At 36.8% G+C, this 68519-nt stretch overlaps 4 protein-coding genes and 2 long non-coding RNA genes across 7 annotated transcripts; 3 read left to right on the top strand and 3 right to left on the bottom strand.

Moving 5' to 3' along the window:
• The first annotated feature begins 9251 nt into the window (after window positions 1–9251).
• On the top strand, window positions 9252–12082 carry LOC130709469 (uncharacterized). The gene is made up of 5 exons (XM_057558838.1): window positions 9252–9538; window positions 9822–9906; window positions 10033–10415; window positions 10784–11012; window positions 11721–12082. The coding sequence occupies exons 1-5, from the start codon at window positions 9533–9535 to the stop codon at window positions 11750–11752; spliced, it is 735 nt and encodes a 244-aa protein (XP_057414821.1). The 5' UTR covers window positions 9252–9532; the 3' UTR covers window positions 11753–12082.
• Window positions 12083–20981: 8899 nt separating this feature from the next.
• On the top strand, window positions 20982–24247 carry LOC130709467 (DNA replication complex GINS protein SLD5). Of its 2 annotated transcripts, XM_057558836.1 has the most exons (7): window positions 20982–21518; window positions 21829–21951; window positions 22743–22825; window positions 22937–23046; window positions 23157–23191; window positions 23696–23786; window positions 23868–24247. In XM_057558836.1, exons 1-7 carry the CDS (start codon window positions 21339–21341, stop codon window positions 23924–23926), a joined length of 681 nt encoding a protein of 226 aa, XP_057414819.1. In that variant the 5' UTR covers window positions 20982–21338; the 3' UTR covers window positions 23927–24247. The 2 variants fall into 2 exon arrangements, with proteins under 2 accessions (XP_057414819.1, XP_057414818.1); XM_057558835.1 differs by lacking the exon at window positions 23157–23191 and having other exon boundaries at window positions 20992–21518.
• A 7128-nt stretch (window positions 24248–31375) lies between these two features.
• Window positions 31376–32011, bottom strand: LOC130744068 (uncharacterized). The gene has a single exon (XM_057596261.1). The coding sequence runs from the start codon at window positions 32009–32011 to the stop codon at window positions 31376–31378; it is 636 nt and encodes a 211-aa protein (XP_057452244.1).
• Window positions 32012–35152: 3141 nt separating this feature from the next.
• Window positions 35153–39523, top strand: LOC130709466 (3-ketoacyl CoA thiolase 1, peroxisomal-like). The gene is made up of 13 exons (XM_057558834.1): window positions 35153–35437; window positions 35569–35642; window positions 35763–35847; window positions 36506–36632; window positions 36768–36866; window positions 36961–37031; window positions 37115–37222; window positions 37439–37516; window positions 37598–37730; window positions 37829–37925; window positions 38117–38240; window positions 38356–38548; window positions 39139–39523. Exons 1-13 carry the CDS (start codon window positions 35342–35344, stop codon window positions 39183–39185), a joined length of 1332 nt encoding a protein of 443 aa, XP_057414817.1. The 5' UTR covers window positions 35153–35341; the 3' UTR covers window positions 39186–39523.
• A 7991-nt stretch (window positions 39524–47514) lies between these two features.
• Window positions 47515–49382, bottom strand: LOC130749277 (uncharacterized). The gene is made up of 2 exons (XR_009022885.1): window positions 49142–49382; window positions 47515–47804 (listed from the first exon to the last, which is right to left on the bottom strand). It is a non-coding gene; the product is annotated as an uncharacterized LOC130749277 (long non-coding RNA).
• Window positions 49383–55995: 6613 nt separating this feature from the next.
• On the bottom strand, window positions 55996–57912 carry LOC130749234 (uncharacterized). Its single transcript, XR_009022877.1, has 2 exons — window positions 57623–57912; window positions 55996–56285 (listed from the first exon to the last, which is right to left on the bottom strand). It is a non-coding gene; the product is annotated as an uncharacterized LOC130749234 (long non-coding RNA).
• Between the last annotated feature and the right edge of the window lie 10607 nt (window positions 57913–68519).

The raw sequence follows: 68519 nt of genomic DNA, 5'->3' as shown, positions 1-68519 counted from the left end.
AATTGTTAACACACGTTGTACATGCTGAAAAGGATATAGCATCTCCATATTAAGCAGGATCAAGCGCAGAAATATTCTTTTTCTCTTCTAACTAGTTTTTAACCCATGCCTTGAACGAGAAATTTATTTTGGATTTTTTTAAAATTTTTGTTGAACAATTAATATCTTTTTTTATTTATTCTATATAGGTATGTGGTTTTTTTTTTGTTTTTTGCACATTTGTGTTGTAGGTGTTGTTTTTTTTGCAAAGTAATGTGTTTAAGGGTCGAAATCACATTTAAATTGACTTATGCACGGAGATTTGCAAACATAAAACGATTTATTGAATATTTAGTAACATGGTCAATATACGATAAAAAAAAGTCAAAATGTTTGAAAGTGACAACTGAGGTCATATCAATTTACCAAAAAAAAAACAAATTGTCTACGTGGGTAAAGACATAAAAGTGAAAGTTTAGCACAATTGCTATTTATTTGTAAACAATCGTAAGAAAATGTTACTAAATTTTGAAACCTTGATCTTTTTCAACATTTCTGCATCTTTACTTCCAACAACTTATGTTATCGAACCATCGTTTGAACGACGTTTAACAGGTGTGTTGGAGTCTTCAACTATAGCTTGAGGTGTGTTTCGTTTACCACTTTTAGTGATCGTTTGCAAAACAAACCTATTTTATAATAGTGATGACCAATGCCTAAAACAAACCTATTTTACAATAGTGATGACCAATACCTAAGTCAGAGATTTTACATTTGAATCGGAAATATAAAAATTTATGATATAAATAACCATTATATAGCAATAAGAGTTTAACATTTCACCTTTGTTTTGAATTTTGAAATTATTTGTGGATCCTTGCAAATTTTCAAGACTTTAAATGCTGATTTAAACCACCTTCCGCATCTATCCTTCCCTTCAACCTTTAAAAGGAATTCCTTGGGCACTAAGTCAACAATTTCTTTTGGGGGTGTTCCATGCAGCCGATTTAGATTGCATTTAAATTAAAATGAAAACATTAATATATTATGAATTAAGTGAGTGATGAATATGAACCTTTTTTTTTTACATGACTATGTTCACCTTTTCCATTTTTTCCAATATTTCGTTGCCTTTTTTGTTCATCAGATAACAACCTTCGCGATAAAAAACGATAAAAGTTGCTAATCCAGTATTATCAGCACATTAAACAACAGTTTGTACCTGATGTAACTATTGATAATTAAATAAATTGAATATTTTACAAATTAATTTATTTATGCAATTAGAAGTTTACCGTATGGTAGGAGTGATATGCTTGTTACATTTTTCACAATAATATTGTGCTCCGTCGGAGTATGCTGCTGAGTGACATTCATAGTCATGGTAATATCAATCATTTGTGCTATCAATTTCCTTAATCGCGACATATATAATGAAAGAATATTGTAAGCTGTAGAAATGAATAAAATGAAAAAAAAATTGTAGTTACATCTAATTGTTAGATTAACAGTGATAATAGCATTTTTAAATGTACATACTTAGTAACATGTTTTTTTTAAATGGGAAATGATTGTACTTGATTTTGTTGTTATGTTTTTAGATAGTAATTAATTTATAGAAAAAGTAATTAAATTGGTATAGTGTAAACTCTATTTTTTTAAAAAGAGGGATTATTGTGTCTACTGTTTTTATAACTGAATAAAAAACACACTATTTAAGATCCATTAAATACGTTTATATAAGAGTTTTATATTTATTAAATGATAATTAATATACTCGTTAAAAGACCTTTAAGTAGCTAAACTTTTTTATTTCCTTTTTAAGTACGGCATTTATTTTTAAAGAATTTATTTTAAATTGATTAAAATTTAAGTTTTTAAAAAATATTAAATAAGTGTTCGAGCATTTTTTTTGCAAAAAAATAAAATCGTTTTTTTAAGAATTGAATATAGTAGCTGTTGTTTTAACTGTTGACTATAAATTAATTTTTTTTAAAAATTTTAAAAACTTGTATCAAAATCTTTTTTTTCCTATTATAACGTTATGAATTTAAAGCAATTAAACTCAATGAAAGAGTATAAGAGTTTATGGTCTAATTAATTGATATTTTATCCCATTATTAATGTGTTATTAATTTTCTATAATAGGTGATTATTAATTTAATTTAACAAGTATTTAATTTTGTAGTTAGTGTTTAAAAATCTATATCCCCATGAATTTTGTATTTAAAACGCATTTTTGTTTAGTATAATCCTAACATTATATGTTTATTTACTAATTTAACAATTTATTCATTAATACTAATTTAATAATATAATAGGTAATGATTTATTTAATTAAAACGTTGAATGAAAATCAGTGTCTGCTTTTTTTTTAATCCAAATGCAATGTCTAATAAAATAAATTAAAAGTGATGAGAACTTACCGATCTGCAAGTAACCAAATTTTTAATCTATCCTTGCGTTTGGGAAAAACGTCAGGAACTCATCTTCTTCAGTAAAATTTAATCTTTCAATCACAACGTTCATTACTTGAGTATGAACTGCGTCACACTCAAATAATCTGCGAAGAAACAAAAATTATGTTATTATATGTCATCTAAATTTGTTCAAAGTAATATGAAATCCACAGTACATATATACCTTTCTCTATAGGACACTGCTTGTAGAATGTCATGATTGAACATTACTTTAGTGCAGTTTAACCTAGCAGTTAGCTTATATTCCCCTGAAAAAAATTAGCGATCAATTGTAAGTTTAAGTTTGAACATGTTGATTTATTATATAGAAGTTTGTGTTTGTTTGTTACTCAAAATAATGAAATGTACCTTGATGAATTGTTACTACTCCCAACAATATGATAATAACGTGTTTGTTGTCTTCTGAATTTAGAAGTGCATCTAGTTCGTCGACAAATTGGTCGTATAAAAAACATTTAATTTTTTTGCTTGAAAAAAATTAAATAAAAGTTGTTAATTTTCTTCCGTAGGAATTTAGAGAAATTAATAATATTAATTTGTTATTGATAAAAGAAAACTTACCCTTGAGATTCAATTTCAATGTCTCTGCTCTTCGTATTGACTCTATTCCGCTCAAATCGTTGTAATTTCCGACATGCGTTACTTCGCCCATAACATCTATTTTAAAGGTAATGTCAATACATGTTTGTGTTGATGTATATGAAATTATTTAAATGAAGGTCTTTACATACCAACTAAGAACCGCTCGTCAAAGTCAGGATTTAGAATTTCATGACGTTGTCAAATATCATATCACGCACAAGAAACACATCTTTATTATATTGAATCATTCTTGTTCTACTCTGCAAGTGTATCTTGTAGATATGCCTAGATGCACTAAGTCCTTGAAAATTATGCCATACCATAAATTTTCAAGACGATATACCAAACCTTCAGTGATTCTGTTGGCAAAACGTTCGTGAAGGTTACGCCTACACTCTGCATGAATTGTTTGACCTTAGAATTGAAGGAGTTTCATATGAATTTATGTCTGTGAAAATCGACATAAGGATTTGTTGAGTTATGGACTATCCCAGCTGAGTTGAGTTCCCAAAACATTGATGGACTCACTTTTTGTAGGCACTCCAGTTCGTAGGAAAATGGACACTTTTTGTAGGCACTTCATTTCGTGGGAACTTAACTTCTGTAAATATGGCTGTAAGCGAGCCAATGACATCTGGAAAAAATTATATTTGTCAGAATAACAAAAAACATAATTTTTCGTATACTGATGAAAGAATCACATAAAATACTTACCAACCAAAATTTGTTGGTCAAATGAAGGGCTTAATATCTCTTCAAAATCAGCAATAATTAGGTTAGTCTTTATTTACACATGGATATAACATTAATTGATTAATAAGCATAGACTAATTATGCATTTAATTAATCACTATAGAAAAGTTTTTTGTTGATTAATTATGTATTAGTAGTTATTGTTTTTATCATTGACTAATTATGATTATTTTTAAATGTTTAAAAACGTATTTTTTACTTATAAAAGAAAATTAATAATTATTATTTTTAGTTGCTGGTTGTAGAAAACGTTGTTTTTTCAAAAACGAAGAAAACTCGATTTACGTCATTAATTTTTTTGTATAAGGAAATTTAAGGAAATAAGTAATTAATTTGGAATACTAGTTTCCCTAAATAGATAGGTAATGAATTAAAAAAGTAATTATTAATTTTTTTTAAAGGGATTTTTTAAAACAAAATCTAATATAGCATTTATTCCATATAGCATTTAATGTCTTGTATGAGTTGACTACAAATTAATATAATTAAGTGGTTTATATAAGGAAATTGAAGAAAATACATAATTAATTTTGAATAGTAATTTCCTGAAATAGATAGCTTATGAATTTAAAAAGTAATTAATTATTTTGAACGTTTTTTTTCATTTTAAAAATGGTAATTATTTTAAAACAACGAAAACGGGATTCACGTCATTAATTTTTTTATACAAGTAAGTTTAAGGAAATAATCAATTAATTTCGAATAATTATTTCCTTAAATAAATAGTCAATGTATTAAAATGCAATTAATTATTTTAAATGAGGTTTTAAAAAAAACGAATATAGCATTTATTCCATATAACATTTAATGTCTTTTATGAGTTACCTACAAATTAATATAATTAAGTGGTTTATATAAGGAAATTGAAGGAAATAGATAATTAATTTCGAATAATGATTTCCTTAAATAGATGGCTTATGAATTTAAAAAGTAATTAATTATTTAAAACATTTTTTTCATTTCAAAAATGGAAATTATTTAAAAACAAAGAAAACAGGATTCACGTCATTAATGTTTTAATATAAGGAATTAGAAGGAATTAATCAATTAATATCGAATAATAATTTCCTGAAATAAATAGTCAATGCATTAAAATGTAATTAATTCTTTTAAATGGTATTTTAAAAAAATGAATATAGCATTTATTCCATATAGCATTTAATGTCTTTTCTGAGTTGACTACAAATTAATATAATTAAGTGGTTTATATAAGGAAATTGAAGGAAATAAATAATTAATTTCGAAAATTAATTTACTTAAATAGATTGCTAATGAATTTAAAAAGTAATTAATTATTTAAAACGTTTTTGTTTTCATTTTAAAAATGGAAATTATTTTAAAACAAAGAAAATGTGATTCACATCATTAATTTTTTATATAAGGAATTAAAAGGAATTAATCAATTAATTTCAAATAATAATTTCCTTAAATAAATAGTCAATGCATTAAAATGTAATTAATTATGTTAAATGTGTTTTTTTTAAACGAATATAGCATTTATTCCATATAGCATTTAATGTATTTTATGAGTTGACTACAAATTAATATAATTAAGTGGTTTATATAAGGAATATGAAGAAAATAAATAATTAATTTCGAATAGTAATTTCCTTAAATAGATAGCTAATGAATTTTATAAGTAATTCCTATTTAAATCATTTTTTTCATTTTAAAAATGGAAATTATTTTAAAACAAAGAAAACGAGATTCACGTCATTAATTTTTTTAGATAAGGAAATAATTAATTAATTTCGAATAATAATTTCGTTAAATAAATTGTCAATGCATTAAAATGTAAATAATTCTTTTTAATGAGTTTTTTTTTTTAAGTTCTCGAAATAAACATTAATTCCATATAGTATTTAATATCTATTATGAGTTAACTAGAAATTAATATAATTAAGTGGTTTATATAAGGAAATTGAAGGAAATAAATAAATAATTTTGAAAATTAATTTACTTAAATAGATAGCTAATGAATTTAAAAAGTAATTAATTATTTAAAATGTTTTTTTCATTTTAAAATGGAAATTATTTTAAACAAAAAAACGTGATTCACATCATTAATTTTTTATATAAGGAATTAAAAGGAATTAATCAATTAATTCCGAATGATAATTTCCTTAAATAAACAGTCAATGCATTAAAATGTAAATAATTATTTTAAATGTGGTTTAAAAAAAACGAATATATCATTTATTCCATATAGCATTTAATGTCTTTTATGAGTTGACTACAAATTAATATAATTAAGTGGTTTATATATAAGAAAATTGAAGAAAATAAATAATTAATTTCGAATGGTAATTTCCTTTAATAGATAGCTAATGAACAACGGTTTTTAACAAAGGTAATTAACAACGGTTTTTATTTTTAAAAAGGAAAAGTTTTTTTATATATAAATTTGAAAAAAAAATTAAGAATGAAAAAAATAACGAATAAACTTTATATGACATCTTTTTATTTTATATATATTCGAATATAAATTTAAGATGACGTCTGTTTCTATTACTGGAAAAAATAAACATTATACTACAAAGGAATTTGTAATTACCTATAACAATTAATCTTGTACTTTATTGTTGAAATGAATTTTATTCGATAAATAAAGTAAATCATGAGAACAATCCTCTCATGTAGATTGAATTGAGAAAAACAAAACAACGAAAAGATACCCAAGACAAAACAACAACCGATTAAATTTTGAAATGAATAACAACTGACTAAATATTTCCATAAACCACCTTAACTTCAATAATTCTATTTGCTATTTTTTCAAACCTAAAATAAACTATGTCACCGGCACTAATTTCCATTATTTTGCATAATTTTCTCCAACCAGATCCTATACGCGCATCAGTAGGTTTTGACGAAAGCACGTTGCAGGGGATGTCGTCTATCACACCAGTATGAAGTTGAACTGGAGATGTTCCAAAACTTAAAAAGAATGGAACGATTTGAGAAGGTAATAGCTGGGAAAAAAAAAGTGCGAATCAATTATGAAATTTTAAAAACCATAATAAGACACATTGAAGTTAAAAAAATTAAAAGTATACGAAAATTAAACTAACCAAGCGACATTCACCATTCTGATGGTGAAATTCAATTGTGCTATGAACACTCACAGGATCAATAATAATAATATACCCTTGATCCATATCCGTGAAATTGTTAATTTCCGCGTTTATAGGTCTAATGACACCATAATCCTGTAAAAAAATTGTTGAAAGGGAATGAGGAGAAACGCATATTAGGGTTAGTAATACATGAATTTTGAAGGATTGAGATTAGATTACAATAAAACACACTAAATACTTGAAAAATTGATTTCAGAGGAGAAAAAGTACATACCTTTGTATAGTCATGAAGAACCACAAAAGGAGATCTTGAAGCCATGTAGAAATGCTCAATAAATACAAAACGCACGAGATGGTTGAAGAAGCAGTATAGGTTAAGGAGAAATCCAAACAATGGAGAGATGAAAGAAGAATAAGAGTCTTATATAAGCTTTTAAATATAGAGGAGTGTAGGTTAATGAGAAGGGTGTATATTAAGAGGAAAGGAGGAATGATTGCCATGTAGGATTTTAAGAGGAAAGGAGGCTAATCATGAGATGTCACGTAGGCGATGATTGGACTAGAAAAACCCCTGAATGCATATATTATGGATTTCTAAACAAAAATATTTTCTTCTATGCAGGTGTGTTCACCAAAAATATTTTAAGTGTTGAATAAGATTGTCTTGATCTACTTTCAAAACTCTTACCTTAAACTAATCATAATTTTGATATTTTGTATGGACAATTATACGATGGATCATATTAACTTATCTATTTCATGTTCTTTTAGTTCTTCTCAGAATCTAGATCGTTTTGCTTGTCGTGTTCGGTGGCGGAGTTCGGCCGTGGCTTGGCCTGAGAGAATGGAGGTGCTGGTCTCAAGCGTAGGGGAAGTACTTGCAAAAGACACTTTGACGCTAAAATCAATGAATGAGGAAAGAGGGAACCATGAGTATAAGAAGAACTAAAAAATGCTAAGAATGAATAGAATGTTATGTAGAACGAGAGAACCTGTATTTATAGGCTTAGTATTTATGTTCGGAGTCCCCTACAAATGTGTGGGAAGTCCTTTAAGTGGAGCTTCAGAGCGCATAGTCGAGTTGGTTCATCGTGCTTAAGTAGATATCTTGGCCGTTTGCTAGGTCGGTCGGTCACTTTTCCTGTTGAGACGGGTGGTCCGTTCCTAAACCAGGTTGTGTTGGTCGGCCATGTGGTGTATGCTTAGGGGCATAACCGTGTGTGTCGATTGCAACGCTGACGGGTCGTATGGCTTTTAGAGCCAACCAGAACACTTTTTTGGGCTAATGATGTTTGGATTACAACCCAAATCCTTGCTCACCAATGCGAACATCTTGTAGGAATAAATTCTCAAAAGATTGACATTGCAATGTAATCAAACAAATAAATTAAGAACCAAGCTTGCTCACTCAAGCTAACACAAGTATCTAACACACTAAAGGTCATACAAAAACTCCAAACAACAAGATTCAACAATCTGTAGCTTCTAGGTAAGTCAATATTGTGTCTTCAGCTGCACCAAATGATGTCAAGTTGACATCACTGAAAAGACATAAAGGAGGGAAGATTCGATATAGACCATACAAACATTGAAAAAATAAAGGACGGGGAAGGAATGATGGCAGCAATGACGGTCATGGTAGTGGTTGAGGTGGCACGAAGGTGGCGGTAGAGGCAACAGTGGCGGCGAGGACGAAGGCGGAGGAGTTTATTGGCGGCCACAGAGATGGGGAAGGGAAGAAAGAAACCAAACCCACACTAAAAAGAAAAAAAATACTCGCTTATTTAAATAAAGCAAAGCCACCTATTATGGTAAAAAAACTCACTTGTTATGGAGAGAAACACTCCAATGAAAAAGGAGAAGTCTCTCTAAGAGAATGAGAATTCCCAAAGGGAGATATAATCCCCAAATCGGGTGGCGGCTGCATAATATTGTTTTCCTCTCACTGCCTGGGTATTGAAGAACGCAAGTTGAATGAGTTATGAAATTGTAAGAGAGTTCATGTTTTTTCTACTAACATTTAATACATGTTATTTTTTTTGTCCTTTAGTCACCAGTCTGCACGGAGGAAAGAAGCCCCACACGACTAATCTGGCTCGGAATATGGTAGCGATGTCCCTGACCATACCATAAGCTATTTATGTGCTAAAATGAAAATGCAAAAAAAAAAACTAATTTAACTTGTGAAATAGATTTTTTTTTGTTGCAAAGTAGACAAAAACTAAGAATATAATCTCCAATTGACGGCACATATAAGCTGAGGGCTCACAAACATACAAGTGCATGGCTATGAATCATGCCACATAGGTTGAATTTCCTCATTCAATCTCGTCCTTAACCTTACTACATACGTATTGCTATATATGACATAAGCTCCATATCACTTAGAATCATAAGCCAACAATTAAGGCAACAACCATTCCCCACTCACTCCCTTCATTCCCTTGTCTCTCCTTCTCCCTTAAATTAACACCAATTTTCTTCGTCTCATCTCACCAAAGGCCTCAAACGCTTGAGAATTGAAGAATATATCTTACCAGACAGCTTGTAAAGATATAAGAGCTGCATAGGACCTCTCTATTTGACTAACACAGTCATAAGAGAAAAGACCCTCATTCAAAAAATAGTATATATAAGTTGCATAGAGCATCCACAGTAGACATGCAGGTATATATATGGTTATGTAATGATATGAAATTCTCATATTCAAACACATCATGACACTAAGTACTTCCATATCTCATACATTTCCTTTTATCTTTTGCTTATTCACAATACATTATGTATTACATCTATCACTTTTATAATTTTTTTATCCTTCTTATTTGGGATGTTTGCACCCTAATTAGTTCTCCAACAACCATTTTCCAATTCCATATGATGGTTGTAATCCGAAGCTGCATTATTATTTACATGAAGGCTGATAGCTCTTTTGTTGCACCATTAACAGATTCTTCAACGGCTCACTAAAGGGGTACATGAACAAGACAGAGAGATCTGGACCTTTAGTCCTTCCACCAATACAGTTACCAGAGGTAATTAAGAGCAACTCTTATTTATGCACTATTTAGCATTGTGGATCTCAACATCATTCAATTAGCATATGAACTGAACAATTTCAATGCATAATATATATACCTTTTTTTATGACATTGTTTCAGATATAAACATACCTAAGCATCACAGAACAAGGAGAATAGTATGGAGCAAACTTCGATTAAAGAAGTTGAAGCTGTTTACATTCATGTGCGGATCAAAAGACATTCCAAAGGCCTGCATTTGCAGGACCCCCGACTTATACGGATTAGGAAACTTGAGAAATACTAAAAGGACAGATTCTGCTGCTGCTAATGTAGGAAAGAAGGTTTTGCCCGTAACTGAAGCATCATTCTCTAGAACAACAGAAAGAAATGAGTTTGTCACAGCAGAAGCTAAGGATCAAGTTAAAGAGGATAAAAAGAAAGCAATTTCAAGAATGAAAGAGCTACTTGGTCTGGTTTCTGCTGCCAAAAAAGATAAAAGAGGAAAATTCAATGAACAAAAGGTAAACTTATTTTAACAACTTCAAAAGCCCTTCACTATTTTTCTATCCACGGAGAGAAGAGTGATTATACATTGACATATACACATTTCGCCAGACACCCTTAGTACATATGACAGCTGGCCGGGGTTTTTAACCTTCGCAACATGTTGTGGCTGTTAAAAACTACCACTAATTTGAATGTCCAAGTGGTGTCTGGTAAAATGGTATGTCTGCGAATCGTTTTCCTTGAGAGGATAGCACATTCACTCCACAAAGGGTAGATCATGTAAGATATATATTAAACAAGAAATGAAGTAAAAAAGAAGCCAATGATCAGAAGAGATTATAATAAAATTAGATGGTCACCAAATTTTTACCATGTTTTACAGTTTCAAAGACAAGGAAACATAAGGGCAACTCCAGAAGATTATCAACTTTGCAGTGAGTCACCCAAGATCGAATTCACATGGGATGAGGAAATTCAGTCCATTACTTCTTCTGTCTACTCAGTTATCTCATCAATAGCTTCTTTGTCTAAGAGTGGACAAGCCCAGATTGCACACTCGCCAATTCATATCTCTTGTAGGAAAGAAAACTGGATCACAACAGACTCTGAATGTAAGCCTTCTTGTGTCCCTCAAATTTTTTTACAATATTACTTTTTTGCCATCGTGTGCTTGAATTGAAGTCCTTATACATAAGGCCTTAAACTCATAAGCAGTTTGTGCATGCATATAAATATATACATAAACATTTTCTGGACTTTTGTCAAAAAAAAAAAATTCTCTGCACATTCAATGGGCATATGATTCATTGGTCATTTTAAACCGTCACAAAAAATAAATATTAAAAACCATCAATAAAATATATGCCAATTGAATATTTATCAAAAAAGTGAATGTCTATTTATCATCATTACCTGTATATAATAGTTGGATTAAACAATCAAAAGTACAAAATATATTCAAATAATAATATTCAAAAAAATTCAATGAACCGTTGATTTATGTGGTACATGTTTGACTTTCATTATGCAATAACTTGTGTTCGAATCTTTTGAATGGAAAAAAAAAAACATCCGCTAGCAAAGCTATTCCCATTAGAATTTAGATATTTCCGGCTCAAACATAATTACCTTCTAATTCTAATATGTATTACACCAAAATGAAATAATAATCAAAATCAAAATTCAAGTTGAACTTGTTTAAATATTATAATCTTCCGTTTTTTGATTGACTATGTTTCCGAGAACTATTCTTAAGCCTTTTACTAATATAAGTACTTTGACTAACTCTTTCTTTATCATACTTTTGGTTGGATCCGCAGTTGTGGTGTTGGAACTAAAGACGTGTGTCTAAGGAAGTTGGCACTGTATCATTTCATGGATGGTGAATCGTGTAGCAGACAGTCCAGTTCACTAGTTAATGCTCAATGGGTTTTGTGCATACATTTTGTATTGCAGAGACGGGACAGCTAGAGAAATAAATGTATAGAATTAGATCATGGCCAGGCTTATTTTCTCTTGTGTGCATTCTCTTTTTAGTTTATACATAGATGACAATTGAGATCTATCTAGGACCTTATTTAAATTACCAATTACTCCATACCATATGTAACTTATAGGGGCAATGCCTCATGTAAAATCTCTTGTAATCCTTCAAAAGTCCATAACCGATGCTTTTCCCTAACAGTCATACCACCAAATCCAGTTAATGACTCTGTCCACGCATTGCAGAGCTCATTCATAGCCTCCTTCTTCACCCTGATTTGAGGTAGTAGCCTATTTCCATTCAGATAGTGTGAAGGTATGAAAAACGATAGAAATGGGGGGTTTGAATAGCGTTTTCAGAATAAAAACTTCCCACTTAAGATTTTATCAAATTTTTCGAAACACAAGTAAAGTGCTTAAGATAAGAGATGAGAAAAGCACACAAGGATTTTATCCTGGTTCACTTGATGAATCACTCAAGCTAGTCCAGTCCACCCGTGAAGGTGATTTCTTCCTTCTTAGAATGAAGACAATTCACTAATCAGAGATTTGTTACAACTGCACTTGAAACCTACAAGTGACTAACAATACACTGACTTAGCTCACACTAAGATTCACTCTCTTAGTCTTCTCTAGGATCCGATCAACCTTGATCTCCTAAAGGTAAACTAAACAACTGTTTAAAGAATATTGTTTACAAAGAAATTGCTTCTTAAAAGCTTGTAGTAAACACAATGAATTCGATGAAGAAAGATTGCTTAGAAGATTTGAATATTGCTTGCACGTATTAGTTTCTTCCCAACCGCATCTTTCAGTCTTCAGCCTCTATATATACTCCAAGGATTAGGGTTTGAACATTGCACGGGAATGCTACCGTTGGAGGGCAGATATGGGATTTCCAGCTTCTGCTGTGGCTGAGAATGTTAGGTTAGGTCGTCAGGATAGTACACTTGCTTTTGTACTTTGGATAGTGACGTGACCTTTAACCTTGTTGACTTCTGATCAGAGGAATGCTTCGTGTTGAAACTTGTGAAGCTTGTTGATCAGAGTCAGAGGGAAGCATGGATCCTCTAACCGTTGTACCTTCTGATTCTGAACTCAGAGAAGAAGTACTTAGTCTTCAGAGCCAGTTTGCTTCTGGACTTCAGAGTCTCCACTTATCAGCTTCTGGATCTTCAGAGTCTTCTACACCATCAGAACTTCTGAACCTTCAGAGTGTCTGGGTTATCAGAACGTCTGGATCTTCAGAACTTCAAGTGAGCTGAGTCCATATCAGAGCTTGATTAACTTCAGATCTTCTGAAGCTTTTCTACTGTTCAGATTGAACATAGAGATTGCGAAAGCGTTTCTAGGGTCACTCTATAAGCAAAGTGCTTCTGATTTGTGTGAGATTATATTAAGGTCAGAGCCTGTTAAGAGCACACTCAGAAAACACGTTAGAGTACCATAATTGTTCATACTAAAATGTTAACTTGTAATCATCAAAACATAGAGTTGTACTACACGATCAAAACTTGATCTTACATAGTGCACCTTCATCTTTCCTTCCTTGACCATGTTCCTTCTCTCCTTCACTCATGGTGATCTTCTCCCTCCCATAAGCTTGTCACGAAAGGAGAGGGAGGATGTCTCAACCCCTCCTATTTCGTCGGACGACACAATCGGCGACGACTTAAATGACGACAGGGAAACCTTTTCTCAGAGAACATGAAACTTTGTTCGCAATTCATTGAAGTCACTAAATTCAAGATGATCACCGCCGAAAAGTAGTTTCTGTGTATGGTTTGGCTTTACCTAAGTTTTTGTGAAATATTTGACATGCAAATAAGTAACACAAGAAAGGGGGTTTGAATTGTGTTCTTGAAATTTACGTTTTAAAACTTTGGTTTATGAAAAGAATAGAAGTTCTTTTCAGAAAACGTTAAGTATGACTTTTCGTAAACTGTTTAGTGCATCAGAAATAAGTTAGTAAAGCAGAACGATTAGCACGCAGAGATTTATACTGGTTCACCCTAAACGATTGGGGTACATCCAGTACTTGGCCACCACCAAGATTTTCACTAGCAAGTATCAAAGACTTCTCCAATACAAGTATTCAACAGGACTTCTCCCACAAGTATTATCACGGACTTCTCCAAGTATTCTACAGGACTCCTCCTACAAGTATTGTTCAGGACTTCTCCAATAATCTTACAAAGATTAAATCACTCTACAGAATTTCTCTTCGTTCAAGAGTAGTGGTAGAGAATTTATGGTACTGGAACTCTAAGTGTTTGGGTTCAGATCTGATTTTGGATCACTTAAGAGTTCTAAAACAAAGTGAGAAGAGAATAAAAAGATTTGACTCTTTTAAGGTACGAGATTCTCTCTTTCACTTGCAGAAGTAAAGGCTTGTGTTTGACTCTTAGAAACTTTTTGCTTGAGCTTTGAATGCTTTTGAGAAGATTGGAATAAATGCTTGAGTTCTTGTTCTTTCAGAATTAATTCTCTTGGTCTTCAATCTTCAAGAGTGCCTTATATACTCGCTTGCTAGTGTTGTAGCCGTTGTGAGACAAAATCCAACTGTTGCTCTAGCCGTTGTGAAAGGAGATCAAACCGTTGATTCAAATGACTTTGGTTGGTAGCTCCATTTAATGCGAGCTCAGAAGTAAGTCTATCTTTTAGCCGTAAAGATGATGTTTGTCAGCTAGTAGGTGGTGATAGACTTGGCCTACTTTTCAGACATGAGACAATTAGGAAATATGATGTTGACGGCTTGTACTTTTCCCATGTTAGTCAGCGTGCCTTTAGCTGAAGTAAACTAGTCTTCACGTGATCTTATTTGAATATAAATCAATTGGTTGCCTTTTGATTTAAATGTTGGGCAACTGGTTACAATTGAACTTTAACTTTGGCGCTCAAAATTTGTCTTCAATAAATCTGACTGATGATGTGGCATTGGACGGTCAGAGACTTGGATCTTGAGTGAGAGTCAGTTTGCTTCCCAAACTGTTTTGTAACTTCTGAAGCTTTCCTTTTTGAGCTGATAGAACGTTGAAGCATATAACATTGCTTGAGTTTTTCCTGAAATGCAAATACTATGGTGAGTTTAATTTTCAATGAGACTTTTATAAAATTGTTATAATCAAAATAAGATTTTAAAAACGTTATGATGCGTTTGAACTTAACAATATTTTCATAGCTCTCAAAATTGTTTTGTTTAATTTGTTTTTTAATTCACCCTTGAATTTTGATTCATAGGCCAAACTTAAATTGATTTGGTTACTAGTTTTTCTGGACTTATGCTCTGGAGTAGGCCGGTCCACCGGAGAGATTCGGTCAGTTTCAGGCTGAAAATATCGGTTTCGTCGGGTGAAAATCACCAAACCACCAGGCCTGCCGCCGACCGCCCAGTTCTCACGGGTTAATTGGGTTCGATTTTGACGGTTTACGGTTTTAACAGGTGAGTTCGTACCGTTCAACATCCAGAAAAAAAATCACAAAAAGAAAAGATGAGATGATGAGTGTAAGCAAGGACAGAAACCAAATCATAGCAAAGATAGAAACTTTTCAAGGTTGCAATACCAAAACCATCAAGTCCAATACATAGATCCAGAAATTGGGCATAAGAAAATAATATTACAACTTGCAATGATCCAAAAATTAAAATTTTGCAACAGAAAAGGGGATGAAGGTGAGAAAAAGAGAAAAAGGTAGAAACTTGTGATGCTAACGACTTGAACAGAGGCGAGGACGACATAGTTCTTTGATCTCGAACGTCATGAAGCCATAACCATGCCAAGGTTCTTCGATCTGGAATCGCATCTGAAGAGGGAAGCTTTCGAACCTAGAGGAGGCGCTGAAGTGATGGCCACACAGGACAGACACGAAGAGGGCGTTTCTAGGGTCGAACCTGGCGGAGGTGATGACAAAAAAGGTGGCACCTTGGGCGGTTGGAGAACTTCGAAACTCGGAGGAGAATTGGAGGTGGTGAAGTGGGAAGGGAATAAAGGGGAAGACAAGCGGCAGCTGGCTTTTGGAAGGAGGAGAGGAGCGGTTGGTCGGCGAAAAGGAGAGAGGAGAGGAGATAGAGAAGAGAAAGGTTACTAACGTCTAGGAGCCCTAGTTAAAAATAATTACTTCGGTCGGATTGGTCGGGCCAGAGCCCAAACCGAAACCGACCAATTTAAGCCTAGCTTGTACCGGCTTTTCCTCAGTTTTGAACGTCTGCTAGGGTTTTGAGTACTGAGCGCTGCTTCTCCCCCTTGGGGGGCTCCTCCCCCTTTCGGGGACTTCTCCTCCTCTAGGGAGTTTCTTTTCCTGCTTTAGGTAGGTTTTCTTCCCACATCAGGTGGGTTCTCTTCCACATTAGGTGGATCCTTTACCCAAATAAGTGGGTTTGTTTTGGATTTTCACCCCTTTTTTCCTTGGCCATCACCATCTTCCTCAACCCGCCGCCACCCTCTCCTCCACGGCCATACCCGTCGCCGCCGCTGCTGCCACCCTTGCCTCCTCTGGCCTTGGCTGCCGCCATCTACCACCGGGTGCCAAAGCTCCAGATCTGACACTATTCTTTTCATATCCAGATGAAACAAGTTCTCTGATAAAGCTTTAGTGATCTACAAGCTCGATCCAGATGCTTTGGTGGTCTTTCCATCCCTTTCCCAGTTTTGCAACTCCTGCTGTTGCATGTTTGGAATCTACAAAAGTTCTCTTTTCCTTGTCCTCAACGTTGCAGTGTAAGACCCTAATTTTATTAGTATAATTATTATTATTTGAGATGAATAATAATTGTGAAGTCCTAGTGAAGGATGTGTTTGCTTGATTGATGACGTATGTGGAATTTATTATCTTGAGATGAATAAGATTGGGTTTAGGTTATTTATTTATTTATTTCAGTTTTTATTTAATAAAAATTGAATAATTGAATTAAATTCAATAAGCATGTGGATGAAAAAAAAAAAGGGTTTGGAAACCCTAAAAATTTGTTGTGGCCGCCGGCCACTTAGAGAGGGAATGAAGTTTTTGTTTTTATTTTATTTATTTTAATTAATAATTAATAAAATTAATTAGATGATTTTGGGCTTGGGCTAGAAAGTAAGAAAAAGGAAAAGGAAAACCCTAGGCCTAGTGTTGTGTGTGTGCCGCCGGTTTTGGTGAAGAAAGGGGGGGGGGATTTTGCTTTGTTTTCATTATCACCAAAAGATGAATTAGAAGGGTTTCCCATACACACTTTCACGTGAAATATTCAGAGGAGAAAAGAAAGAAAGGGTTTGAGAGAAAGAGAGAAAGAAAACGCGAGAGAGAGAAGAAGAAGAGAAGGAGAGCGAGGGAGGAAGAGAAGGAGAGAGCAAGGGGAAGAGATCGAGCACGTGCAGAGGAACAACAAGGAGTTGTCTCTTCATTCATCACCTTTTCATCATCCTTTCATACCAAAAACTAAGGTGAGGGCAGATCTGGTCCGGGTAGAGTCTAGGCGAGTTTTATGATGAAAATCTATGATTTTATGTGGGGAAAATGCAATTTTGGGTGGGTTATGCTATGGGGAATTTATTTGCATGATGAGAAACTTTCTTTATGCATGAATATGATGCAATGTTTCTGTTTTTGCTATGCTTTTATGTGATGCCATGAATCCTTGTTGATCACATGTGAAAAGTTACTATTTTTCCACTAAGTTGCCTAGATTTGACTTGTGTTGTATAACATGCAATGGATCTGAATTTTAATGAGATTTTATGATGAAACCCTACTGGAAATAGGCTTGAGAAACTTGATGCAATAAGATCAAAAAATTTGGAAAACCCTAGCCTAAAATGTGCTCACGGCCGAACCCTATTTTGAGGGTTTCAGCGGAAATTTTCTTATGTTCTCTTGTCTATGAATTAGCATGATGATTTGGTACTGAATTTAGTATTATGATTATGAGAATACGAACATGTGATTAGTAGTGTTGTTTGGTCGAACCCTACGCTCTCTAGGGTTGAGGCGTATGTCTTGCTTATTTGGTGAGAGATGTATGATGATTTGATGCTCATGTGAGAGGAAGGGATCAAACCCTAGACCTCTTAGTGTTATGCAATATATAATGCTTAAATAGCTTACTTCTATAACTTGACTTTAGTAGTAAGCCTAGAGAATGAGATTTCGCTTGCAAGTAGTATTGCATGGCTATAGTGCTAGAGTAGGCTATGGACCATGAGAACGATGGTGCCGTTAGAGACAAACGGTTACTTGCACGCGAGGGAGAACTTTATGGATTGACTGTGTGGTCTCCATGTGACGACCCTAACTGAGTCAAGGGTTAGGGATTGACTGTGTGGTCTCCCCGGGAAATGTGAGTTGACTGTGTGGTCCCCTCGAGATTGTTCATCTGCGGATGATCGTGATTGGCCAAGGTGAATGTGGTGGTTGTGTGATGGTGAGGACGTTAGCCTAACTAAACTATTAGGTGGCTAACTGAGTTATGAATATGTATATATCCTTACTTAATCTTGTGATAATATGCGACTTATTTGATTTATTTGCTTATATGGCATGAGATCTGACCCTCTACTATCTGTTATTTGTTTTGTTCTGGGGGGGGGGGCAGATGGTGCTGACCATGAGTTCAGTGTATTCTTGGACACTGACGCTCCGTGACGAGGAGAACGACGATGCTTGGGTGTCCGACTCACGCCAAGTGCGTCGCATTTATGTCGGCGGTGCTAAGCTTACGAGACGTGACAGCAGAGGAGGAGTCATCGAGATTCAGGAGCAGGAGAACGGGAGGGTGAAGATGCCTTATGCACCCCCTCGTTTCCAATTCCCTATGGACGCGGGTTCCAGGAAATCATCTGTACATGTATCTGAGGAGGAGCTAGACCCTTCGGAGGATATGGAGATCGCTTCGGAGCAGCCAGTGGCAGAGCCCAGTGCACTTTTGGTACGAGACCAAGTGGCCGCTCCCGACAAGCAGAAGACTAAGGATCAGGAAAAGCCGCAACGAAAGCTTAGAGGATTCTTCGATCGGCTGGAGCCTGTGGAGGTTGATGAAGATGATGAGGAGTCCGAGTGACCTTTACTTTCCTGTTGGGTTGAGTGACCGTTAGCACCGTACCTTATTTACTTTCTCACTTTGGATACGTCTTTTTCAAAGAGTTGATGTAATCTTACTTTGAGGATCTTTTCAACGATTATCTTTATTATGTTATGGATTAATTTAATGACGAGGTTTACGTCTATTTCTTTTAATTCCGCAAGTTATCCGGCTAAGTTTTCAAGAGTTTCACAATAAATGAACATTTATCATTAATTGAAGATTAATAATTGAATCGACGAAAATTCTTTGCGAAAATGGATTATTTGGTTACTGTGTGACACTCAAGAAATCGGGGTGTTACATGCAGAGTTGACCCGTATTGGTGCCGCTGAAGCCTTCGCCGCCGCACTAAACTCCAGCTGAGCCGTTTCGTTGTAGAGAGGGAGCACTGGTTAAAAATGATGTTATTTCTTTTCTGCTCAGAAGTTAATTGGCTCTCTGTCATTGGGATGTTAGGGGCTTTTGTTGGGCTCTAGGTTTTTACACCATGTTTTAGCTGTTTGTTTCAGCTGAGTGTGCATGCTTGCACTTAATTTGCTTATGTATTTGTGCATTGTGATAGCACTCTTAGAGAGTTTTCTCGCATGTTGTAAGTGTCGTTTGACAAACCTTTGAGTTTTAATTCCATACATCTTTGACAAAAAAAAACCCTAGCTTGAACCGCCCAAAACCGAGACCGAACCAAACCATTCATTAAAAAACCGACCGGTTTGGTCGGGTTCGGTTCAGGATTGCATGGACAAACCCTACTATGGAGAATACACACATAGATTAAATTCGGAACAATGAACAAACATCAAAGCATACACACATAGATTAAATTCGGAACAATGATACATATCGGGGTCTGCAACACAACATGCCATAAGAAAGGAGCCACATGACCTGCGTAGGATGTCAACAATGACAAGTCCTCAAGGGAACAGAGGGTCCTGCTGAAGGGAAAGCATTCGCGAAGCAAAAGGAACAAGCTCCTGCTTAGCAACTTCTACAGCGGGGTCCACCAGAGCATCCTCATGAGGAGGCTCCACCTCAGCATCCTCATGAAGAGGCTCCACCTGAGCAGGTGGTGGTGAAGCAGGAGCGGCAGCTAAAGCCTCTGCCTCATCCCGTAGTCGCTTATGGTGCGATGTTGTATAGGGCACACGTGGTCCCGATGTCTGACCACGTCCACGGCCAAGTCCATGGTCCACCTGACCTCTACCTCCTCCACGTGTGCGAGCCATTTGTAAACAATGTGTAATTTAAAAAACATCAGCAAAACTTTGGTATACAAAATATAAAAAATAAAATTTCAATTTTTGTTTTGTTCCAGGATATATACCTAGGAAGATAAGTAATGCTTTCCGGGATTTAGATCCCGGAAATAATAACATGAATTAAATAAACGTTCCGGGATTTAATTCCCGGAATTAATTAACATAAACTACATGAAAATTCTGGGTTTTAATTCCCGTGACTTAAATAGAGCATTCCAGGTTCTAGAACTCGGAAAATATCTAACATAGCTTCCTAAATTCCAGGTTTTAATTCCCGGACATTAAAAAATGTATTTCGGGTTCTACATCTTGGAATTACTTAACATAAACTATATGAACCTTCCGGGTTTTAATTCCCATAAGTTAAGAAATGCATTATGAGTTCTAGAACCCGAAAAATATCTAGCATAACTTCCTAAATATACCGGGTTCTAATTCCCGCAGGTTAAATAATGTCTTATGGATTCAAGAACCCGAAAATATCTAACAAATCTCACTAAATATTTCAGGGTCTAACTCCTGGAAAAAAACTAATGCATTCCGGGTTCTATAACCCGGAAAAACCTAAATCTCGGAAAAAAAATATTAATGGCAGACCGATGAAGAGGTTGAAAGGAGGGAGAGACCATACCTTGGAGAAAGGAAGGGAGAGAGCGTGAGAGGTTGAAGGGAGAGAGGGAGTGAAGAGAAGAAAGGTGCTTAAAGAATCAAGAGTGGGGAGGGTGGGGTGGGAGTTTAGAAGTTGAAAGGGGAGGGGTATTATGGGGTTTTGGAAATTTAGTGAGGAGGCGGGAAATTTAATTCCCAAAAAGAAACAGCTTCTGTATAAGAGAAACAAAAAAATAAAAAAACAAATTGCGTCACCACCATCATCTCCCTTTCACAACCCAAATCGCACCACCTCCTTTCTCCTCCGCAACCGCGCCGCCACCGCAGCTCACTCCTCCACCCGATTTGAGGTTGCTGTTGCTGTTGCTGCTACCGCCGCGCCGCTCCTCCTCACGCGAAGCCCAGATCCACCTCTACGCCGTCGTTCCTGGCGCCGCCATCCTCTTTTCCGGTCCCAGCGCCACCGCCAGATTTCGGTACCAGCACCAGCTACGGTGCCACAGTGTCTTCATTCTCAATTGTGATCAATGGATTCGAACTCTGTGGAAGGAGGACCAACGGTTCTCACTGACGATTATGATGCCTTGATTTCAACCACCGATTTTGAACTGCTCAAGCGAGCTTGGCGTAGTGAGAAGGCAGCCCCTGAGATTCTTCGATTTGAATCTGATTTGATCAACCGTGTCAGAGAACAGATTCAATTGATGGTAGCTTTTCAAACACTCAAAACCCCAACTTGAAATGAATTTGAGTCTTGTTATCATAACCTGTATATAATGCTCAATTTTTTCATCAACTGAAAGAAATTAGAATGAGACTAATCTGTATTCTAGTGGGTTTTCATTTATGAGATGTATGGGATTAGTATTCTGAACAGGAGTATTATGCTATTTTTCTGAAGAAAAATAGATATTTTGTTCCTTGCTGATGTGACTGCATTAAGTTCATGTACCTTTACAGTCCTGTGATTTGTGAACACTTTTTTCTCCTAATTCGATTATTTGATTTTTTTCGCAGGAAGATACTGTTGAGGAGAAAGGCGCTGCTGGAGCTGACCCTCATTCGTTATCTTTGTATCAGATGGACATTGATAGAACCCTGTTTCTATTAAGATCATATCTTCGCATCCGCATCCAGAAGGTAGCTAGCCATTTGGTAGCTTTTAGCTTTATGCTCAAGGAAATAGAATTATCGTGGGTGTTAAGTCAAACCTGTCTCATTCAGTAGGAACTAAGAAAAATGAACCATTAAAGTTTATTGTATCCTTAACCTCAAGGGTTAGAGTGGATGCATTTGCATTATTGTTTAGCTTGATATAAATTAATTTTTCCGTGTAGACTTTCTTTCGGAAGACATTTCTCCCTAAATACTATTGCCCCCTTTCTAACGTTTCTACAGCCTTCATTTCTACCTACCTATGTAATATGTTTTAAAATAAGAGTAAACCTTTAAATTGTTCTTTCAAAGTTACATATGTGATGACATTAGTCCTCTGAAAATTTGGTTACCAAATTATTCCCTATTAAAGTTTGATGTTATTAGTCTTTACAAAAATGTTACCAAATTAGTCCTTTAATGCTTTAATTCATCAATTCATCTTTTTTATGCTGCCACTTTAATTGTTCATGAGGACAAATGTGGTGTCAGTTTAGATGAGACTAACATGGTGATAAAACTTCTAAAAGACTAATTGGTGATGTTTAAGATATTTGATAGACTGAAGTGGTGATCAATTTTTTTGGAGGACTGATTGTGGTGACTGGTGTAACTTTGCAGGACCAACTTAAGGGTTTTCTTTTAAAAATAGTTAGGGTGGTACATTTTAGTTGCTAAAGTATTTGAAGATTAGTTATGCTTTGAATATACTGGATCAATTTCTGTATTCATTAGATTGAGTTATGGCTAATTTCATGAGCATGTTTTTATTGTAGATTGAAAAGTACATGTTCCACATCCAAAAAACTGATGAACTTTGGAACAGGCTATCTACTGAAGAGAAAAATTTCACTAGAAGGTAATGCTATCCTTTACTTTTTTTTCTGACTACCAATGTGTATTAACTTATAGCTGTATAGCATAATAGAATTCTAGTTTTGGTGTTCTGAATCTAGTTTGATGGTTGCAGGTGTACAGATGACCTAAAACAGCACTTAGAGGAGAGTGTTCTATCTAAATTGCCTGAAAATTATCAGTCTGTTCAAAAGCAATCTGTAATTAGTGAAGAGGATGACATGGGTAATTTTCCATCTTTAGAATTCAATTTGGGTTATGTTATTGCATTAGCTCTTCTGGACTCTTTTATACCTGTTTAGGTATTTGACTTTGCTTTACCTAAAAACTATCAGGCTGTTGTGAGATAAAGTTTCTTGGTAGCACATTGGTAAGTTATATGAAATTTTTTGCAATTATTGGATCAAGAACATCAAACTCAGTCTGAGGATCAGTTTTGCAGTACCATTTCGATAAATTATGACCTTTATGCTTGGAGTATTTTTGCTAATTTCTAGCTATATGGATGAGATCCTGGATGCTAATCTTCACATATTTTACTGGAAGTTGTTTTGACGTGCATCATACCTCTGGTAGTGCTCATTCCATGACCAAATTAGATGGCTAATAATTGTGTCATAATACTTTATGCTGATGGCTATAATGATATTTTTATATCCCTATAAATACTAAATGACCTTGTAGCTTCTCTTTCTTTCGAATATTCCAATAGCGAATACCAAAAGGCACATTAACCTTGCTCAAGTTTATCTCTGGTCTAGTTGGATTGCTTTCTTAATCAATTCTCTAATATATGTTATTTCCTTCAGACTAGGATGTCTGCTGACATGAACAATCCTTGTTCTCAGACAATTATTTTGTTTGCCTGTTTCAGTCCCAGAACCACAGCAAGACACATTTGTTTTATGTAGAAGTAAAGAATATCTCACAGGCATTCAACTTGAAGATGGACCAGTTGATGACAGGTAATTTTCTTTTTTCTCGTATGAATTTGTTCTGCTCTGTGGAAGATGGTAAAGAAGCAGTTTAATTGATTGTTCTGGCAGGTCGAAGCTCTTTGAGATGGAGGCTGGTGTCCTCTACTTCATATGTTACAAATCAATAAAGGCACTTGTAGAGAGTGGCAAAATTGATCTACTTTGATAAGTTAACAAGTTGGGTATTGATGATCATGTGATTTCTGCTATTGTTCATCAATTGTCACCTTCCAAGGCGTATTCTTGCTCCTAACAATGTTTTTTCCCCCCTCAACTCGTGTATGAAGCTGACAGAAGATTCATTCATGGTGGAAAGCACGAAGATCAACTGTGTTGATGTCTTGTTAAGTGTTTGTTTTCACTATTGTGTTTGTTTACGGTTGTGTTTTCTTTTAGTATTTTACTATGCTACTTTTCTTTAAATGATTTTATTATCCTACTTAACCATACATAGGTAAACAAATAACTAGGTTTTTTTTTTTGGTTAGATTGTTCTCACAATTTCAAACCGGATAGAACCATTATGGGTGGCAAAAACTTTCATGTTAAGTATTTAACACAACTGCATCTACATGGATACTTCCTCTTTCAAACTACGCTGACCGCCAATAATACCAATGGGTACCTATAAACTTAATATGAAAACTCATCTTTACAACTAAACTAATGCTTTTTTCTAGCTTATGTATTTATCTTTTGAAAATTTCCATTATTTGTATACTAATATTTGAATCCGTGTCATGCACGACTTGAATATAAAAAACATGAGTTTATAATAAAAAGATAAATTGAACATACATGTATGTCATACAAATTATTAAGTTTTAATCAAATTCTAGCAAAAATATATACTTATAGATTGCATTTATTGTTGTTGAACAAGTAGAACTTAGTAACATGTATTTATACTTTCAAAAAAAAAAGTAACATGTATTTATAATAAAAATTGAAGACTTTTTTTGAAATTGGAAGACTTTTTGAAATTTTGAAATACTCTTTTTTGGTTACAGGAGGAAGATTAACAGTAAAATAGAAGTATAGAACTAAGCAGAAGCATCCAAAAACATAGCAGCAACAGCAAAGGATGGTGGCCTGCTCCATGTTTGAGCTGGAAATTTTGAAATACTCTAAAGCAAGATTTTACATAATTGCTTGCTTACAAAAGTTATGAGTAAGAAAATAATATTCATATTGATATATAATTATTCAGTTTTGAATATATCACATAATATCGTTTCCAAACAATTTACACTCTCTTTTGACAAGTATTTGACACGTTAATAAACAATAATAATTAAAGAAATCAAATTAATTTTTTTTTTATAGGCAAATGTTAGTGATTAGTTGTTAGTAAGTTAGAAAATCCCTTAAAAATTCCCTTCCAGGATTCGAACCCTGGACCTTCCCCTCCCCAACGCTTATGTCCCCTAGCTCTTACACTTGAGCTAACCCTCATGGACAAATCAAATTTAAATTTGTCTTAATTTATAAATGAGATTGATTGATGTTAGGAAACTTAATACTTGTATTGATAAAAATTAAGAACTAGTTATTGAAAACTGTTTTCTGTTTTTAAAAACTAGAAAATTTAAGAACTTGTTTGTTTTCAAAATCGGTTTTCGAAAATAGTTCTCAATTTCTGTTTTTAAAACTAAAATATCAAAACAACAAAAATTTGTTTTCTATTTCAGTTTTTAGTTTTTCATATTACTATTTTTTAATGTTGGAAAAAATCTAATTTAAACATTTTTTTCTTGAAAAAAAGTTTTAAATACAATTTTAAAAAACTACAATCAATAAGCCCTAAGTTTCTATAATGATAAAGATTAATGTCAATGATTTTGTAATTGTATCAATACTTTAGGAAATCATTATTTTCAAATTTATTGAGTTTGTCTTAATTTATAAATGAGATTGAATGATGTTAGGAAACTTAATAATTGTAATGACCAAATTTTATGGGACCAAATTTATTAAGTTTCTATAATAAAAAAGATTGGGGCAATGATTTTGTAATTGTATCAATTTATATCAATTTGCGATCAACGTTTTAGGAAATCATCATTTTCATTTTTTTTAATTTGTCTAATTGACATTGAATAATGTTAGGAAACTTAATAATTGAAATGACCAAATTTATTAAGCTTATATAATAATAAGATTGAGGCCAATAATTTTGTAATTGTATCAATTTATATCAATTTGTTATTATCATTTTAGGAAATAATCATTTTCAAATTTTTCAAATCTGTCTTAACTTATAAATGAAATTGAATAATGTTAGGAAACTTAATAATTATAATGACCAAATTTTGGGAACATATTTATTAAGTTTCTATAAATAATAAAGATTGAGATCAATGATTTTGTAATTGTACTAATTTATATCAATTTGTGATCATCATAATAGGAAATCATCATTTTTAAGATCTGAAATATTTATGACGTAAAATAATAGTTTTTGAATATTTGTTATCAAGTAAAAATGTATGCATAAAATTATATATGACATAATCAGGTAACATAATCAGGTAACTAATTATAGCATAGGACTAGTAAAGTCAAATTAGACAAAGACTGGGAGAGTGCCACCTAAAAGAGTTGTCAATTTTTGGCTTTTGAAATAGATGGCTCGTGGAGGCCTCAAACATTTAAGGGGCGCTCCACCATTATATTGTACACGAATGCTTAGGGTTATAGAGTCGGGTGTTGGGTTCTTCAAAAATATTTTGTTCACACCTTGTAACGCTCCGACTTTTGGGGGTCACAATAGTAAACTTTCTCCAAATAAATAAGCAATAGTTTTCATGAGCAGTTCTTGAAAGCGGGTATTTTTTGTTTCTTTTTCAAAGCGAAAGATATATTCAGAACATGGTATGCATAAAGACCATACGTACATACTAACCCACCACGTGTATATACAAGCTCCACAACCAGTCGTAAAAATATAGTACATGAGTGTTTACAATGTTGAAAAGAAATAGTTAGCCCAAAATGGTCGTTAGCCTAGACACCTACGTTCGACAACTCCATGTGATTCCATCATAGGAGCACCACATCGAAAGCAATATGTCAGAGACCTACTTTGTCACAAAGTACACACACGTGCTGATCAAACTCTCCAGGTACTGCACTAACAAGAGACAACACTCTACCCAAGAGGACATGTCCACCATGCTCGTCGACTCTTCAACAAACGACCCATTGTTGAATGACGGGCTCTCTCGCTCGTCCGGTTCGATCAATTCTATCCGCAACGTCCACCTCCTCTTGCTCGAAAATATCGTGCGGTGGATCCTCGTCGTGATCTGGTGACAGTGTCCGAGATACCTCCACATTATCCTCCATCCTCCATCACTTGACGGTTTCCAGCCGCCCAAGCACAAACATACAAACAATGGCGTGCAAGGGTCAACTTCCAAATAATAGTATATAATATAGCACAGAGATGTATACTTCGTAACCACAACATATAATATTGTGAAACACAAGCAACACAATGCACATAATCATATCACATTAGTAAGTGGAGTTGTATTATCATTCTACACTATCAAAGAATAGGCATAAAAACACATCAAGTTAATTGCTCATTTATACTCGTGCAATGAATGCTCGAAAGATGATCCATATAACAAGCCTCCTCGCAAGGTAGGCGGGGCAACACAACAGAATTGCCACTTAATAGGTCGGGCACCTTGCAGTCGGTCCAACCTACTCTAGTTGACCATACTAACTCGGGTGTCCCTTACCACCCAGACATCGTCAAGTCGATCCAACCCACTCTAGTTGACCATACTGGCATACGTATGGCAAAAGACGACATCGCCAAGTCGATCCAACCGACTCTAGTTGAACATACTAACTTCTGTGTATCAAAATATCATCACTGAATCAATTGAACCCACTCTAGTTGAACATACTAACTCGCGTATGTTGGAAGCCAATACCCTCTAGGTATGCTTCCATTGAAGGCTCGATCTGCGATTGCCTCAACCTTTATGAGGTTTGATCTTTATATCATCCCAACCTCAACATATATACATGCATGCATACATTAGTTAGCCATACAACAAAACGCTCTCACAAGGATATACGTCTCTAGCTAACAGTTATTGTCTCTACAATACTCTTAAACAACGATGGTTTCCCGAATAATTTTCTTAACAAGAAAGGAGTTCCTCCTGCTCCCGATTGACTTCTCGCACTACAACAGTCCATCCTCTTGATGACCGAACTCAGTTGTCTTTCTCTTCTCGACACTTGGACACTGATATTCACCAAATATTTTCTTCCAAAAGTAATTAATTCCTAAGCATATTCATGTCATTTCTATGGTGAAAACCCCAATCAAATACTCATACAAGTCATACTTGAATCGCAAATTTCTCAAGTTCAACATCATGCATCAATATTACTATTTTTGGAAAGCCTAAGACATGCTCATTTCTCTTTTAAAAGACTTAAACCAAAAAGCATAACTTGACAAACCCTAGAAACTACAAAATTGGGGTTTTCCAAAATTGATTTCATATATCTTAAATTAAAGGTCACCCAAACATAAAATGTGAAAGTACTTAGCATAAATCATAGGGATTCTTGGGTGTGGATCAAGGATGGTTCTGGATCCTTTACTGTCAAATCTGCTTATGAGGAGTTGCATGGTGAAATTCAAGAAATTGAGGACAATTTTTTCAGAAAGCTTTGGCAGTCAAAAGCACCATCAAATTCGATTGCCTTGGCATGGAGGGTGGGTCTTAATAGAGTTCCATGTATGGCCGAGTTAGCTCGTAGGAATGCCCTGCCCCCCAATGCAGAAACCGTTTGCAGATTTTGCCTGGACTTTGAAGAATCTTGCAATCATCTGTTCTTTAGTTGTCCTATCAGTTGGAAGGTGTGGCAGAGGATTCTGAACTGGCTTGGGGTTGTCTCGGTTTTGCCCATGGAACCAAATTCTCATTTCCTTATGTTCTGCCATGCTCTTGGGGGGAGATCAGAAATCATCAAGAGTGCTGGCTCTAATTTGGGTTGCAACTGTTTCTGCAATTTGGTTCTACCGCAATAGTACAGTTTTTAGAGGCGAGAATGTGGAGATCGACAGATGTTTTGAGTTAGCGCAATTCAGATCCTGGTTTTGGCTGAGAGCTAAAGAAACTAATTTCTCTGTCTCACATTATGAGTGGTTGGTGAATCCTACTTGCTGCATTAGACTTGTATAATGAGATGTTGCTGCATGCGGAAGGGGTTTGTTTTGTTCTGGAAGGAGATTCTAGCTGTAGACTTGTGCTGTCTTTTTCTGTTCTATTTGTTTTTGATGCAGGTGTGGAAGATCTTTTACTTTTGTTGTGACGGTGCAACTCTTGTTTTGCACCATGAAGGCGTAGAACTCTCCTATTCTGTTCCTGCAATTTCTCAATTTTGTTTTGCTTTTGGCTGGCGGGTGTTGATGGCTACAAGTATTGAAGGAATGATTTTCATATGTGCTGGCAGTTGAGCTTTGTGAAGACTTAAAAGAATTGGGGACGTGCTCTTCTTTTTTGTGGGATAATTGGTTTTAGCTACCTCTTGGAGGTTGTACTGATATATAGTCATGGTTCTAGTCTGTTGGATTATCACATAGTTCATTTAGTCCTCCCTGAACACTCCGCTTTGATTCTTAAAATCATGTACTCTTTTTCCTTCACCAGGTTTTCCCAAGGGGGTTTTTTCCTGGTAAAGTTTTAATGAGGCATGATTTCTTTAATCTGTCTCCTTAGAGGTGCTGTGTGGTGGGTTTTCTTCTTCTTTGGATGAGAGCTTTATGTTTGTTCTGTTTTAAACCGTATGTTTATTTTCTTGTTGCTTCCTCTCTATCTCTTGTATGAGTTGAAGTACCCCGTGTGTTTCTCTTCAATATAATTCATTTGCTTATAAAAAAAAAACTTAGCATAAATCATGTTATAAGCAAATTATAAGGTTCATAAAGTTTCAAACATTTGGGCTTTTCCCCTTTTCATGCACCAACAAACAAACCAACTAAGACCCATCTCAAAAGCATAAAACAACCATGGAAAACACTCTCAAGCCCATCGAATGAAAGCTTCGTGTGACTACATACCTTAACACAAGAAATGAAACCAAAGAAGATGATAAAGATAAAGATGGAGATAAAGAGGTGATAGCGGCAGTTTTGGGTTCAAAGAGAAGAACCAAGGCTTTCTTCCATAATCTAAACTCTAAGGTCATCAAAATCCAGTCAAGAACACGAGAGAACCTCAAGAAACGTTTCTCTCTGCTCCCTATCTTTCTAGGCCGTGAGCTTGGTGTTGTGTGTCTTGAGTTTCTTTTTTTTTAAGGGCTTAAGTGGAGAAAATGTGTTGTTAAGAGGGTTTATCATCTTTTATCCACTCATTAGGACATATCACCCTCCACAAGAGGCCCACACCCAAAAATATCTCCTAAGGCCCTTAAAAAAATATCGGAGCAACGTGCACCTAGATCGGTTAGTTTTCGACCCGAAATGTTTCCCCAACGAGAGAATTTTTATTTTAAAACTGAATTCCTTTAATTAAGTGGAATCATCTGGTGATACATGGGCTTTCGAATTGGAGTCCTAAACATGCTCGTCCGGGGCCCAGAAGTCATATACTAAAACCCTTACAATAGGAGAGAAAATCCTAACCCCGGTCCGAAATTAAAACCTATCAACATTACAGTCAAAACTCCCCAAATTACGAATACATGATAGTAACGAGAAGGAAAATATTTAATTTCCCTTCAAACAGTAAATTAATATATAAATCTCGTTATAGGCAAAAGCGCCCTTGTTTCGACTGTTTTCAAAACGTAACCAAATTCTTAGGCTATTCTCATAAGGAATGCGTGGAAAACTAACTTCGATCTTAATAATCGTAAATTCCCATTGAACTAAATCCATCATACAAAGTCACACTTAGAAATCACGCCAACAAGCATTAAAGCGGGAAATTAACCAAGTTTATTTTCGTTACTTATACACGACCTTACACACCTTATATTTTTTTTTGAAGTTCCATTTGCATTAATTAAGAGGTAGAAGCCTCAAAACGGGTACAACTTGCACCATCCTGCTGAATCAAAAGAGATGTACCAGGGGGATCAAATCCTACCCAAACCTGATCCTGGTAATCAAAATCTAACTTAGCCAGGTGATCAGGTACACCATTAGCCAATCTATTACAATACTTCAAACTACAATTAAGAAAAGAAGAAGAAAGTGACTTGTAATCCTGGACAATTGAAGCCAAGTAATTGTTGTGGGGACTTAATATGTCCCAAGCTTGGACAGACTGAAGGCAATATGATTCCAGCTCAAGGTTTTGAAAACCCAAATCTCCGGCCAGAATGCTGGATCTACGAAGAGATAGGGCCTCTGCTATTGCTGGTTCATATTATGCCTGGATGAAGGAAGTTCCTGCTGCTAGAGTTCTGCCTGCGTGGTTCCTGTATACCACTCCCAAACCAGTCCCTCTTCCTTCGTGGATGGAGGCGTCGAAATTCACTTTGAGAGACCCTGTTCTTGGCGGTTTCCAACGAGGGGGAGTGGGGGAAACTTGGTTCTATTGGCGCTCTTTTGGTTCAGCTTCTGGTATCACCATTCTGGAAGCTTGGAGGATCACTTGGTCAGGTGGCAACTTCTTTTCGTCAAAGACCCACATATTTCTTCTTTTCCAGATGGCCCATGCCAAAGAAAAAAGCCACTTTTGTCCAGATTCAGGGAGGTTAGATAGCAAGTGCTCTAGCCAAGCTTTGAAGTCCATGCCTTCTACTAGCCTAAGCGGGGATAGAAACCAAATGGCTCTAACCTCATGGCAAGTAAGGATAACATGGCAGGCTGGTTCTTGATCTTCACCGCAGAGGGGACAAATAAGATCAGTGGAGATACCTCTCTGTTGGAGTTTCACCTTCACTGGTTGTGCGTTCTGGGCTGCTCTCCACATAAATTCTTTGCAGCGCGGTTGAGTGTTCACTTCCCAAATGGTGGGCCAGATATAGCTGGTATTTGGATTGGAGGTGGAGGCCTCATCGGTGTTAAAGAGAGTTGAGTGGTGCCCCGACTTGACCGTGTAGTTCCCCTGCTTTGATTGATTCCACATGAGCTGATCTTCTCTGGCTTGAGTTGGTAGGGGAATTTTTAGGATCATTTCCGCTTGTGGTTGGGTGAAAATTGCAGCAATCCTTTGGGTGTCCCACATGTTAGTTTCACTATTGATTAACTATGAGACCCAAACTGGTTGTAGTTCAGAGTTTTGTGTCCCAATTCCTGTCCTTGGTGCTAGCATATTAGGCAGCCATTTGTCTTGCCATATTCTCACTGATTTACCATTTCCTATTCTCCAAGCTAACCCGCTGTCTATCACTGATTTAGCTCCCAGGATGCTTCTCCAAGTGAAGCTTGGGCGATAGCCAAGTTATGTTGTTGACAATTCAGAAGGGGATGGTATCTAGCCTTTAATGTCCTAGCAAGAAAGCAATTTGGGTTTGTTCTCAGTCGCCACCATTGCTTAGCAAGTAGAGCTATGTTAAATTCCTTGATGCTACAGAAACCTAAACCCCCTTAAGATTTCCTCTTTGTGATCTTTCCTTTTGTCCACATCACCTCCCCAATAGAATCGGCTTATAAGGCTTTCAATGTGTTTGCATAGGGAGTTAGGAAGAGCAAAGCATCCCATGATGTAGGTAGGGATAGCCTGTTTGTTTGATTTAACATGCACCTCACGCCCCGCTCTAGAAAGAATGCGCTCCTTCCAGCCTTTCAACTTTTTCCATACTCTATCTCGCACAAAGGCAAAGACCTGAGTTTTAGACCGGCCCACTAGAGTTTGAAGGCCCAGATATCTCGAGTGGCTCTCCACTGCTTTCATTCTCTGGAAATGTTTCCACACGGGTTCTAGGTACTCCACAGCTCCAGGAGATCTCTGATTTGTCCAGGTTGATATTTTGTCCAGAAACAACATCATAAGAGTGTAGAACATGAAGGATAGTTGCTGCCTCTTGTATATAGGCCTTTGCAAAAATCACACTATCGTCTGCAAAAAATAGATGTGAGATTGTAGGTGCTCTTGGAGTGATACGAATACCTGAGAGGGTCTTGGAGGCAATAGCATGTTGAAACATAGCTGATAGGAACTCTGCACACAGAACGAACAAGTAAGGTGAGAGGGGATCACCTTGTCTAAGGCCTCTACCAAGAGGAAAGCACTTATCAGGGCTGCCATTAATCAAGACTGAGAATGTAACAGTGTTCACACAGCTCATCACAACCTTTATCCATTGGGGGGGGGGAGCCAAATTGAGTGAGGGTTCGTTCAAGGAAATGCCACTCAACTCTATCATAGGCTTTAGCCATGTCTAGTTTGAGAGCAATATTTCCAGATTTGCTCCTATTACTCTTCATGTGGGGGAACCATTCAAAGGCCACCACTGCATTGTGTGTGATGAGGCGGTTGGGGACAAAGGCGCTTTGATTTTCATAAACAATATCCGGGAGAATGAGTTTTAAGCGGTTTGCAATCACCTTTGTTACCAACTTGAAGAGAGTACTGCATAGGCTAATAGGGCGATAGTGGCTTGTATGTGTGGGCTTCTTGATTTTCGGAATGAGAACTAGTAGAGTATGGTTTATGTCTTTGGGGGATTTCTAGCCATTCAAGATTTGGAGAACAAGTTCAGTGACATTGTCACCGACTATGTCCCAGAATCTCTTGTAGAAAAGAGCTGGGGTATTCTAAGAGAAATACAAACACAAGAGAGAGAAATTATAAGATTTAGTAGGTGATGTGATAGGAAAAGAAGAAAATAAAAACACAAAATTGTGTGAAAATAGAGTGAAATCCATTTAAAGAATGAATGAATCAAATTTCTTGTACTTTTCATGAACATATAAACATATTAGATGATAAATCATTACTCTACTCAGTTATTAGCTTTCATTAATTGAAAATTTGGATTCGATAAATTAAATGAAAATATTCTATATGATTATCTCTAACTAATTTGCATGCGTTCAATTTTCTTTTGTCTGGTCAGTGAACAACTTCTGATTTTATCTGAAGGGTGAAGACCATAATAATAATATAATGCATTTTGGTTGGTGGGCACAAGGGTGCTTTTTATTTATCTCACCTTACGTGGAAAACGTGCCAATGTTTTTATTCTTCCACAAAATTCTGAGTCGGTCAACGATAGTTCCCTTCAGGGTAAGAATTTTGGAAGAAATGGAAGATTTTCAATTCAATGGAAGAATTTCAATAAGTAAAATAAAAGTATGCGTTCAGTTTTTATTTCTGCCGGATCAGACCTGTCTTACACTAAAATTTGCTCCCGAGGGTTAGCTCACGTAGTAAGAGCTAGGAGCACAAGCGTTGGGGAGGGGAAGGTCAAGGGTTTGAATCCTGAAAAAAAACATTGAAATGATTTTCTAACTTACTAACAACTAACCACTAACATTTACCTATAAAAAATACTAAAATAAATTTCATTTCTCTAGTTATCCAACAACTTTTGTTTCTCTCCGTAGTTCGTTTTGGTTGGTGGGCGCTTCATACGTGGAAAACGTTTTTTTTTTCACAAAATTCTGAACCGGACAACCTGTAGTAGTGTAGTGCGGCCGGTGAGCATTATTAATTTAATAAGGAATCTAATAATATTCAAGTACTTTGTTCTGGTCGATCCGTGAATACATGGAGTCACATTATTTAATTTAAGGTTTTTTATCAACCAAAGTATGCACCCATCACAATATAGACTAATCTCAAGTGGTGAGAGATAAATGATTGGTCACAAAATACGTCGGTTGACATATATGAGAATAAACTTATGAAAATATAACATATTTTGTGATCATCCGTTTATTGTTTCGCTTGAGTTCTCATAGTGCGATGGTTAGTCATTCACTCTTCATTGTTGTGGTGCTCTTACCGCATCATTCATAGCTTAAACGCATTTTTTTTTTGTTAATTTTTCATTTCAATTCATTTATTTATGTTTTTTAATAAAAAAAAAAACGACGCACTGAAATTGTAATGAAATGAAATAAGAAAACAGTTTTTATTACATACATAAAATCTGATATTGACTTTTTTTGGTACATAAAATCTGATATTGATTGTGTTAACAAAATTTAAACCCTAAGTTTATAGAAATTAATTTTTTTTTATCCCATTTTCACATTTTTTTCCCATCTTATTTCTCTTTTATTATTATAGTACTCCTACTACTTATCATAATAATAATCTAAAATGTTTTTTCTCACTGAAAATTAAATGAAATATCAATTACATTCTTATATTTTCATTGCAATAAAGATTTTTGTTCCCAATGAAAACTTTCAACGAAACCGTTTATTGTATTGTGGTTGACTGGACTGTGAAGGAACTTGCTAGTCCATTTCCTCAAACTTTCATGTCATTCTCTCTTCTCTTATTCACTATATATATATTTAGTGACAGTTCCTTTGCAAAAATTCAACAACATTCACAGCACACACAGACAGAACCATAGGCAAAGACAGAGGTGGTCAAAGCATGGAGAAAGCAATTCAAAGACAGAGAGTCCTCCTTGAACATCTTCAACCCAGTTCTTCAATTTCATCTTTTTCACCTCAATCCACTGATCTCACTGTAAGTTTGCATATTCATAATCATACCATTTCAATCTTTCACCTGATTCCTCTGTTCTGTTGTGCATTTTGATTATAAGAGTGTTTTCTATTTGTTTTCTCTGTTTTATAGTCGGTGTTTTTAATTTGTAGGCTTCAGTCTGTGCTGCTGAGAATTCTTTGCAGGGAAAAACAAGTGGATCTGAAGATGATGTGGTCATTGTAGCGTAAGTTCGTTAATATCATAGCAATATGAATATGAATCTGCTGTGTGTTTGTTTTTCTAATTTATTATTTTTGTTGATGACTATAAACTCTGATTTGGATTTCATTGCTATGATAACCAGAGCATATCGTACTGCCATCTGCAAAGCAAAGCGTGGAGGCTTCAAGGACACCCTTCCAGATGACCTACTTGCATCTGTTCTGAAGGTAAACCCTTTGACTATGTGCTTGGATTTCATGGTTTAGTGAAATGTAATAGAATGAGGAGTTGACTCTCTAAAATCAAGAGTAGACTCTAGAGAAATTTTTAAATTTTAATGATATTATGGTTTTAAATCTATGTCCATGACCGCGATTGTGGCCGTGATATCAAGACTGTTTCACGACCGCAATTGTTGCGGTATTAGGATTATTTGTCCCTAATTTTTTACAATATCGAATATCGGAATGATATTGGGGGCAAACTTCGTGCTACAGAGCTCCTGCTATGCGCGAGGTTCAGGGAGGGGTCGGATCCAATTTGTAGATCTAATGTAGGCAACCTTACCTTGCACTTTTATAAGAGGCTGATTCCACTTCTCGAAGATGTGACCGCAAAGTCACATAACAACTACTTTACCGTGAATATTGGAATGATATTACCTTGAATAAAATATTGCTTGTATGATAAATTATGAAGTTATTAAAATATAATGGTTGCTTAAAAAATTACTCTAGAGACCGAATCACTGTAGTCTGTAGTGATTCATGTTTGGAGCTTATCAACCTTGAAATGGTTTTATTCACAATTGTCTGGTTTCTTTCTTTTTCATTTCTAAGTTTCTTTTCCCCTTTCCATAGTTTCTCATTCACCAGTTTCATGTAGGCTGTGATAGAGAAAACAAATGTGAACCCAAGTGAAGTAGGAGACATAATTGTTGGCACAGTGCTAGCACCAGGATCAGAAAGAGCAATTGAGTGCAGAATGGCAGCTTTCTATGCGGGTTTCCCAGGTAAATTTCAAGGTCTTTATTGACCATGACCAAAATCATGATTTCATTTGATTTAATGCTACAAGTTAGCATGTGTTTTACTAGGCTTTTAGCTCAATTTCAATTACATGACTATCTCCTTCAATTTTCAATCAGAGACGGTGCCGCTCCGAACTGTCAATAGGCAATGTTCATCTGGACTTCAAGCTGTTGCTGATGTTGCTGCGTACATAAAAGCTGGATTCTATGACATTGGTAAAAATGAATCTATTCTCTGTTTAAATGCCATGGACTTTTGTTTTTTTTTTTTTTTTTTTTTTTGGCCTAATCTTCTTGTTATTTGATGAAGGCATTGGGGCTGGATTGGAGTGTATGACACAAGATAATATTTCAAGGCCGACTCGTAAAGCTAGCTCAAATGTACGTTGAAGCTGTAATTTTTGAGCTTCACATTTTCCTTTCAAACGTAGTTTATTCAGTTTGGCTTTTCACTGTTTTAACAGGTAGAGGCCTTTGCGCAAGCCCGGGATTGTCTTCTTCCTATGGGAATCACTTCTGAGAATGTTGCACAGCGTTATGGTGTGACAAGACAAGAGCAAGACCAGGCTGCTGTAAGTCTGACATTGTATTTGTAGCATGTTTGGATCACCTTCTTTTTGTTTAGAATCAATTCTGAAACCCTTATACTACTCACGGAAGCTTTTCCCCCGAGTTGATTCTGGCTTTAGAATTAATCGTAGGGAGATTTTCAAACATACAATTAATATGCTAAGAATCTATGAAAAGATTATCCAGATGGGTAAAGTCTTTTAATTTGTGTTTATTAGGTTGAGTCTCACAAGCGTGCTGCAGCTGCAATAGCTTCTGGTAAATTCAAAGAAGAAATAATTCCAGTTTCTACTAAGGTCAGTGTCAACTGCTAAGATGATTTTCCTCTTAATATTTGTAATATCATATTACTAATGATTTATTTCAAAATTCAAAAGATTGTGGACCCTAAAACTGGAGAGGTGAAGCAAATTGTCGTTTCTGTTGATGATGGTATCCGACCGAACACAAATGTGAATGATCTGGCAAAGCTGAAGCCTGCATTCAAGAAGGATGGATCCACAACAGCAGGTACTCAAGAAATCTGTTTTTTTGTTAATCTTGTTACTCTGGGAAAACTCTTGTCTAATCAATCTTTTGTTAACTTTTTTCACTCTTTTTAATATTAGGGAATGCTAGCCAAGTTAGTGATGGTGCTGCTGCAGTTCTCCTTATGAAGAGAAGAGTGGCTGTGCAAAAGGGACTTCCTATTCTTGGAATCTTCAGGTACACCATAATGATGTATAATCAAGCTAATTAGTTTGAGAAACATTACTAGTTGTATGTAGGTAATAGTTACTTTATCTGATGAAGTTTCTGTAATAGAGGATCTTTGAAGCTTGCAACCATGTCCTTCTTTTTATATATCTTTAAATTTAAAATTTAAATTCATGGAACAAGTGAATTCAATTTTGCAGGAGTTTTGCTGCTGTTGGAGTAGATCCTTCTGTCATGGGTGTTGGTCCGGCTTTTGCTATTCCGGCCGCTGTGAAATCTGCAGGTCTTGAACTTGGTAACATTGACTTGTTTGAAATCAATGAGGTAAAGGTTTTAGCTGTTGTTATGATAACTAGCAACAACTTTTTGGTTTACGTGGACAAGTGGAACTTGAATAAATATTGTACTAAGCGCTTAGCGATACATTGGTCTTGTGTAGGCATTTGCGTCGCAGTTTGTTTATTCCTGCAAGAAATTGGGACTTGATACCAGAAAGGTCAATGTCAATGGTGGTGCCATTGCTCTTGGGCATCCTTTGGGCGCTACAGGTGCACGCTGTGTTGCAACTTTGCTGAATGAGATGAAGCGTCGGGGCAAGGACTGTCGCTTTGGTGCAATCTCAATGTGCATAGGTGATTTCTTCTTTTGGTCTCTCTCTCTATAAATAACATGTAAAGCATATATATAATCATTTTTTAGCTGAATTAAAAATTTGGTTTTAGTGACAAATGCATATCATGTGGGAGGCAAATTAATTGTTTCTATTCTTCTAAGCTGGCATTCAAACTTAGTGGCTTGCTTAATAAGTTAGCATAATTATCTCCAGAAAAGAAGACCTGTTTCAGAATAGTAAAATGAAAAGTAGCATAGGAAAAGAACTTCAAAAAAAAAAAGAACTTAATGGCATTGGAGGGTCTTTTCTAGAACCCAGATGAGTCCTAAATTCTCAAGAGTACCCCTGACTGCGGTAAATTTAGGAATCTCTGGCGGTTTATGTTATTTTTATCTAGCATGTAATGGACTAAAGCAGGACTTCATACTTACACTTGAATTCCTAACAAATTTAGTCCATTCTTTCTAATAATGAACCACCTTGCTTTGCTTTAAAGAGATTTGGTCCACAGAGGAGAAAGTTAAACAGATGACTAATACATGCATGCTACGGCTTAAGTGTTATTCATATCCTTGCTTAATAACATCATTGAAATGTGCATCATTTCAGGGTCTGGTATGGGAGCTGCTGCTGTATTTGAAAGGGGAGACTGTTGAAAATTTATACAAGTTTATAATGGTTAGAAAGAAGAAGTAACACAATCTTGTTTCAAAGGATGCTTGATCTATCATTTGAAGTGTCTCTAGTTTGAATTCAGTTGTGATCTGAAAGTTACAAAAAGGTGGATGTGAAATTTTATTATTTACCAATTGAAAACAATAAATGTATCCAAAAAAGAATTATTATAATCATGATTATTACCATGATGATAGAAGCTGTTTGTACTACATGCAACTGCTCTGTTTGAATATGCTGATGAGTAAAGACCGAGAGAAGGAAAGCAGAAATTTTGTACTACATCAAATTCATGAACCCAAAATCCATTTCTCACTTACTTTTTTGGGTTGAATGTGTTTAGGTCCCTGTAAAATTTGGGAAAATTGGATTTTGTCCCTCCAAAAGTTTTTCATAGATTTTAGTATTCGTTAATGAAATAAATTAGTCTCTATTGTTAGTCTTCCTCTGTTAAGTGATAATGCGGGTTATGAAATCCAAGCAATGCCATGTAGGCTTGTAAGCTGACATAGCAGTTTCACTCCGTAGCTATTGAAATATTACAAATAGTTGCAACAGTCAATTTGTGGGAGTAACAATATTGTTTAAGTCCTACGCTAATGAGAATGAGGATTTATAATTAGGGTAATATTTACTAGTACAGGATAATATATGTTATACAACAATATCATATACACACTTGATTCTGCCCATGTTTGTTACAGCCCTACGTATATGTACATGTTAAAGGGACATGCTTCGAGGATATGCTATATGCTCAACCCTAATCCTGATTTCTCTTCAGCCATGTTGTCATGAACGTCGGAGGGCCTTGCAGGTACCAACCTCAACACCCACATGATTGTTAGATATGAGAACAAGGAGGCCCTTCCACAGAGGAGCATCCCAGACTTACCATCCTATAACTTTGTTGTCCCATGTTCAAGTTTGGTTCTCCCTTACTCGAACATTGGCTACATCTATGGAGAAACGATAAAGTGATTCCCGTTCATCTTTATACAACGAAAACAAGAAGTCAACAGAGAAATCGTGCCCCTTCACAGGAAGGGAAACTTGCTACTATTTGTGAAGAACACGTTGATTCAAGCGATGAGTGTTAATCAAGAAAAGGACGCCAAAGTCCTTGCTATTTGATAAGTGTCATTTTTATGTATATTTGAATATTATTTTAGGCACGTTTTTTACTTGTATACTCGCATTGCATCATTGTTCATTTTATCTCCTAAAAGAGTTAATACAGTAATGTAAATGCCATTAATTTCATGTTCTAACTTAGAGTTTTGATGTAGGAAAAAAAATTAAAGGAAGATCCAAGTTGAAATGAAGATATGAAAAAGGCTTGGCGCTTAGCACCAGGAAATGACGCTTAGCACCATTTTGACAGTGATCAAGAAAAGAGCATGGCGCTTAGTGCCAAAGGGCGGTAGAGAAAACCCAAAAGTGAAGAAACAAGGGCGCTAAGGGCCAGAAAAGGGCGGCTAAGCGCCATTTTGATAGCTCTTATTCCTATAAATGACCAAAACTTGTATTTTTGTGTATCTCTCCATTTCTCTTCGATTTTACTCTCATTTTGGCACCAGAACAGAGCAATGGATTCTAGACTTCATGGAAGAGAGGTCCTTGTGCATGGATTGATGGAGTGCAGCTTCGGAGTGTGGTGGAAACCATGAGAGGATCGTGACAACCTCTTGGAGGCCATGTATGACTTGTGAAGGTTTATATGGTCGTGGATCAGTCGTCATTCTTATGGGTTTCATCTCTTCTTTCCTTATTCCTTTCTATTTTGGTATCTAGGATATTATAGCTTAATTCTTTGATTTTTGTAAACTCATTCATTATGTAAATGGAAATCTTTTATGTATGGTGTTTTTTTTTTCTATGCTTCATGCTTCTAGCCAATTAAATGATAATCAAAGAGCTTCGCTAATTTATAAATAGATCAGGAGGTTGATATGAATTGGCGTATGCTTAATTCAATGAGCGTAGAACGCCCATGTCTTAATTCATGCCTTGTGTTAAAGTTTTACTTTCTGCACTTCAAGTATCAGTGATTTGTGTTAGATTTATATGGACTAGCATGAGATTAAGAGATAATTGCGGGTTCAGTTCAAGAGAGAAACCACTCATTAATTAAGTTAGTTGTCTTAGGGTGAGACTATCTTGGGTAGGAACAATAGTTAATTTCCACGTGACAGGTAGGGTTCTGGGTTCTAGCAGGAGTTTACGGGGTGACAACGAGGATTCCCAAGCCTATGATACATTATCTTATGATAACTTGGTCATTGGGAATGTCTTTGGGATATAATTTAAGTTGTAGTGTTCATTTTAGTTTCTAGAGGGTAAGAGATTATGTGATACCCGGGGCCGACAAGGGCGGAGAGTGATTGTCAGTGCAATGAGGCACGAACAAGGAGCGGCGCTTTGCAGATTTCTAGGCGAAGGGACACAGGACCGAACCAATCCGGCACCCAAGCAAGAGATATTCCAAGGTTGTATAGGTATGACATTATATAGTTGAGGAGTACATAAAATATTTGATTGGTACTACTCATGAAAGCAAAGACCAGCTAAGAAAAGAGTGAGCTCGGGTCTCCTCGACGGGTTGGGAGCCCAACGGGAAAAACCCCTGTTGTTACCGTGAGACCAATTGTCAGATCTAGATGTTACAACGTCTAAAAATTCCAAATGATAGATTTACCTAGGCTAGGGATAGTTAGGTGAACAACTCTCGACATCATAAGTGAAATGAACCTTTACAAAAGTGTTTAAGTTGAAAGCAATTAGAGAATTAGGTGAATGCGTTTCTAGACAATCTTTCTTCTTTGTTACCTCATTTTACTAAAATAATTCAATCACTAAAATAACATTCAGTTAATAACAAAGCCAATAAACTATGGATTGAAGAACAATATATTGTTAACCAAGTTGATTAAGAATTGTTCACACTGAATAAGCCAATTATGTATGGAAAAAACTATTACCTCCTTATTTTTCTAAAGAAGAAATGGAATATATTGAAGAATATAGTCATAAGGACCAATGCTAGTTCTAAAAAGAAACAAAACCCTAAACGATGCCACAACTAGAATAACCAATCCCTAAGAAACCTACCGAGGAACAAAACCAACAAGCCACAGAAATACCACCAGGGACACGAAGCCCCCTGAAGAGAGAAACAAATGCACCCAACACAACAACCACAAAACCCAAAGAACCCGAAACAAAAACCTAGAATAAGAAAAAAAGATCATCACATCTATAAAAAAATTCAATGTATGAGATAATGATAAATGTTAGAAAAGCATAAAAGATGTAAAGTAATTTCTTTATGAAATTATTTATAACTTAATCCATACAAGAATTAAAGATTCAATCACATAAGATAAATTACCAAATCACATGCCCATGAAATATGATTTTTTTATAGGCAAATGTTAGTTGTTATAAGTGTTAGTAAATTAATCACTCTTCCGGATTCGAACCCGAGACCCTTCACCCTTCATCCCACTCTAACCCTTATGTCCCTAGCTTTTACCACTTGAGTTATCCTTTAGGGACGCCCATGAAATATACTTGACGCAACAATTTTTTTAGGCTAAAAAGCATTTTTGGCCCCTGATGTTTTAAGTTTGTGCAAATTCTGCCCCTATCTATTTTTGTCGATGTTTCTACCCCTCATGTTTTCAAACAGTGCACCGTCTACCCCTGACGGAGGGGTAGACGGTGCACTGTTTGAAAACATGAGGGGTAGACGATGCACTGTTTGAAAACATGAGGGGTAGAAACATCGACAAAAATAGAGTAGGGGCAGAATTTGCACAAACTTGAAACATCAGGGGGCAAAAGTGCATTTTAGCCATTTTTTTAATATCCAACGACATTAATAAGAGAAAAACAAATATTTTGCAATAAATCAAGACTATTTTTATTTTTACCTCTTATTTAAATAAAATAATAATAACTGTTTATGCAATATTTTACTAGAACACATAAAGATTGGTACAAGTATTTATCTAACTATCTGTAATATTGCCAAATCAATTTAACAAAATATATTAAGTTTTTTTTTTTGAATGGACAAAATATATTAAGTTCAAACGCTAGTTATATATATCGTCTATCATGTTTTGAATGATAACAATGTTCAAGAGTATAAGTGATGTGATTAAATATAACTTGTGAATTCTATTTCAGGAAATCACACTTATGCCCCTCATATCTTGTCGCCTCTTATTCAAAACATAAGACTACATAGGAGACGCTCAAGCAAAGAAGAGAAATGATAAAGAGCATCGAAGGAAGACAAGACAAGCGAAAAAAGTCAAACGTGCTCATCGTCTAAGCAAGAAGACAATGAAGAGATTGGTCAAAGCAGCAAGACAAATTGGACAACGAAAGGAATGCTGAATCCACTAAATGATCTGATCAGAAGAAGACAAAGAAGAAACGTCAAAGCATCAAGGCATCATGGACAAGAAAGGAAATGCTATATTTGCCACATTGTCTATCCGAAGAAAGAAAGAAGCTGAAGAAGATCAAGACACAAGAAGAATCAAATCATCATGATCATCTTCATAAGGGGAAGTGAAAGCATCAAGCATCTACACGAAGAAGAAGATAAAGCTTCAAGTCAACTCATGCAAGATCAAGCAAAGCTATCAAATCGTATGAGAAGACTGCACTCAACGTCTACTATATCGTTTATCCCAAGGCTGATCAAAGGAAGCAATGTTCAGAGAAAAGAGCACCATATTCAAATGGAAATATCTCTGACATTCTTGAGGCTAAAGTAAAGTACTGAGAAATCACGTGATACCCTTTCAGGCACGTTGATCAAGGAAATAAATACAATAATGTCAATGTCAACATAAAAAATTTCCTCTTACTCTCTCTACCAAGAAATGAAGAAATGGAGCAAAGCTTATTGTCTACGCCTACAAGCATCAATCTGATTCAGACAACACAAGACAATCCATTTCTGAAGAAGAAGAAGAAGATTTGATCAAACGCTATCAGTCACATTCTGAATGACCAACTAAAGAAAGAAATGAAGCATGTGCTAAGCTGAAAAATCTTCTGAGAGAAGAATGGATAAAGCAAGAAGCATCGTCTGCAAGGTTAGAAGAATGATGGAAGCAAAACTTATGAAAGGAACGTCTATCATGAAATGAACTCTACAGCTTCAGAAGAACATAAAGAAGAACAAGCTTCATAGTCAAATCATCTGAAAGAAAGCAGAATGACTGAAGCATGAATCATCGTTTGAAGAATGGAAGAACGATGAATAAAGATCGTCTGAAGTAGAATGAAGACGATAGAAGCAGAAGACCATCTGAAGAAGAAAGCTCACATTCAAAGAAAGCTACAAAGTCAAATCAAGTACACTTCCCGTTGAAAACCAAGAAAGCTATGTGCAGAAGTTTCAAATATGAAATCTCAAGATCGGACACAATGCTATGATGAAGATAAAGGAACCGTGGTGACACTTTCAAGTTGTCATATATGTACACCAATCGGATAGAAGTTCAGACTTATGCAACCTACTAGATGGAAAATTACATCTTTACGACAAAAGGTCTCCATCCAACAGTACTACGCTCTGACCAAGTACACTTTGTACCTTTTGATCCAACGACTAGAATCTTCTGAAGGTATGAAAAACGATAGAAATGGGAGTTTGAATAGCGTTTTCAGATAAAACTTTTCCCACTCAAAGATTTTGACAAATCTTTTCGTAACAAATAACACAAGGTGGAAAGATAAGAGATGAAGAAAAGCACACGAGTATTTTATCCTGGTTCACTTGATAATCTCTCAAGCTAATCCAGTCCACCCGTTAAGGTGATTTCTTCCTTCTTAGAATGAAGGCAATCCACTATTCAATGTTTGTTACAACTGCACTAGCAACCTTCTCAGTGACTAACAATACAATGAACTAGCAAACACTAAGATTCACTCTCTTAGTCTTCTCAAGGATATGACCAAACTTGGTCCCTTAAGGAAATACAAACTCACTGTTTGAAGGGTTTTGGTTTACAATGAAGTGCTTCTAAGAAAGCTAAGGTAAACACAATAAGAACGAATGAAGAAAGGTTGCTAATTGATCGGTTGAATATTTGCTTGAGTTTTGCACAAAGTTTCTTAGCTTCTTTCTTCCAACTTCAGCCTCTATACATACTCCAAGTATTAGGGTTGTATCCGTTGCATGGAATGCTACTGTTGGAGGGCAAATCCGGAACTTTCAGATTCTGCTATAGCTGAACATCTTAGATAAGGCCGTCAGAATGGTACAATTGCTTTTGTACTTGGATAGCGACGTGAGCCTTATTCTAGTTGACTTCTGATCTGGTGACGCTTCAAGTTGGAACGCGTGCAACTTATGAGATCAGAGTCAGAGGGAAGCTTGGATCCTCTGACCTTCGTAGCTTCTGCTTCTGGACTGTTCATCAGAACTTCTAGTCATCAGAGTTGGAAGTACTTGGTCTTCAGAGCTAGCTTACTCTTGGACTTCAGAGTCTTCACTTCTTAGCTTCTGGACCTTCAGAGCTTCTGGTCTTCAGAACTTGAAGTGGTTTGAATCCACATCAGAGCTTATGATATTTAGAACTTCTAAAGCATATACTACTGTTCAAACAGAACATAGTGAGAGCGAAAGCATTGTATTGACTACTCTTTTGCTTTGTGCTTCTGATAAGTGTGTATTTAGACCAGAGTCATAGCCTGTCCATTAAACATTCAGAGAACAACGTTAGAGTACCATAATTGTTCATATACGATAATTAACTTGTTGGTGCCTCATGAAAGATCTACAGTCATAGCGATTGATCACTTAATATTCTCCAAAAGAAAAAGAAATCACACTAGCACAATATACACATCAAAAACTGGGTGTACTCCCCCTTTTTGTCATAAGCAAAAAGAGTTGAGAGTGTGAAAAACTTAGCTTGAAGTACAAGGTACTCCCCCTTAGAGAAGGACTACGTTAAAGAAAATAAAATAAAATAGATAATAAGGATAATTATGAAAATAGTGAATGCAGATGAAGAAATTAAATGAGGTGAAGAACACCGGCCAAGAAGGAAAAAGACGTTTACCACCGGTCAAAAGACTTTAAGACTTGCATCAGTTTTCAGAGAAACACCTCGAGAAACTGCTTCAGCAATAACTTCTGGAGACTGAACTTTGAGTATAAATAACAGTGATTCCATAACAGTCTTCATAGTTCATTTGTTTCTAGTAACAAACACTTCAATGGCATCCTTTGAGATTTGCATGAGAGAGCTTAGGAAAAGAGCCTTTGAGGAAGATCTCTTGTTCAACGTGAGGCATCCGGAGAATCCCAGCATCCAGCAACTGATTATCCAGTTGTTGGGACTGAATCTGAGTCCAGAGCTGCACACCACACTCCGAGTCTTCTTGGAGTTTGTGGAGGAAATGCAGGAGCTCTTCCAGAGGGAGTTGGAAATATTTGCGGAGATCCGTGCTGTAGAGGCTTCGCTTGAGAGCAAGACAGAGTCTCCGGTAGAGGGGAAGGAGAGGATGCGCGAGAACTTGGTCCGCTTGGAGTATCAACAACATCGTCTGGAGCTTGATAAGGCAGAGATGCGTCGGCGTTGCAAAGCCACGAGGAAAAATCCTCCGTTTTAAATGTAATGCAAAAGTATGAAGAATGAAATAAAGGAATTTTTTTTTGCAAAGCTTATGTGTTTGTTAATGAGTATGCTAAAAAGAAATAATAATAAACTAACAGAAGAAAGAAGAGTTAGTAAATCAACGAGATAACTAATTAAAGATGAGGTTTAGAAAGAGCATAAACTATAAATGATTTAAAAACATAATAAGAAAGAAGGGTGCAAAAGAAATAGAGTTCCTAAATCTAGGGTTGAGGTTCTGGCAATCTGCTGAGGATAGTAGCAAACATTTCCTGCATTCCCTTGTTGATAGCAGCTTGTTGATCGAGTTGCCTCTGGAAAGAATCAAGTTTTGCATGAATAGAGGCAATGTCAGATCCAGTTGCAGCAAGAGGAATGGCTTGATCAGAGGTAGAAGGAATGTCAGAGCCAGGAATTGAACCAATGACTTGAGCAGAGGATGAAGTCATCGCAGTGTCAGAGGCAAGGGCCTGAGCTTTCAGAGCAGCAGCCTCTATAACGCCCCAATTTCTCGAGGGTCACACAGTAACCAATTAATCCAATTTTCGTAAAGAATTTTCGTCAATTCAATTATTAATCTTTGATTAATGACAAAGGTTCATTATTTGCAAAACTCTTGAAAGATTAACCTTTACAAATCTCGCGGAAGTAAACATCATCTCAAAACTTTTGAATTAAATAAAATAAGCATGAAACATACGTCTAAAACCAAAGTAAATTACATCAACTTTATTTATCCAAATGAAAACAAAATAATTGTTCAATGCTTCCCGAACTCGGTACTCTCCACCCAAAGAGAAAATGGATGTCTCTCAACCCACCCACATCCTTGGCCCCTTCCTCTTTATCTTCTTCCTCTTCTTTAGGAGTGTAGTCGTCATCCGGTAGTGGCTCGTCACGTAGTATCAACTCCCAAGAATGAGTCGTCGTCGTTATCTTCATAACCATCTACCCCCCATCCCCCCCCCCCAAATAAACACATAAACAAGTAGCGCAAGGGTCAGGTCTCATATTCTCATAAAAACATTCACATATACATGTACTCTCATAAATAACAAGGTATAATAAGCATAATCTTTAAGTTATATCTCAGTCAGTCACCTAAGTTCAGTTAGGCTAGCGACCACACCATTCACACAACCACCTCAACACCAATGGCCATATTCACGATCATCCGCAGATGAACAATTCTCGTAGGGGACACACCGTACAACCCTCAATCACATGGGGACACACCGTACAACCCACAAACACCCTCGCGTGCAAGTAACTGTTTGTCTCTAACGCCACCATCGTTCTCATGGTACATAGTCTCACCTAGACATATGTTCCATTAATCACATTTTCACTTTTTACTTGCAAGCGAGTTATTTCTCTTTCTCTTATATTGAGGCTCTAAGTCAAGTCTTCCTAGAGTCTTTTATTCTCATCACAAAATTAAAGATAGGAACAAAACATTCACAGTGCACAAAAGGGGATTACGGCTAGGTGAGCGACCCTTTTGTACAAATAACCAATTAAACAGTGTGAAATCATTTAAGAATAGCCATATACATAAAAACATGCATATTATGTCACAACAGCACCACAAGGCAAGTACCAAGGCTTAACAACATATAACTCACAGCATCTCCTAAACACATGTTCCTAAACAAAACTTCAAAACATTTTCGCAGCTCAACATATTGACAGTAGAAACAACTTTCACAAAAACAGAGCCATATAATGTATCTTTCAACCAAAAATCACGTATGATACCTTTCTGGAAAGCTATTTTAAATATCTACAACTATATAATTACACACTTGTTCATTTGAGTCCCGGAATTAGGTGATATTAGGCCTTAAAGCTTACTGTCCGGAATAGGAAAGACAGCAGGTGTAACAGTTACTAAAAATGACCCCCCAGATCACATTACTAAACCAAAAATTATGATTTTTATATGTCCAGAAACCTATTTCGAAAATATACAACTTTCATTTTAATCACTTTTTCATTTGACGACCATAAACAGGTAAAAAGGGGCTCTGAAGTCAGCGGTCCAGTACAGGAAACTGGCAGCGAAACTCTCACCTCTAGTTTAAGCTATAAATCATTTCAGCCCAAGGCTTTAAGCTATGTTCCAGCAATAAAAATCAAATCACATAGGTCTCATATCATAATAGTACATCAAGCAAACTTTCAACCCCAAACCCTCATGCAAACCCTCAACAATCAAGATGTTTCACAACCAAACATAGCAACAAGTCCCTAACAACTACCCAAGTCCTAGGATCAGCCCTTACCTTGATTAAGAGTGATGAAATCAGAAGTAGGGTGATGAAGAAAGAATCAAAAGCTGCTGTCCAATGTCCTCTCTTCCTCCTTGCTCTCGATCCCTCTCTCTCTCTCGCGATCTCCTCTCCTTTCCCTTGCGTGCGTGCGGCGGTGGCTAGGGCTAGGGGCGGCGGCTCTCTCCTCCTCTCTCTCAAGTTCTCTCTTCTCTCTTTTCCTCTGGTTTCTAACGTGAAAGAGTGTGGGTGCAACTTCTGTTTTCTGATTCTTAGAAAATAGGGTTTCCCCCCCCCCCTCTTGACTAAAACCCATGCAAACCAACATGTGGGCTAGGGTTTGACTTTTACCTTTTTAAGCCCAAACCACTTAAACCTATGGCCCTCTAATTAACTCTAATCAGGTCTGAACATAATTAAAACCAAACTATTTTTAATTAAAAACCCAACCAAATTCGGAATAAAAATAAAAACACATTAATAAATTCGCTGGCACTTTACTGCCAGAACCACACTCGGTAAAATTCGAATATCTCGAGCTACAGGGGTCGGAATGACCTGATTTTACTTCGTAAATTTTCTACACTTAAAGGGCTACAACTATCAGTGATTTGTGTTAGATTTATATGGACTAGCATGAGATTAAGAGATAATTGCGGGTTCAGTTCAAGAGAGAAACCACTCATTAATTAAGTTAGTTGTCTTAGGGTGAGACTATCTTGGGTAGGAACAATAGTTAATTTCCACGTGACAGGTAGGGTTCTGGGTTCTAGCAGGAGTTTACGGGGTGACAACGAGGATTCCCAAGCCTATGATACATTATCTTATGATAACTTGGTCATTGGGAATGTCTTTGGGATATAATTTAAGTTGTAGTGTTCATTTTAGTTTCTAGAGGGTAAGAGATTATGTGATACCCGGGGCCGACAAGGGCGGAGAGTGATTGTCAGTGCAATGAGGCACGAACAAGGAGCGGCGCTTTGCAGATTTCTAGGCGAAGGGACACAGGACCGAACCAATCCGGCACCCAAGCAAGAGATATTCCAAGGTTGTATAGGTATGACATTATATAGTTGAGGAGTACATAAAATATTTGATTGGTACTACTCATGAAAGCAAAGACCAGCTAAGAAAAGAGTGAGCTCGGGTCTCCTCGACGGGTTGGGAGCCCAACGGGAAAAACCCCTGTTGTTACCGTGAGACCAATTGTCAGATCTAGATGTTACAACGTCTAAAAATTCCAAATGATAGATTTACCTAGGCTAGGGATAGTTAGGTGAACAACTCTCGACATCATAAGTGAAATGAACCTTTACAAAAGTGTTTAAGTTGAAAGCAATTAGAGAATTAGGTGAATGCGTTTCTAGACAATCTTTCTTCTTTGTTACCTCATTTTACTAAAATAATTCAATCACTAAAATAACATTCAGTTAATAACAAAGCCAATAAACTATGGATTGAAGAACAATATATTGTTAACCAAGTTGATTAAGAATTGTTCACACTGAATAAGCCAATTATGTATGGAAAAAACTATTACCTCCTTATTTTTCTAAAGAAGAAATGGAATATATTGAAGAATATAGTCATAAGGACCAATGCTAGTTCTAAAAAGAAACAAAACCCTAAACGATGCCACAACTAGAATAACCAATCCCTAAGAAACCTACCGAGGAACAAAACCAACAAGCCACAGAAATACCACCAGGGACACGAAGCCCCCTGAAGAGAGAAACAAATGCACCCAACACAACAACCACAAAACCCAAAGAACCCGAAACAAAAACCTAGAATAAGAAAAAAAGATCATCACATCTATAAAAAAATTCAATGTATGAGATAATGATAAATGTTAGAAAAGCATAAAAGATGTAAAGTAATTTCTTTATGAAATTATTTATAACTTAATCCATACAAGAATTAAAGATTCAATCACATAAGATAAATTACCAAATCACATGCCCATGAAATATGATTTTTTTATAGGCAAATGTTAGTTGTTATAAGTGTTAGTAAATTAATCACTCTTCCGGATTCGAACCCGAGACCCTTCACCCTTCATCCCACTCTAACCCTTATGTCCCTAGCTTTTACCACTTGAGTTATCCTTTAGGGACGCCCATGAAATATACTTGACGCAACAATTTTTTTAGGCTAAAAAGCATTTTTGGCCCCTGATGTTTTAAGTTTGTGCAAATTCTGCCCCTATCTATTTTTGTCGATGTTTCTACCCCTCATGTTTTCAAACAGTGCACCGTCTACCCCTGACGGAGGGGTAGACGGTGCACTGTTTGAAAACATGAGGGGTAGACGATGCACTGTTTGAAAACATGAGGGGTAGAAACATCGACAAAAATAGAGTAGGGGCAGAATTTGCACAAACTTGAAACATCAGGGGGCAAAAGTGCATTTTAGCCATTTTTTTAATATCCAACGACATTAATAAGAGAAAAACAAATATTTTGCAATAAATCAAGACTATTTTTATTTTTACCTCTTATTTAAATAAAATAATAATAACTGTTTATGCAATATTTTACTAGAACACATAAAGATTGGTACAAGTATTTATCTAACTATCTGTAATATTGCCAAATCAATTTAACAAAATATATTAAGTTTTTTTTTTTGAATGGACAAAATATATTAAGTTCAAACGCTAGTTATATATATCGTCTATCATGTTTTGAATGATAACAATGTTCAAGAGTATAAGTGATGTGATTAAATATAACTTGTGAATTCTATTTCAGGAAACCACACTTATGCCCCTCATATCTTGTCGCCTCTTATTCAAAACATAAGACTACATAGGAGACGCTCAAGCAAAGAAGAGAAATGATAAAGAGCATCGAAGGAAGACAAGACAAGCGAAAAAAGTCAAACGTGCTCATCGTCTAAGCAAGAAGACAATGAAGAGATTGGTCAAAGCAGCAAGACAAATTGGACAACGAAAGGAATGCTGAATCCACTAAATGATCTGATCAGAAGAAGACAAAGAAGAAACGTCAAAGCATCAAGGCATCATGGACAAGAAAGGAAATGCTATATTTGCCACATTGTCTATCCGAAGAAAGAAAGAAGCTGAAGAAGATCAAGACACAAGAAGAATCAAATCATCATGATCATCTTCATAAGGGGAAGTGAAAGCATCAAGCATCTACACGAAGAAGAAGATAAAGCTTCAAGTCAACTCATGCAAGATCAAGCAAAGCTATCAAATCGTATGAGAAGACTGCACTCAACGTCTACTATATCGTTTATCCCAAGGCTGATCAAAGGAAGCAATGTTCAGAGAAAAGAGCACCATATTCAAATGGAAATATCTCTGACATTCTTGAGGCTAAAGTAAAGTACTGAGAAATCACGTGATACCCTTTCAGGCACGTTGATCAAGGAAATAAATACAATAATGTCAATGTCAACATAAAAAATTTCCTCTTACTCTCTCTACCAAGAAATGAAGAAATGGAGCAAAGCTTATTGTCTACGCCTACAAGCATCAATCTGATTCAGACAACACAAGACAATCCATTTCTGAAGAAGAAGAAGAAGATTTGATCAAACGCTATCAGTCACATTCTGAATGACCAACTAAAGAAAGAAATGAAGCATGTGCTAAGCTGAAAAATCTTCTGAGAGAAGAATGGATAAAGCAAGAAGCATCGTCTGCAAGGTTAGAAGAATGATGGAAGCAAAACTTATGAAAGGAACGTCTATCATGAAATGAACTCTACAGCTTCAGAAGAACATAAAGAAGAACAAGCTTCATAGTCAAATCATCTGAAAGAAAGCAGAATGACTGAAGCATGAATCATCGTTTGAAGAATGGAAGAACGATGAATAAAGATCGTCTGAAGTAGAATGAAGACGATAGAAGCAGAAGACCATCTGAAGAAGAAAGCTCACATTCAAAGAAAGCTACAAAGTCAAATCAAGTACACTTCCCGTTGAAAACCAAGAAAGCTATGTGCAGAAGTTTCAAATATGAAATCTCAAGATCGGACACAATGCTATGATGAAGATAAAGGAACCGTGGTGACACTTTCAAGTTGTCATATATGTACACCAATCGGATAGAAGTTCAGACTTATGCAACCTACTAGATGGAAAATTACATCTTTACGACAAAAGGTCTCCATCCAACAGTACTACGCTCTGACCAAGTACACTTTGTACCTTTTGATCCAACGACTAGAATCTTCTGAAGGTATGAAAAACGATAGAAATGGGAGTTTGAATAGCGTTTTCAGATAAAACTTTTCCCACTCAAAGATTTTGACAAATCTTTTCGTAACAAATAACACAAGGTGGAAAGATAAGAGATGAAGAAAAGCACACGAGTATTTTATCCTGGTTCACTTGATAATCTCTCAAGCTAATCCAGTCCACCCGTTAAGGTGATTTCTTCCTTCTTAGAATGAAGGCAATCCACTATTCAATGTTTGTTACAACTGCACTAGCAACCTTCTCAGTGACTAACAATACAATGAACTAGCAAACACTAAGATTCACTCTCTTAGTCTTCTCAAGGATATGACCAAACTTGGTCCCTTAAGGAAATACAAACTCACTGTTTGAAGGGTTTTGGTTTACAATGAAGTGCTTCTAAGAAAGCTAAGGTAAACACAATAAGAACGAATGAAGAAAGGTTGCTAATTGATCGGTTGAATATTTGCTTGAGTTTTGCACAAAGTTTCTTAGCTTCTTTCTTCCAACTTCAGCCTCTATACATACTCCAAGTATTAGGGTTGTATCCGTTGCATGGAATGCTACTGTTGGAGGGCAAATCCGGAACTTTCAGATTCTGCTATAGCTGAACATCTTAGATAAGGCCGTCAGAATGGTACAATTGCTTTTGTACTTGGATAGCGACGTGAGCCTTATTCTAGTTGACTTCTGATCTGGTGACGCTTCAAGTTGGAACGCGTGCAACTTATGAGATCAGAGTCAGAGGGAAGCTTGGATCCTCTGACCTTCGTAGCTTCTGCTTCTGGACTGTTCATCAGAACTTCTAGTCATCAGAGTTGGAAGTACTTGGTCTTCAGAGCTAGCTTACTCTTGGACTTCAGAGTCTTCACTTCTTAGCTTCTGGACCTTCAGAGCTTCTGGTCTTCAGAACTTGAAGTGGTTTGAATCCACATCAGAGCTTATGATATTTAGAACTTCTAAAGCATATACTACTGTTCAAACAGAACATAGTGAGAGCGAAAGCATTGTATTGACTACTCTTTTGCTTTGTGCTTCTGATAAGTGTGTATTTAGACCAGAGTCATAGCCTGTCCATTAAACATTCAGAGAACAACGTTAGAGTACCATAATTGTTCATATACGATAATTAACTTGTTGGTGCCTCATGAAAGATCTACAGTCATAGCGATTGATCACTTAATATTCTCCAAAAGAAAAAGAAATCACACTAGCACAATATACACATCAAAAACTGGGTGTACTCCCCCTTTTTGTCATAAGCAAAAAGAGTTGAGAGTGTGAAAAACTTAGCTTGAAGTACAAGGTACTCCCCCTTAGAGAAGGACTACGTTAAAGAAAATAAAATAAAATAGATAATAAGGATAATTATGAAAATAGTGAATGCAGATGAAGAAATTAAATGAGGTGAAGAACACCGGCCAAGAAGGAAAAAGACGTTTACCACCGGTCAAAAGACTTTAAGACTTGCATCAGTTTTCAGAGAAACACCTCGAGAAACTGCTTCAGCAATAACTTCTGGAGACTGAACTTTGAGTATAAATAACAGTGATTCCATAACAGTCTTCATAGTTCATTTGTTTCTAGTAACAAACACTTCAATGGCATCCTTTGAGATTTGCATGAGAGAGCTTAGGAAAAGAGCCTTTGAGGAAGATCTCTTGTTCAACGTGAGGCATCCGGAGAATCCCAGCATCCAGCAACTGATTATCCAGTTGTTGGGACTGAATCTGAGTCCAGAGCTGCACACCACACTCCGAGTCTTCTTGGAGTTTGTGGAGGAAATGCAGGAGCTCTTCCAGAGGGAGTTGGAAATATTTGCGGAGATCCGTGCTGTAGAGGCTTCGCTTGAGAGCAAGACAGAGTCTCCGGTAGAGGGGAAGGAGAGGATGCGCGAGAACTTGGTCCGCTTGGAGTATCAACAACATCGTCTGGAGCTTGATAAGGCAGAGATGCGTCGGCGTTGCAAAGCCACGAGGAAAAATCCTCCGTTTTAAATGTAATGCAAAAGTATGAAGAATGAAATAAAGGAATTTTTTTTTGCAAAGCTTATGTGTTTGTTAATGAGTATGCTAAAAAGAAATAATAATAAACTAACAGAAGAAAGAAGAGTTAGTAAATCAACGAGATAACTAATTAAAGATGAGGTTTAGAAAGAGCATAAACTATAAATGATTTAAAAACATAATAAGAAAGAAGGGTGCAAAAGAAATAGAGTTCCTAAATCTAGGGTTGAGGTTCTGGCAATCTGCTGAGGATAGTAGCAAACATTTCCTGCATTCCCTTGTTGATAGCAGCTTGTTGATCGAGTTGCCTCTGGAAAGAATCAAGTTTTGCATGAATAGAGGCAATGTCAGATCCAGTTGCAGCAAGAGGAATGGCTTGATCAGAGGTAGAAGGAATGTCAGAGCCAGGAATTGAACCAATGACTTGAGCAGAGGATGAAGTCATCGCAGTGTCAGAGGCAAGGGCCTGAGCTTTCAGAGCAGCAGCCTCTATAACGCCCCAATTTCTCGAGGGTCACACAGTAACCAATTAATCCAATTTTCGTAAAGAATTTTCGTCAATTCAATTATTAATCTTTGATTAATGACAAAGGTTCATTATTTGCAAAACTCTTGAAAGATTAACCTTTACAAATCTCGCGGAAGTAAACATCATCTCAAAACTTTTGAATTAAATAAAATAAGCATGAAACATACGTCTAAAACCAAAGTAAATTACATCAACTTTATTTATCCAAATGAAAACAAAATAATTGTTCAATGCTTCCCGAACTCGGTACTCTCCACCCAAAGAGAAAATGGATGTCTCTCAACCCACCCACATCCTTGGCCCCTTCCTCTTTATCTTCTTCCTCTTCTTTAGGAGTGTAGTCGTCATCCGGTAGTGGCTCGTCACGTAGTATCAACTCCCAAGAATGAGTCGTCGTCGTTATCTTCATAACCATCTACCCCCCATCCCCCCCCCCCAAATAAACACATAAACAAGTAGCGCAAGGGTCAGGTCTCATATTCTCATAAAAACATTCACATATACATGTACTCTCATAAATAACAAGGTATAATAAGCATAATCTTTAAGTTATATCTCAGTCAGTCACCTAAGTTCAGTTAGGCTAGCGACCACACCATTCACACAACCACCTCAACACCAATGGCCATATTCACGATCATCCGCAGATGAACAATTCTCGTAGGGGACACACCGTACAACCCTCAATCACATGGGGACACACCGTACAACCCACAAACACCCTCGCGTGCAAGTAACTGTTTGTCTCTAACGCCACCATCGTTCTCATGGTACATAGTCTCACCTAGACATATGTTCCATTAATCACATTTTCACTTTTTACTTGCAAGCGAGTTATTTCTCTTTCTCTTATATTGAGGCTCTAAGTCAAGTCTTCCTAGAGTCTTTTATTCTCATCACAAAATTAAAGATAGGAACAAAACATTCACAGTGCACAAAAGGGGATTACGGCTAGGTGAGCGACCCTTTTGTACAAATAACCAATTAAACAGTGTGAAATCATTTAAGAATAGCCATATACATAAAAACATGCATATTATGTCACAACAGCACCACAAGGCAAGTACCAAGGCTTAACAACATATAACTCACAGCATCTCCTAAACACATGTTCCTAAACAAAACTTCAAAACATTTTCGCAGCTCAACATATTGACAGTAGAAACAACTTTCACAAAAACAGAGCCATATAATGTATCTTTCAACCAAAAATCACGTATGATACCTTTCTGGAAAGCTATTTTAAATATCTACAACTATATAATTACACACTTGTTCATTTGAGTCCCGGAATTAGGTGATATTAGGCCTTAAAGCTTACTGTCCGGAATAGGAAAGACAGCAGGTGTAACAGTTACTAAAAATGACCCCCCAGATCACATTACTAAACCAAAAATTATGATTTTTATATGTCCAGAAACCTATTTCGAAAATATACAACTTTCATTTTAATCACTTTTTCATTTGACGACCATAAACAGGTAAAAAGGGGCTCTGAAGTCAGCGGTCCAGTACAGGAAACTGGCAGCGAAACTCTCACCTCTAGTTTAAGCTATAAATCATTTCAGCCCAAGGCTTTAAGCTATGTTCCAGCAATAAAAATCAAATCACATAGGTCTCATATCATAATAGTACATCAAGCAAACTTTCAACCCCAAACCCTCATGCAAACCCTCAACAATCAAGATGTTTCACAACCAAACATAGCAACAAGTCCCTAACAACTACCCAAGTCCTAGGATCAGCCCTTACCTTGATTAAGAGTGATGAAATCAGAAGTAGGGTGATGAAGAAAGAATCAAAAGCTGCTGTCCAATGTCCTCTCTTCCTCCTTGCTCTCGATCCCTCTCTCTCTCTCGCGATCTCCTCTCCTTTCCCTTGCGTGCGTGCGGCGGTGGCTAGGGCTAGGGGCGGCGGCTCTCTCCTCCTCTCTCTCAAGTTCTCTCTTCTCTCTTTTCCTCTGGTTTCTAACGTGAAAGAGTGTGGGTGCAACTTCTGTTTTCTGATTCTTAGAAAATAGGGTTTCCCCCCCCCCTCTTGACTAAAACCCATGCAAACCAACATGTGGGCTAGGGTTTGACTTTTACCTTTTTAAGCCCAAACCACTTAAACCTATGGCCCTCTAATTAACTCTAATCAGGTCTGAACATAATTAAAACCAAACTATTTTTAATTAAAAACCCAACCAAATTCGGAATAAAAATAAAAACACATTAATAAATTCGCTGGCACTTTACTGCCAGAACCACACTCGGTAAAATTCGAATATCTCGAGCTACAGGGGTCGGAATGACCTGATTTTACTTCGTAAATTTTCTACACTTAAAGGGCTACAACTATCATGTAGGAAATTTTCCCAAATGAGGTCGTTAAGACCCTCTAAAAATTCACACAAGTTGACAGTTGTAATCTGTCAATTTCTCAAACTTGAACAAAACCCTCATTTTATTCAATCTTTCTCAAAAGCAATACAAACTAAAATAGGGCCTTACAGCCTCAGCTTCTAGCTTAGCAGCCTGTTCAAGAGCTTCCAAACGAGGAGATTCAAGCTTAGCAGCTTCAGATAAAGCAAGTTGCTTCTTGGCAGCATCTTCTTGTTCTTTCCTTATTCTGGCTTCTTCCATAGTCTTCCAAAGCTTTTCTCTCAGACGCATTTCATGCAGAGCTTCTCTTCTTCTGTTTCTTGCACCTAACCTCTGCTTAGCAGCTTCAATCTTTTCATCTCTTTCTTCAGCATAAACCACCAGCATATCATCAATTTGATCATGGAACCAATTGCAGAGACGTCCCCATTGATCGGCAACAATGTATGGTTTCTCACTAAGATCAGTGGCAGCATACAGATTTCTTACCATCATTGTTGCTTGCTCATGGAATGAGTTGATGCACTCCAGAAGTGTTTCTGGTTCAGGGTAGGTATAGGGAATGATCTGAAGATTGGTTTCAGGTGAGGGTGGAGGAGAAAGATTGCAGCTAGTGGCTTCAGAGGTTGCTTGAGTATCAGAGGCTACTTGAAGAGACACATTATCCAGAGCCATCTGAACAGAGGTGTTTTGCTCTGGAATTTGGTCAGATTGACTAACTTCAGGATTTTGAAACTCAAAGTCCTGAGAAGTTACTGGGGAGTAGTTGGAAAGGGAAACTTTATGTTCTGTTGTTTCCTTTGAAGAAGGAAAGACAACGTTCAGTGGAACAGGTTGAAGTAGGACATCAGGAGTGGCCTGAGTCACTGGGGTAGTGTATAGAGGAGTTGGAGGACGAGAGTGTGTTGGGCTTGGAGCTCTAATGATTTCATCCGGAAGGGTGGAGCTCATGCCACTTACAACTGCAAAAAAGTTACGGTCAGTTTCAGAGTTGTTAGAAGGTGATAAAACTACAGTATGAGTGACAAAAGATATGGAAGGAGGGGTTGATTCTTCTTCAGAGGTTATGCGTTTGTATGGGAGAGGAATGGGTGATGAAGGTTCAGAGGCTTGTGGACCTTGAATCTTTTGCCAAGATGGGTTGTCTTGAATGGAAGTTTGGATTTTTGAAGGCTTGGGTGGTGAAGAACAAGTAGTGGTTGTCTTGGTGGAGATGATGGTGTTTGGTTTAATGACAGAGGTGTATTTGGGTGAAAGAGGAGGTAAAGTTGGGGTAGGAATAGGAGAAGAACCAGTAACAGCATTATCAGAGTCATCATCATCAGAAAGAACAACAAACTTACTTGAGTTCCTGACCGAGGACCTTGTAACTCTGGTAGGCCTTGGTGCTTGTTGGGTTTCCTGCTTGACGGCCCTGGTTACAATTCTGACCTTTTTCTTCTTCTTCTGAGGTGGTGGCTCATCATCGTTGCCATCCTCAGAGTCATCCTTGGCATCAGAAGCATCAGCCTTCTTCCTCTTTGGCTTCCTCTTGGGAGCAACATCATAATCAGGAGCATCTGGGAGATTCCTGAAGAATTCATCAACATCAATATCTAGACCCTGACTCCTCAGATCATTGATGTAGTGCAAGATTGCCTCTGGATCATCAGCCTTGGACCAGAGAGGGAAATCATTAAGGGGAATTCTTCTCTTCATAATTTCTGTGGGTTGAGCGATAGAGGCAGCTCCAACCTTGGTCTCTATCAGTCCCATTCTCTTCAGATTTGTAGATGTCAAAGCTTCTCCAGAGAGAGTTGTTAAATCTTCTGGGCATCCTGCGTTGAATAGCTCCTTGACCAAGTTGCTTTCAACAAATATATCAGATAGAAGCCTTCCAAAAGGAATATACTTGATTGTGCTCTTGCTTACACCAGCAGTTGTCCTTGACTTCTTGATGCAATCTTTCAGATAGGTGAACAGGAAGTAAGGGAGGAAAATCTTCTTATTCGTCTTGATGAAGTACATCATTACTTTCTGATTGAAGCTGATGTAGTCAGGAGAGCTTCCAGAGGGTCTGGGATTAAGACAGTTGAGCATGATCTTGTGCCAGATTCTCAGATCAAGATGAAGATCTTTAGTCTTGTAATCAGATCTCCCAGATTTCCAGTTGGCATACATCACTGAATTGATGTTATCCTTGACTTTCTTTGACTTGGAGTCATTAGTCTGAAATCTGTAGCCATTGATAGTATCAGCACCCAGAAGTAAAGTTATAGACCTTTCAGAGATGATGATCTTCTTGCCTAGCACATGCGACACGACTTGATAATCATCACAGTCTGCATGTTTCCAGAACTCCTTCACAAGCTTCTCATAGATGGGGCTTGAGAGCCTGTTGAAATACCTTTCCCAGCCTTGAGCTTTTACAGCAGGGAGAAGATCTACTCCATTTTCTGCCAAATTCTTGAAATCAACTCAAATTTCACAGAGTACTTGAAGTTCTTCTGGCGGAAAATTGTAAGTAACTGCACAACTTCTTTTAGCAATAGGAATGACTTCCCCAGAATCCTGAGTCTCAGCTTGAGGCGATTCAAGGGATCTTGAACGGTGAGAAGGACCAGTTTGTCCTGTTGCTAAGCCCACAACCATATGAGGAAAGACCCTTCCATCTGCGGAGTCGGCTTTCTCTGTTCGTTCTATGGCGGATGAAGGTTTGGGTAAAGAAGGTGATGAACAAGAGAGAGAAGAGAGGGTTTAAAGAAAACCTTAACACTAGATTTTTCAAGGAGAGAGAGAGAGAGAGAGAGAGAGAGAGAGAGAGAGAACGTGTGTGAAGTGAAGAACGTGTGTGCGAACGTGGGTAACTAGTGAATTTTGAAAGTAACCATTGAGTAGTTAGAAAAACATAGATAAAGGTTAAAAATCAACGGTTAGAAATTAATGACATAATAACAAGCAATAAATATATATAACATGCGGTGGAGAATAAAGCAGATGTAATCATTACAACAGAAATTCCCGAGAGGCACAAGGAAAGAGGCATCAGAATTAACTGACACATGTTTGCTGTCTTGTCTCAGAAGGAGCACCAATGGGTACACATCTTCTGATAAAGTTATCTTCTGAACTAGACAACTTCTGATAGGGAACAAAAGCATTATAGCCAGAGGTTCTGATCCATCTTCATACTGGACACAAGTCCATATTCAGATTTTTCAGTATAAATTTAAATATATCCTCTGATAAGGGCTTTGTAAAGATATCTGCCCATTGATGGTCAGTATCAACAAACTTCAGAAGAATTACACCCTTCTGAACATAATCTCTAATAAAATGATACTTTACCTCAATGTGCTTGGCCCTTGAATGTAAGATATGATTCTTACTTAGAGAAGTGGCAGCAGTATTATCGCAGTAGATTGGAATATTGCTCTCAAGGATTTGATAATCCTCTAGCTGATGTTTCATCCAGAGCATCTGAGTGCTGCAAATAGCTGCTGAGATGTATTCTGCCTCTGCAGTGGATAATGCAATAGTTGACTGCTTCTTGCTTGCCCATGAGACTAAGTTACTTCCCAGAAATTGACAATTCCCAGAAGTACTTTTTCTTTCTGTTCTATCTCCAGCATAATCAACATCACAATAACCTGAAAGCTTATACTTTGATGTCTTCTTATACATCAAGCCAAGGTTAGTGGTACCTTTCAGATATTTGAGAATTCTCTTAACAACAGTTAAGTGAGTTTCTCTAGGATCTGATTGGAATCGAGCACATAAATGTACACTAAAAAGAATGTCTGGCCTAGATGCAGTTAAATATAGTAGAGAGCATATCATACCACGATAGAGCTTCTGACAAACTTTAGCACTAATATCTTCTTTTTCTAGAATGCATGTAAGATGCATTGGGGTCTTGGCCGGCGTACATTCTGACATATTGAACTTCTCAGAAGTTCCTTTGTGTACTTGCTCTGATGGATGTAAGTTGCTTCTGGTTGTTGGTCAACTTGAATACCCAGAAAGTACTTAAGTTCTCCCATCATACTTATCTCAAATTCAGCCTGCATCATCTTAGAAAATTCCTTGCAAAGAGATGTATTAGCAGATCCAAATATAATATCATCAACATAAATTTGCACAATTAAGATGTCATCTTTGTAAGATTTGCAAAAGAGAGTTGTATCTACTTTACCCCTTACAAACTCATTGTCCAGAAGGAATGGGCTTAATCTCTCATACCATGCTCTGGGAGCTTGCTTCAGACCATAGAGAGATTTCTTCAACTTAAAGACATGGTCAGGTTTCTTCTCATCTTCAAATCCAGGAGGTTGATGCACATAAACTTCTTCAGAAATGTATCCATTCAGGAAAGCACTCTTGACATCCATTTGATGAAGAATTATGTTATGATTCACAGAGAATGAGATCAACAGTCTGATTGCTTCCAGTCTTGCTACTGGAGCAAAAGTTTCAGTGTAATCTATCCCTTCTTGCTGACTGTAGCATTGAGCAACTAGTCTTGCTTTGTTTCTAACTACATCTCCTTTCTCATTTAACTTGTTTCTGAAGACCCATTTGGTTCCAATGATGTGAGCACCTTTGGGTTTCTGGACAAGGTTCCAAACATCATTCATGGAGAATTGATTCAATTCTTCTTCCATAGCCAGAATCCAGTCCTTGTCTTGAAGAGCTTCATCAACATATTTTGGTTCAATCAATGACACCAATCCTTTTAAGCTTAAGAAAGTCTCTTCTGAAGGTTTGAACGCTGATCTGGTTCTGACCGGTTCATCTTTGTTCCCTAGAATCAGTTCCTTAGGGTGAGAGGCAATCACTCTGTTCTTCTACTGACGAGGCAGATCAGAGGGATCAACTTCTTCTGATGTAGTTGCCTCTGGCTCAGCATCTTCTGAAGCTTGGCCTTCATCAGAAACAGTTATGCTCATATCTGCATATTTTTCAACTAGCTTGGACTGGTCAGAGTCAAGCTTATCGTCAAATCTAACATGTATAGACTCTTCAATAGTTTTAGATTTAATATTGTAAACTCTAAAGCCTTTAGAACGTTCAGAATATCCTAGCAAATAGCATTTCACAGACTTGGAATCAAACTTATGCAATCTATCTTTAGTATTAAGCATATAACACACACAACCGAAAGGATGAAAATAAGAAATGTTGGGCTTTATATTCTTCCACAATTCATAAGGAGTCTTATTCAGAATTGGTCTTATGGAGATTCTGTTATGAATATAACATGTTGTGTTTACTGCCTCGGCCTAGAAGTGCTTTGCCATATTTGTTTCTTGCATCATGGTTCTAGCCATCTCTTGGAGAGTTCTGTTCTTTCTTTCCACAACACCATTCTGTTGAGGAGTTCTAGGACTAGAGAAATCATGAGATATCCCATAGGTATCAAAGATCTTCTCAAACTCCTCATTCTCAAACTCTCCACCATGATCACTTCTCACATAGACAATCCTGCTGGATTTCTCATTCTGCACTTGGGCAACAAAGGTAGAGAACACAGAATGCGACTCATCCTTGCGTCTTAAGAATTTTACCCATGTCCAGCGGTTATAGTCGTCAACAATGACCATCTCATATTTCTTGCCACCTGTAGACTCAGTTTTCACTGGTCCAAATAGGTCAATGTGCAGAAGTTCCAACGGCCTTGTGGTGGAAACAACATTCTTTGCCTTGAAAGGGACTTTTGTAAATTTGCCCTTCTAACATGCTTCACAAAGAGCATCTGAAGAAAACTTCAGAGTGGGTAAGCCCCTGACAAGGTCAAACTTACACAGCTGAGAAATCTTTCTCATACTGGCATGCCCTAACCGTCTATGCCATACCCATTGCTCCTCATTAACAGAAAGAAGGCACTTTACTTTCCGAGATTCAAACTAAGATAATCTGATCTTATAGATGTTGTTCCGCCTCTTGCTGTTAAACAGACTAGAACCATCGTTTTGACTTACAGCCCTGCAAGACTTTTGATTGAAGATAATGTCATAACCCTTGTCAGCTAATTGACTTATAGACAACAGATTATGCATTAAACCATCTACCAACAAAACATTATCAATGCATGGACTCTTACCGACACTTATGGTACCAGAGCCAATGATCTTACCCTTCTCATTGCCTCCAAAACCAACGTCACCTCCAGGTTTAAGTTTTAGGTCTTGGAACATACGCTTTTCTCCCGTCATGTGTCGCGAGCATCCACTGTCCAGATACTATGATTGGTGTTTCAGTGGAGCGATCAAGGATATCTGCAACATAGATAATCTTTTCCTTAGGTACCCACTTTCTGGGTCCTTTCTTGTTAGTTACCGCAAAGGTTCTGACAACCTTGGGTTTCTCAACATGATAATACAGAGGAATCTGAGCATGATATTTAGACATAGAGAAGGTTCCCATTTTGAGAGAAGGATCAGCAACTTCAACAGTTATGGGTTCAGGCAATATAGTACCAGAGGGAACGAAATGTTCATACAAAGATTTTGTTTTAGGCATAGGAGGCTCCTTTCTGTAAGATCAAGTTTTGATCTAGTAGTACAACTCTATGTTTTGATGATTACAAGTTAACCTTTTGATATGAACAATTATGGTACTCTAACGTGTTTTCTGAGTGTGCTATTTACAGGCTCTGACCTCAACTCAATCTCACACAAATCAGAAGCACTGTGTATAAAGAGTGACCCAAACAACGCTTTCGCATTGACCATGTTCAACATGAACAGTGGAAAAGCTTCAGAAGTTCTGAAGCTACACAAACTCTGATGTGGACTCAGTCACTAGAAGCTCTGAAGATCCAGAAGTTATGATAACCAAGAAACACTGAAGGTTCAGATGTTCTGATGGTGTAGAAGACTCTGAAGATACAGAAGCTGAATAGTGGAAACTCTGAAGTCCAAAAGCAAGAAACTCTGAAGACCATGTACTTCCCTCTGAGTTCAGAATCAGAAGATACAACGGTCAGAGGATCTGTGCTTTCCCTCTGACTCTGATCAACCGGCTTCACAAGTTCCAACATGAAGCATTCCCCTGATCAGAAGTCTCCTAGGTTTAAAGGTCATGTCACTATCCAAGTACAAAAGCAACTGTACCATCCTGACGACCTACCTAACGTTCTCAGCCACAGCAGAAGCTGGAATTTCCAGAACTGCCCTCCAACGGTAGCATTTCCCATGCAACGTTCAACCCTAATCCTTGGAGTATATAAGAGGCTGAAGACTGAAAGAAGCGGCTAGAAGCATTCACACACGCGCAAGAAATATTCAAATACTTCTAAGCTTTCTTTCATCTGAAATTCATTGAGTTTACTATTAGCTTTTTAGAAGCAAATCTCTTGTAAACAGTTCTTTGATAAACAGTTTGTTTAGTTCCTTTAGGAGATCAAGGTTGATCGGATCCTAGAGAAGACTAAGAGAGTGAATCTTAGTGTGAGCTAAGTCAGTGTAATTGTTAGTCACTTGTAGGTTTCAAGTGCAGTTGTAACTCTTACCTGATTAGTGGATTGCCTTCATTCTAAGAAGGAAGAAATCACCTTAACGGGTGGACTGGAGTAGCTTGAGTGATTTATCAAGTGAACCAGGATAAAATCCTTGTGTGCTTTTCTATCCCTCATCTTTAGCACTTAGTTCTCGAAAAGATTTGTTAAAATCTTTAAGGTGGAAGTTTTTATATTGAAAACGTTATTCAAACCCCCCCTTTCTACCGTTTTTCATACCTTCAATTGGTATCAGAGCGCAAGTTCTGATTACCACACCTAACAGTGTTCAGTGATCCGGGCCGGTGTGAAAAACAATGGCTACCACCAGTGAAACACAGAAAGATGGATACAACGCAAAGCCTCCCATGTTCGACGGTCAAAGGTTCAAGTATTGGAAAGATAGACTCGAAAGTTTCTTTCTGGGTTTTGATGCAGATCTCTGGGATATTATTGTGGATGGCTATGAGCGTCCAGTCGATGCAGATGGCAAGAAGATCCCAAGGTCAGAGATGACTGCAGATTAAAAGAAGCTGTACTCACAACATCACAAAGCAAGAGCAATTCTTCTAAGCGCTATTTCTTATGAAGAGTACCAGAAGATTACAGATCGTGAGTATGCAAAAGGCATTTTTGAATCTCTGAAGATGTCTCATGAAGGAAACAAGAAAGTCAAAGAATCAAAGGCATTGTCCTTGATCCAAAAATATGAATCCTTCATCATGGAGCCAAATGAGTCCATTGAAGAAATGTTTTCCAGATTTCAACTGCTTGTAGCTGGAATACGACCTCTCAACAAGAGCTACACGACAAAAGATCATGTCATAAGGATTCTTAAGTGTCTTCCTGAAAGCTGGATGCCCTTGGTAACTTCAATAGAGCTCACAAGAGATGTTGAGCGTATGAGTTTAGAAGAACTCATCAGCATACTGAAATGCCATGAGCTGAAGCGCTCTGAGATGCAAGATTTGAGGAAAAAGTCTATAGTCTTAAAATTCAAATCTGAGAAGGCTAAAGCTGAAAAGTCAAAAGCTCTCCAAGCTGAAGCAGAAGAATCTGAAGAAGCATCAGAAGATTCTGATGAAGATGAGCTGACTCTGATCTCCAAGAGACTCAACCGCATCTGGAAGCACAAGCAGAGCAAGTACAGAGGCTCTGGAAAGGCCAAAGGAAAGTACGAGTCCTCAGGTCAGAATAAGTCTTCAATCAAGGAAGTAACATGTTTTGAGTGCAAAGAATCAGGGCACTACAAAAGTGATTGTCCAAAGTTGAAGAAGGACAAGAAGCCAAAGAAGAATTTCAAGACGAAGAAGAGTCTGATGGTGACATTTGATGAATTAGAGTCAGAGGATGTTGACTCTGATGGTGAAGTCCAAGGACTCATGGCTATTGTCAAGGACAAAGGAGCAGAGTCAAAGGAAGCTGTAGACTCTGACTCAGAATCAGAAGGAGATCCCAATTCAGACGATGAAAATGAGATATCCTTGATAGCTCCACTGAAACACCAGTCATGGTATCTGGACAGTGGATGCTCGCGTCACATGACGGGCGAAAGGCGTATGTTCCAAGAGCTAAAACTTAAGCTTGGAGGCGAAGTTGGCTTTGGAGGAAATGAAAAGGGTAAAATTGTTGGTACTGGTACTATTTGTGTAGATAGTAGTCCATGCATTGATAATGTGTTATTGGTAGACGGCTTAACTCATAACTTATTGTCTATAAGTCAATTAGCTGACAAGGGTTATGATGTTATTTTCAATCAAAAGTCCTGCCGGACTGTAAGTCAGATCGATGGCTCTGTTCTTTTTAAAAGCAAGAGGAAGAACAACATTTATAAGATCAGATTATCTGAGTTGGAGGCTCAGAATGTGAAGTGCCTTCTTTCTGTTAATGAAGAGCAGTGGGTATGACATAGACGGTTAGGGCATGCCAGTATGAGAAAGATTTCTCAGCTGAGCAAGCTAAACCTTGTCAGGGGCTTACCCAATCTGAAGTTCGCTTCAGACGCTCTTTGTGAAGCATGTCAGAAAGGCAAATTCACTAAAGTCCCTTTCAAGGCAAAGAATGTTGTCTCAACCTCAAGGCCGTTGGAACTTCTGCATATCGACCTTTTTGGACCAGTGAAAACTGAGTCTATAGGTGGCAAGAGATATGGGATGGTCATCGTTGACGACTATAGCCGCTGGACATGGGTAAAGTTTCTAACCCGCAAGGATGAGTCTCATGCTGTGTTCTCTACCTTCATAGCCCAAGTGCAAAACGAGAAGGCTTGTAGGATTGTGCGTGTCAGAAGTGACCATGGTGGAGAGTTTGAGAATGACAAGTTTGAGAGTCTGTTTGATTCCTATGGAATTGCACATGATTTCTCTTGTCCCAGAACTCCTCAACATAATGGTGTTGTTGAGAGAAAGAACAGAACTCTTCAGGAGATGGCTAGAACCATGCTCCAAGAAACTGGCATGGCTAAGCATTTTTGGGCAGAGGCAGTAAATACAGCATGTTACATTCAGAACAGAATCTCTGTGAGACCAATTCTGAATAAGACTCCCTATGAATTGTGGAAGAACATAAAACCCAACATTTCTTATTTTCATCCTTTTGGTTGTGTTTGCTATGTTCTTAATACTAAGGATAGATTGCATAAATTTGATGCTAAGTCTTCTAAGTGTCTATTACTTGGTTATTCTGAAAGATCTAAAGGTTTTAGATTTTATAATACTGATGCTAAGACTATTGAAGAGTCTATCCATGTTAGATTTGACGATAAGCTTGACTCTGACCAGTCAAAGCTAGTTGAGAAGTTTGCAGATAT

The sequence above is a fragment of the Lotus japonicus genome, chromosome 3 (assembly GCF_012489685.1).
Source record: "Lotus japonicus ecotype B-129 chromosome 3, LjGifu_v1.2".
Lineage (NCBI taxonomy): Eukaryota > Viridiplantae > Streptophyta > Magnoliopsida > Fabales > Fabaceae > Lotus > Lotus japonicus.
This window is presented reverse-complemented; position numbering and strand designations above follow the sequence as displayed.

Bases quoted from the DNA above. Each gene is read 5' to 3' on its own strand.
- LOC130709469 (XM_057558838.1), top strand. The intron at 10,416-10,783 runs GTAAACTTATTT...CATGTTTTACAG, and splicing joins GAAAATTCAATGAACAAAAG to TTTCAAAGACAAGGAAACAT. The intron at 11,013-11,720 runs GTAAGCCTTCTT...TTGGATCCGCAG, and splicing joins GATCACAACAGACTCTGAAT to TTGTGGTGTTGGAACTAAAG.
- LOC130709467 (XM_057558835.1), top strand. From the start codon at position 21,339: ATGGATTCGAACTCTGTGGAAGGAGGACCAACGGTTCTCACTGACGAT. The intron at 21,519-21,828 runs GTAGCTTTTCAA...TTTTTTTCGCAG, and splicing joins GAGAACAGATTCAATTGATG to GAAGATACTGTTGAGGAGAA. The intron at 21,952-22,742 runs GTAGCTAGCCAT...TTTTTATTGTAG, and splicing joins TTCGCATCCGCATCCAGAAG to ATTGAAAAGTACATGTTCCA.
- LOC130744068 (XM_057596261.1), bottom strand. From the start codon at position 32,011: ATGTGGGACACCCAAAGGATTGCTGCAATTTTCACCCAACCACAAGCG.
- LOC130709466 (XM_057558834.1), top strand. From the start codon at position 35,342: ATGGAGAAAGCAATTCAAAGACAGAGAGTCCTCCTTGAACATCTTCAA. The intron at 35,848-36,505 runs GTAAACCCTTTG...AGTTTCATGTAG, and splicing joins TACTTGCATCTGTTCTGAAG to GCTGTGATAGAGAAAACAAA. The intron at 37,926-38,116 runs GTACACCATAAT...TCAATTTTGCAG, and splicing joins CCTATTCTTGGAATCTTCAG to GAGTTTTGCTGCTGTTGGAG.